The sequence below is a fragment of the Heloderma suspectum genome, chromosome 15, assembly GCF_057233095.1.
Source record: "Heloderma suspectum isolate Gila_16-S chromosome 15, 16-S_ref, whole genome shotgun sequence".
Classification (NCBI taxonomy): Eukaryota; Metazoa; Chordata; class Lepidosauria; order Squamata; family Helodermatidae; genus Heloderma; species Heloderma suspectum.
The window spans coordinates 16,376,537-16,437,484 of record NC_139472.1 but is presented as its reverse complement, the minus strand read 5'-3'; the positions used below and the strand labels follow the sequence as shown (position 1 = coordinate 16,437,484).

The following is a 60,948-nucleotide window of genomic DNA, read 5'->3' as shown; positions in this document are numbered from 1 at the left end:
CGAAAGGGTGTCTGGGTACTGGAGCTTTCATCTCAACCTATGTTCACATTGGTAAAGAGGCTCTTCTGTGTGCAGGTATGCTCCCAAAGCTGATGGGGGCAGACTAGGAAGTGTAAGAGAAGGCATCCAACTGGCTATGCTTGGAAGAAGATATTGGGATGAGGAGGGTTAAAATAACTCCCTGAGACCCATTCACCCCTAACACCGGCTCAGGGATACTACAGGCACACTTCCCATCTGCTAATGAGAATCCTGGCACACTGGCTAGTGCAAACATGCCAGCCCTGACCAAGGTATGGGTGGAGCTCAATACAATCCCTTCTAGGGGTGGACTCTAGTTTGTGATACTTGTATATTAAAAATAATTACTTTTTAAACATGCGTGCCAGTTATCAGAAGAGACCTTTTTTGCTAATCAAAAAGTGAACCAGTTAAATATTTTGTCCCTGTTGTTGGAAATATCACATTGTATATATCTCCTTGCATCAACTCATGCTTTACAAGCCTCTGATGTAGTTAACAACACTGTCTATCCCTCTTTTACAGCATGAAAAACTTAGCGGCCAATAATTAATGAAACTGAGGCACCCATGGAATCCATCTTCAAGGTGGTGCCAGGATACTGGCACATCATTGTCCTCTAATCGTTTCTTGTACAAGATTGCATCATCTCTCAGGACATCATATTGAACAGTCAAAATGAAAGTCTGTGGAAGCTGTCGAATCGTGGCATCCTCAACTAACAGTGGAGAAAGCAGTGGGCCAAGCATCTGGTCTACATCATCTAGCATATCACTGAAAGGGCGTCTGGGGATTGCAGCTTGGATCTCTCTTCTCTTGAATTCCTCGGGTATATTATCTGGGCTTAGCCATTTCCTATATTTCATTTTTATGTCATTCGGGATGTGGGATCCATCCAAAAGACTCTCTGCTATCGGTACATTTGTCTGGAAATATTGTAATGCAAGTGTCACGGCTCGCCTCCGAGTCAAGAGAGGGACAGGAGTATTTTGCATGTATGAAGGCAAACTATATTTCACACACTGAAGAAAAGGATAGATCAACATTTGAGCATGCAACTTGGGAACATCATCTCTCTGTGCAACCATCCGGCAAACGGAAGCTGTAAGTAAACCCCCAAAGCTGTCTCCACACATTATGATGCGGTCAGGTTCCACCCCATAGTCTTCTGCATGTTTCATAAAATGTATGGCGACATCCAAGCATTGCTGAAATTGCACAGGATAGGGCTGCTCAGGAGAAAGAGTATACCTGTGAAATCAAGGGCCGCTTTTTTTAGGAACCTTATACTGCCTCATTTGGTGGTAGAACACAGTAACTATATCCTGCATCAGGGTGGAAGTACAGTGAGTCTAAAACCTGAGTCTAAAATACTATTTTGTTTGGGGCTTTGTTTTGTTTTATTAAAAGCAAGGGATGTTTCTAAATTTTTCCTCATTTCGAATTCTCCCCCCCCCTTTTTTTTTCTTTTAGTTCTGGGTTAATGGGTCTGGTTTCTAAAGAGGGGGATTTTGTTTTAGGAAGGCTCCTTTACTGGGTGCTTAGATTTGTTTTGTATTCTATTTCTCAGAAGTAGGGATGGCAGAGAATTCCACCACGGATCTCAGTGAGGCCGAATGCCAGTGCATTCGGCCCCCCTAAATCTGTGGTGGAACGGCCTGCCACACCCCCCCGTGGATCCCCCAGGGACGAGACTGACCTGGGGTGGATCTTCCGGGCGGCAGCAGCTGCGGACCGGCTGCTGCCGCCGCCATTTTCAGTCTTGTCGGGGGGGGGTGTTTTTTTACAAGACGTGATAGGCTACGTAAAGACTTACGTAGCCTATCACATCTGGCTTTTTTAAAAAAAACACATACACAAATGGCGGCGCCTACGGCCACCACCATTTGCATTCCTTATTTTTGGCCATCTTAGTCTACGTAAATACTTACATAGACTAAGACGGCGAAAATAAGGGGAACACAAATAGTGTAGCAAACGCTATTTGCGTTCCCCCTTAGTTTCGCCATCTTAGTCTACGTAAATATTTACATAGACTAAGACGTCCAAAAACAAGGAACACAAATGGCGGCGGCCATAGCCACCGCCATTTGCGTACGCGCGTTTGTTTGTTTTTTAAGCCAGACGTGCCTATCATGGCTGACTACAGGGACGCAAGCAGCAGCGGCTACAGCCGCTGCCATTTGCGTCCCTGCTAGCCAGTGGCCGGATGTCCGGCTGCTGGCGGAGCTGGCTGGCGGCTCTGCGGAATCCCTGCAAAGCAGAGCCAGCCGGCCAGGATTCCGGGGGGAGGGACGGAGTGCCTCCCCCCCCTAGCGGAACCCAGCAGAACCAGGTAAGGGGAGTTTCGTACATCTCTACTCAGAAGGCATTTTTATGAGAAATGTCCAAGATTTTTCTTTTGCAAACTACCAGAGTTTTCTCCAGATATACTGTACCATTTTTTGTCTGGTCACCACCATCCTCCCCCATGCACGCATGCACGCACATCTGTGCATGCATGCACACACACACACACAGAGCTCCAAAATGACAGCTCTAAGGCATTCTGGATAGGGATGTATGGATTGTGTAAATCCCATCTCGTCTCTGTTTCATGGATTGTCAGGTGCCTTTTGTTCCATCATCCACCCACCACAGGAATCAGATTTTTTTGTTTCCAAATTTGTGCAACTTCCCACATGCAAAAATTCTCAAATCCCCCCACCCATGTGCATTGCCATGCTTTTGCCTACAGGGGAAATGCACATTTTTGGCCAGGTTTTTTTTTTTTTTAATTGCAATTGTTTCTATTTGGGAAAGTTAGAAAACTGGTCTGTAAGTCCACAGAATAGGTCCAACAGGGGAGAAGCCAGTGCACTGTGGAATCTGTGGATTGGATTCATAAAAATCTGAACTCATTTGGTTCCATTGCAGATTTCTCTGACATCCCTAATTCTGGAGAATAAGAAATAGTTTCCAGGTAGGGATGTGTGAATCAACCCTTGTCCAAGTTCTCCGGGCACCCACCCAGCCCCATCCTTTGCCCCTGCCCTTGCCCGCCGATCCCCAGACCATGCTCAAGCCCCTCCAGTGCTTGGTGAGTAGCCCACACTCACCCTGGCCGCCTCGTGGAGCTCCGCAGTCACAATTCTTTGAAAAATAAAATGCTGATCACAAAATGCACATATTCATGTATGCGTGAAAATGTGCATTTTTGTGAATGCGCATATTTGTCTATGTGTGAAAATGCAAAAAAGTGCCTTTTTTTGTACCTACACAAATATGTGCATTTTCACACATATGCAAATATGCGCATTTTTGCGTTCACCATTTTATTTCTCAAAAAATTGGGTGCCCGTGTCATCCCTATTTCAAGGCCAATATAGCTGCTGTTGCTGTAGCAGCAGCAGTGACAAGGAAGGAAGGAAGGAAGGAAGGAAGGAAGGACCTTTAGGACAAGAGAAATAAGCTAGCAATTATCGCTGCTAAATGTGGGCCCTATCCTCAAGAACATGCTTGATAATTCCAACTCCCTCTGGAGAAATTCAACAAAATGGTTCCCCAGTTTTCTCACGGATGCAGGGTAGAATTTCAAGAGGCTGTGTGTGTCCATAATACTTAGCATATTATGTAGCTGGTGCAACTTTTGGTTACTTTAGTTTATTCGTATTTTCCTCTTTCTCTCCCTCTCCCTCTCCCTCTCCCTCTCTCTCTCTGTCAGTAAAGCACATGTGGGCACTGAGAAAGCACTCCAAAAGGAAAGGAAGAAAAAAAGCAGATGCTTGATGTGATTGTAGTCTATGTACAATTGTATGAAGAGTCTTTTTGAGTGATGCTTTTTTTGTTGTGTTAAAAGCAAGGGATGCGTCTACATTTTTTTTCATTTGAATCCCCCCCCCCTATTTTTTTTTCCTTTTAGTTCTGGGTTAATGGGTATGGTTTCTAATGGGGTAGTATTATTTTAGGAAGGCTCCCTTCCTGGGTGCTTATATTTGATTTGTATCCAATTTCTCAGAAGGCATTTTTATGAAGAAATGTCCAAGATGAAAAAAAGATACCTTTTTTTCAAATGTGAAATCAAGATACATTTTTAAGGATTCTTGCTCCGCCTCATTTGGTAGTTGAACAAAATGAGTATGTCCCATTATCATAGTGCAAAGTGCAGCTAATCTGAGCCTAAAATGTATCCTCAGATTTTTTAGTTCTGGGTTAACTGGTTTAGAGTGCTATCCTATCGGTATAGTCGGCCACTTCTGAACTTGGGGATTACCCAGCACGGGATCTTTTCCTCCACGCTCCTGCCACCCTGCATTTGTGGCTAGACAGCCAATTTTGGCTGTCTAGTTGTATGGCTGTGAGAGCTGGACTATAAGGAAGGCTGAGCGCCGAAGAATTGATGCTTTCGAACTGTGGTGCTGGAGAAGACTCTTACGAGTCCCCTGGACTGCAAGGAGGTCAAATCAGTCCATCCTAAAGGAAATCAACCCTGAGTGCTCATTGGAAGGACAGATAATGAAGCTGAAGCTCCAATATTTTGGCCACCTAATGCGAAGAGAAAACTCCCTGGAAAAGACCCTGATGCTGGGAAAGACTGAAGGCAAAAGGAGAAGGGGACGGCAGAGGATGAGATGGCTAGATAGCATCACGGATGCAATGAATATGAACTTGAGCACGCTCCGGGAGAGAGCGCAGGACAGGAAGGCCTGGCGTGCTATGGTCCATGGGGTCACGAAGAGTCGGACACGACTGAACGACTGAACAACAAGTTGGGGACTTTGGAGAGGGCTGGGGAGACTGCACAGCACATAGGAAGCATCATAGAGATGGTTCAGCGGTCTCCTCCCCACCTTCCAGGAATACCCCCTTTTTGTCTGCTCTGTGCTGCATTTACAAGTGTGGAGATGGGGAAGAACCACACTACTTACGAGGTAGCTGGGGAGGGCGTGGTGAGCATGGTTTCTGGGAAACCATGTCCCAGAAACCAAACAATTCTTTTGGTCCTAGAAACCAAGGAATCCTATGGCTGTCTAGACCCTGTCAAGCAGCCATGGCATTGCTCTCCCCATTTCTAAATGGGAATTGCTGTATTAGGAACACTCATAGAATCATAGACTCATTGAACCATAGAATACTAGGGCTGGAAGGGGCCTATAAGACCATTGAGTCCAAGACCTCCAGTGGGGGAGAGCCCACCACCTCCCTAGGTAATGGGTTCCATTGTCATATTGCTCTAACAGTCAGGACGTTTTTCCTGATGTTCGGCCAGAATGTGGCTTCCTGGTAACTCCATTCCTCCATTCCTGACTTCCTGGTAACTCCATTTTTATGTTTCTTATGTTTTGAAATTTTGTATACAGAATCTACTGAACTGTTTTGTTTTTTTTTTCTGAGAAAATGTCCATGCCTTTTCTTTTCCATACCACCTCAGATAAAGAATGCTTTTGGTGGAAAAAAGATGGGCTTATGGGATTAAAATGTAATAATAAAAGAACTGGGAAGAGTTTAACATATGGACTGTTGGCATACTGATTTGTGTCCCCTGCTTATATGACTTGTCCATAATTCTTCCTTTAATTTTAGCATGTCTCATACATTTTCTCTGTATTCTTACAAAGAGGTGGGGAAAAAATCAGAACATCTGCACATAGCAAGAGAGGCAGAAAACTGGACCTGTTGACTTGCTAGCTTCCTTCTTTGATATTTCAAAGCAACCATCAGCATTGTTATACTGTAGTGGGAATTTCACGCTGTAAAACATAAGGCTTTACTGCTGAGGTCTAGGGGTAGGAGAGAGAAGACAGAGAGTGGAGAATAGTTGGGTAAGTTGAATGTTGTGAATTGCCAGTAAATGGAGTAAACTTCATTGACTGGTAGGTCCTCCTTCGAATCCTAGGCCATCTTTTACCAGGAGCTCCAATCACTGTGCTTTGGGGTGGGCAAGGATAGGATCATGAGATGGTCATTCTCAGTTCCATCCCCATGTTTCAGAGGGCCCATGGGCAAGACACCCTCAATGCCCCCCCTCTATCAATGAGTCCGCCTTGTAACTGTAGCTCAAAGTTCCCTGCACTTTTTTTTTTTTTTAATGGCAGAGGTAATGTTATCCTAAGGCTCTAGTATGCTTGTAAATATAATCCAATTTAGACAAATAATGAAAAGGTATAGCCCTTTTAAAAAATTTCCCATGATAGTCAACAGGAAGTATGAAGTGTCCGAATTCCAAACCCTGATTTGAGTTTGGTATTGAATCAAAGTGGACTGACTCCAGATTCGGCCAAGCCTAATCAGACCATTTTCTCAAGTGACAACATGTGGTCTGAGTCAAAGCTGAGGGTCGGTGCACACATCTTATATATAGGTGTCATAATTCATAGCCATTGATTGTGCTTTCCCCCATATCATCTTTTAAAGCTGTCCTCCCTGGTAGCAATCACTATATCTTGTGGTAGCAATTACCATAGTTTAATTATGAGCTGTGTGAAGCAGTCCTTCATTTTATCTGTCCTGAATCAAAAGGTAAATACTTCTTCATACAACTCCACCGCTAACTTGTGGAATTTGCTAAAACAAGATCTGGTGATAGCTAGGGATGTCAGAGAAATCCGCAAAGGAACCAAATGAATTGGTTCCTTTGGATTCTGCAGTAGACTGGCTTTTCCCTTGTTGGGTGGATTCTACAGACTTGCAGACTGGTTTTATAGCTTTCCCAAATTTTATACAAATAAAAATTTGCAAAATAAAAAATGGGCGAAAATGGGCATTTTCCCCATAGGCTAACATGTGAAAATGCGTATTTGGGAGGAATTTGCAATCTGTGCACCTTCTAATTTGCATCAATGAGCATTTGCAGATTTTTTTGCCCACCCAAATTTGCCCAAATTCGGAAACAGAAAACGATTCTGGCAGTGGGTGGACAATGGGACAAAAGGCGACTGACACTCCGCAAAACACAGATGGAATGGATTTTACCCCATCCATACATCCTAGTGATAGCCACAAACTTAGATGGATTTTAAAAGGGGGCTAGAGAAATTCATGGAGGATAAGGCTATCAATGCCAACTAGCCATGATTATGATATACTTCCAGGATGAGAGGCATGCTATGGAAGAACAGTGGGAAAGGCTATTGCCTTCATGTTCTCCTTGGACATAGGTAGGGATGGACAGATAAGTCAATCTTCATTCTCACTGAGATTGTCAAATATTCAGGCTTGAGTGTATTCTGTTCTGTTTCTGCATAGGTTTGCAAGGTGTCTTGTTTTTAAAGTCCACATGGAAATTTGCTCATTGTTGTGTGTGGATTTCCCCCCAAATATATGCATTCCTGTGCATTTCTTTCAAATATCCCGCTGCTCCTCCAAGTGCTTTCATCTGATGCAGTTTTGTGTGTGCTTTTCTCTAACATACACCTTTTTTGCATATTTTCCACTAATATACACATATTCTCCATGCATTTTCCCCTGGAAAACCGCATCACCAATCTCAAGAAGTAGGGATTTGAGTTTGGGCTCACTTCTTGGCTTGGGAGGTGCAAATGTGATAAATTTACATTAAAATCTGGAAGGAACTAAATCCTCACCTATCTCTATCCATAGCCATCCCATTTTCCATTGTGGGAAACAAGATACTGGACTAGATAAGCTTTTGGTCTAATCCTGCAGGGCTCTGCTTATTTTCTAATCTTCACTTACCCAACTGACAAAACCACAGTGTCACTCTCTTTGGAAATATAGCGGCACATTCTTTCATAGGAATCTGGAAAAGAAACAACATTCTCACAAAATAATCAGGATCCTGAATAATACTTACCATTTGTACTCTGCTTTTGAATGTTTAAAGCACTTCACACTCTGGGCCTGTTCAGTCGTCAACCTGGGTGACCCTTCTGCAAACCCCACCCCACCTCTGTCAGGTTCTCATGGACAGCTTCCAGCCTGCCTGCCTGCCTGCCTGCCAAGGCCAGACCAGCGGGCGGACAGGGACTTTGATGACGCCCCTGGCTCAGCTCTGAGAACACCGACAGAGATAAGCTCACACAGACTGTGACATTCCAGAAAGTGAATAGGCCCAAGCCCTTCCAGACTACTTCTAATCAAATCCTGGCTATAACCTACAAGGCTAACAGCAGTACTGAAGCTGGGCCCTGACACCTGGCCTCCAGAGGCAGGGAGTTCCATAGAAAGGGGGCCACCACACTGAAGGCTCTTCTCTGGGTGGACTCCAACCGGGCCATGGGTCCATGTGGAAGCATCGGGAGCATGCCTCCTGATGACATCAATGACCGGGCAGGTTGGTAAGGGAGAAGGCAGCTTACCTGAACCAGCGTCAAGCTGGTATAGGTGTCTTCTCTCCTGTTGGACCAATCGGAATAATAATAATAATAACAACAACAACAACAACAAACAATAACAATAACAACAACAACAACAGTATAAAAATACTGGTGATAATGATGGTAATAATAATAATAATATATGATAATACTATTAAAATAACAATAATAATATAAAAATACTGGTGATAAAAGCAAATACTGGTTCTAATGTACATGGGCAGCACTTGTGTGTATCAGTAATTCATCATGAGCACACACATACACACAAACAGGGTGAGGGAGAGGGAGAGAAAATTGATGCAATCCTACATAGGACCATATCAATATTGAGTTTTGTGGTATTTATCAGGGCACCGGCGAAACACCACGCATTCGTATCATGGATATGAAGAGCATGGACATGGTGTCATCACACTAGGGGTGTACGAAACCCTGCTTACCTGGCTCTGCCGGGTTCCGTTGGGGGGGGCACTCCGTCCCTCCCCCCGGAATCCTGGACGGCCGGCTCTGCTCCGCGGGGATTCCGTGGAGCCACCGGCTGGGTCCGCCAGCAGCCGGACATCCGGCCGCTGACTAGCAGGGACGCAAATGGCTGCTGCCGTAGCTGCCGCCGTTTGCATCCCTGTATTCAGCCGTGATAGGCTACGTAAAGACTTACGCAGCCTATCATGTCTGGCTTAAAAAAAACACACACACACATACGCAAATGGCGGCGGCTACAGCCACCACCATTTGCATTCCTTATTTTTGGTCATCTTAGTCTACGTAAATATTTATGTAGACTAAGATGGCCAAAATAAGGGGGAACGCAAATAGCGTAGCAGGCGTAAATATTTAGGTAGACTAAGATGGCCAAAAATAAGGAATGCAAATGGCGGCGGCCATAGTCGCCGCCATTTGCGTACACTTTTTTTTTTTTTTAACCCAGACGTGATAGCCTATCATGAATGGGGGGGGGGGAACAGACTGCAAATGGCAGCAGCCATTCAGAAGACCAGCTGCTGCTGCTGCCGCTGCTGAAGCCACCTCTGGAGCCGCCGCCGTCCGGAACATCCGCCCCAGGTAAGACTCGTCCCGGGGGGGATCCGCGGGGGGTGGCAAGCCATTCCGCCACGGATTTCAGGGGGCCGAATGCACTGGCATTCAGCCTCACCGAGATCCATGGCGGAATTCTCTGACATCCCTACATCACACTTGCTTTGGGGCAGCATTTAATATCAACAGGCACCTCTGTGATGATTACAGAGGGGAAAAGACACAAATGTGCTGAAGGAACTGAAGACTGGGGATGGCGGAGAATTCCTCCACTGGATTCTTTTGAATCCAGTGAGGGCGGATTCAAAAGAATCCAACCTCTGGAGTCTGTGGAGAAACAGATCGCTTACTTCCGCCTCCCTGAGGAATCCTCCTTGGCTGGATCCTCCCCACTGGCAGGCTCCGGAGCACCAGCGATACGGCCGCCATTGCCATAGCACTGGCTGGGCTGACTGACTCCAGTTGCAAATGGCGTAGCAGATGCCATTTGTGGCCGGAAAGCAATTAGATTAAACTTAATGCAGCTGTAAATGGCTGCATTACCTTAAATTAAGGGCTTTACGGCCACAAATGGCGTAGGGATGCCATTCGCGTCTCTGGTTTTTCACGCGATAGGCTAGCCTATCCCCGAGGAGTGGAGTAGAGGTCAGGGAGGATTCCAGGGGGTGGGACAGATCGCCTCCCCCCGCGGGCGGATTCCCAAGCGGAGGAACAGGTAGGGAATCCGCCCATCCCTACTGAAGAGTGAGTCAAATTGTACAGGGTCCCACATCTGGAACTAATTTTATGGAATTTAAGAACAGTGGAATGCAGAGTGGCAGGAACCCACAGGAAGTACATACTACAGTAGCTGCTGGAGACTGGAAACATCAATTATGCTACTTTATCACAGTCAAAGGGATGAGCACATTTAATGTTTCCAGTCCTCCAGCAGCTACTGTAGTATGGTACGTAACAACAAGAAGGAAGACATCGGATCACATTTTAGCCCCACCCTGAACTCACTGGCACTTAGTAAACTTATAGTAAATATGTGGGGGTCTGAGGGGCTTTTATCCATTTTTCCTTCTCAGTTTAAAAACTTCACTGCAGGTCAGAACAACTCCCAAGTTCTTTGGCTGCAGCAGGAAGCCCAGCTGCCACCGAACAGCTTTCGAAATGGGTCTGGAAATGCCCCTGGAACTTATGCTCCATCACAACGTAACTTTGCTTCCAGAGGCATTGTATGGAAAACAAGATGGCTGTCCAGAGAGTAAGAAAGAGAGCTTCTAATGTATGGTTGGATGCAAGAGACACCACTGCTAAGACTGTGATCCTGTTCATGCTTACCTGGGAGTAAGAACTGAATGGGGCTTACTTCTGAGGGAAAGTGGGCGGGACGGCATTATACATTTCTCTGCTTAGCTTCTATTGCTGCACAGATGCAAAGACCGTTCTTAAAAAGAGGTTGAAATATCAAGCTTTTTGGACAATTCCATCTGAATATGTCTGGCAGGGGTTTGTTTGTTTGTTTGTTTGTTTGTTTTATGACATTTGTATACCGTGCCCCATCCAAACAGCATCCAGAGTAGTGAACACAAGAAGTGCGATAGCAAAAAAAAAAAGATTAAAGATTAAAATACCATATTAAAATTATTAAAAATGAAAACCATGGCTGCTCATTTAAAGAATGTTTCCTGGAACAGGACTATATTCAGGAGGCTCTGGAAGCAACCCTGTGTCAGTGCCTGCCTGACCTCCAGAGGCAGGGAATTCCAAGGAAAGGGGGCTGCCACACTGAAGGCTCTTCTCCTGGTGGGCTCTGATCGGGCCAAAGGTCCATGTGAAACCACCAGCAGTGATCCCTCTGATGACCCTAGTGACTGGGGTAAGGGAGAAGGCGCTCTCTCAGATATCCTGGTCCCATACTTATAAAAATGTTCAGATATGAAACCAGTTTCATTTGAATCCCTACCAGACTTCAAAGAAAAGGAGGTAAAACAGGAATTATATATAGTAGAAATACATATCCCCATCTGACCAACCCACATTTAAAGTACGAGCTTCTGTGAAACCAAGGGGCACAGTTTTAGAGAATTTTACCCTTCATCGGGTCCATTTTCCTTACCCATGCTTCCCATGATGCCAGCTCCTCCATGCATGAAAAGAAAACCCCTTTTTTCCGTCTGTGATGCTTTGGGCTGATATAACCTCACTGGGATACCCTCAACGTGTAGGTTCTTGATGGAGAGTTTGGGGTCTTTGAAATGAGGGATTGAATCAATTAACATATTCACAAAGCTGTATAAATTGCAGAGACCTATTTTCCAAAAAACATAGTCCTGTTTGAGATGAGATAAAGAAGGTGTATTAATGATAAGGATGAACACAGATTTACAAATCCCTCCCCCCATCTGCATTTTCACACTTTAGCTTACAGGGGGAAATGCACATTTTTGGTTGGGAAAAATGTATTTTTTAAAAAATGCTCATTTTTCCCATTTGAAGAAAACAAAGACACTTGCATTCAGGAATGCAAATGAAGTTAAATGAGCTTCGAGGAAGCATTCAGAGAACTTCAGAGAACTTGAATTGCACGTTTGCCCAATTTAAGGATGAGTGCATACAATATCTTTTATTTTACAAATTAAAGGGGCACGGAATTGTCCCTTTAGTTAAGGTGAGTCTGAAAAAAAAAAGTTCTGGAAGTATTAGCCTCCAAATTATGCTGCTTATAAAAATGGCATGTGTTGAGTTAATAACCTGAAACAGGGCATCCCTGATCAACCTGAAGACAGCTACAGCTGTCCAAAATTTCAGAGGATTCCAAAACAAATTGCCACAGGGACAGCAAGTGAAAACGTGATGAAAATGAACACAATTGTCTGTTTTACTCCAAGCTGTAGCTTGCATATCATGTATTTCTTTCACATTTTGGTGAAAACTACTGATGTACATTAATTGGGTTCATTTGGAAGAGGGGAGGATTGTCAACACTGTAATTATAGGAGGAACCTGGGAGAACTACAGATCAGTCAGTCTGACATCAATCCCTGGGAAAATTCTGGAGCAGATGATAAAGCAATCCATCTGCAAGCACCTTGAAAACAATGCAGAGATTACTCAAAGCCAACATGGATTTGTCAAGAACAAATCCTGCCAGACGAATCTGATCTCATTTTTTGATCAAGTCACCTCGCTTGTGGACTGTGGGAATGCTGTGGACATAATATACCTCGACTTCAGCAAAGCTTTCGACAAAGTGCCCCATGATCTCCTGATGAGCAAACTAGCCCAAAGTCGGCTAGATGAAACAACGATCAGGTGGATCCACAGGTGGCTACAGAATCGGACTCAAAGAGTGCTGATCAATGGGACCTTCTCCAACTGGGGAGAGGTAACGAGTGGGGTACCGCAGGGCTCAGTCCTGGGCCCAGTGCTCTTCAACACTGTTATTAATGACTTGGATGAGGATGTGCAGGGAATGCTGATCAAATCTGCAGACGACACGAAATTGGGCAGGATAGCTAATATTTTCGAAGACAAACAAAATTCAAAGTGATCTTGACACACTGGAGCGCTGGGCAGAAAACAACAGAATGACATTTAATAGGGATAAATGCCAAGTTCTGTACCTAGGAAAAAGAAACCAAATGCACAGTTACAAGATGGGGGATACGTGGCTCAACAACACGACAAGCCAGAAGGATCTTGGAATTGTTGTCGATCACAAGCTGAATATGAGCCAACAATGTGATGTGGCTGCACTTTGGCAAGAGATAAAATGACCCTGGGTGGGTGTGGAGATGCCCACCTCTGTCATGGGCTACACCCACATGATGTCATCCAGCTCATGGAGGGCTGAATGGATTGTCATCCAGCCCCCCCAGCCCCAGTGTAGGGATGTCAGAGAAATCCGCAACAGGATCAACTGAGTTCAGATGTATGTATGTATGTATGTATGTATTTCTATCCTGCCCTTTTTCCTCCTTAAGGAACCCAAGGCAGCATACATAATCCTTCTCCTCCTCCATTTTATCCTCACAACAACAATCCTGTGAGGTAGGTTGAGCTGAGAGTCTGTGACGGGCCCGAAGTCACCTAGCAAGCTTCCATGGCCAATTAGGGACTAGAACCCGGATCTCCCAACACCCAGTCCAACACTTTCACCACTACACCACACTGGCTCTCTATGATTTCTATGAATATGACCTGCAGATTCCACAGTGGACCGCTTTTCCTAGGTCACACAGATTCCATGGACTTGCAGACCAGTGTTTTGTTTTTCTTTAAACTGTCCAGAACATTGCACAAATTTAGTTGCAAAAAAACAACAACCATACAGTGACAAAACACCGTCCAGAAATGTGCGTTTCGCAGATAGGCGTGCATGAAAACGTGCAATTTGGGGGGTCATTGTGCATTTTCGCAAGGGCAAAGTTGTGCAAATGCAAAGTTGTGCAAATTTGGGGAACTGAGAAAAATCCAGTTCTGTCAACGAGCAGACAATGAAGGGAAAATGCAGGTGGAACAGATTTTACAAAATCCTTAGAGCCCTACCCCCATGCTACATTGCTTCTTCAGCCCAATTGTACTGAGACCCTGTGCATCGGGAGTCATGCCGGGCAAGTGGTGTGTGAAATGCAACTATTATTTATAGTAGTTAAAATTAGGTTTTATTCTGGTTATGTGTGGTTTTAAACTTTCATATTTTATATTGTTTTATGCTGTGCTTTGTGGTTTTAATGTTTGTGAACCACCCAGAGAGCTTTGGCTATTGGGTGGTATAGAAATGAAATGAAATGAAATAAATCACACATGCATTTTAATGATTTGGTTCTCTGTAAGTGAGTTTGTCAATATGTGCAGATACTTTGGGTTTATACTGTATGTTCTACCACGTGATTGCAGTGGATGCCTGAGAAAAGGAATTGGTGAGCCCCACACTGTCACCAGGACAAACACATCACAGCCAGCCATCATTCAAAATTGTGAGTTTCAAATGTTTTCCCCATTGCAGCCATTTGTTCTGATATTTTAAAAGGGAGGACAGTAGCTCAGTGGTAGATCATGCAACCTGCAGGTAAAAGGCGCCAGGTTTGATCCTTGGCATCCCCAAGCCGGGCTGGGAAAGACTCCTGTCTGAAACCTTACAGAGCCACTGTAGACCGTCACTGTAGAAAAGAGAACTCCAGATGCTTTGGACTTCAACTCCCAGCTTTCCTGACCATTGGCCAAGCTGACAAGGTCTTCTGGGAGTTGAAGCCCAAAATACCTGGAGGTCTACCTTCTGCCCACTCTGCTGCAGCCAATACTGGACAAATACCCTGACTGTTGGATAATAGGAAGAACATTGCATGCATCCACATGTCATGAGGGGCTGATGGAGAAGGTCCTGTTGCATGATAAGTTCCTATTTCCTGCTCCCCCTTCCTCTTCCTCCTGCCTCTACAACAAGCAAGCTCCTTGCAGTCTCTCCAGAGAGGAAGCAAGGAACCATACTTCATGCCTTCTCTCGCTTACACTCACACCCAGCTTGAGGGGATGCTTGTATTTAAACAGACTTCTCTGATGTTGTGCAGAAAGGTGCTAAAAAGTGAGTTCATTTCAATTTCTTTTAAACTGGCTCCAGCCTGCATTTCTTGCCTCCAATACTAATTGCTGTTTTGCCACACTTCCTCTATATAAAGCATCTCTGCTGTAAGTCACACCAGACTTTTCAAAACCGGTTGGTTGTGTCCCTAGTTAAATTATGCTATTTACTAGGGATGTACGAAAGTCACTTACCTGGTCTCGCAGCTTGCTTTGCGGTGGGGGGGAGGTGCTTCGCTGCTCCCCCCGAAGTTCAGGCCGGGTGGGGGGGAGGCTTCCCGCCTCGCCCGGCCGAAATTTAGGCCGGGGAGAAGCACCCCATCTCCCTGGCCGCGAACTTCAAAAGAAAAGTAAAAAAAAAAAAAGCCCCGTGATAGGCTACGTAACGATTTACGTAGCCTATCATGGCTAGATCTGCAAAGTCACCCGTGGTAGGCTACGTTAATCATCACGTAGCCTATCACGGGTGACTTTGGGAAAAAAAAAAGCGCGTACACAAATGGCGGCCCCCATAGAGAGCCGCCATTCACGTTCCTTATTTGGTCCCTGTAGTCTACGTAAAGATTTACGTAGACTACGGCGAAAATAAGGGCAACGCTATTTGAAAGACCAGCTAGTCGAAAGACCAGCTGCCGCCCCCGCCCCTGACGAAGACCTGCCAAACCGCCGCCGGGACCCGCCGCCGGGAGGGACATTCGTGAAAGGTACGTCCCATCCCGGGGGGGGGGGCGAGAATTTCTCCCCAAACAACCTTCGGAGGACCGAATGCGTTGGCACTCGGCCCCCCGAAGTTTCGGGGAGAAATTCTCCCCCATCCCTACTATTTACTAGATGATCTAACAGCACACCCTCTCCTCTTCCAGTTTGAAAGCCAGCTCCATAATCTTGTTACCAGAGTGGGCCAAAGATGTTTTGGTGCCTGAGGTGAATGCCTCTCCTCCCTAATTCAACATACAGAAGCCAACAGAATCTTACTTCAGCACTGGCAACAGGGCAGTGTCCTCCCCTACACCTGAGAGCAGCAGGCTAGAATAGCAGAAACATAGCAGGCAGAATGGCATACATAGTGGGGTCCTCGAACTGTATCTTTCAGTTGCTCCTAGGGAATTCTCTTCTTTTTCTTCCCAGACTGAAACCCTGGGGTTTAAAACACTTCAGGAATCGGTCAAGCAATTAAGGATGCAGTCCTACCAACTATCCAATGCAGGGTGGGCAGAGCGTGGAGGGGATCTTCTCCTCCGGGCTCCAGCCACCCTGTATTTGTGGCTAGATGGCAGATTTTGGCTGTCTAGTCAGGGCACCTCAGAGTAGGGGTGGGAGAGCCAGAGGTATCAGCTCTTCCTCCATCCCCGCACCTGCCTGCCCCCAGGAGTGCCCCCCTTTTTGGCCTCTCCACACTGCTCTTACTTTGAGCATAGAAGTGGCAAGAAAATCCACACACATTTAACGCCTTTCTATCCTGGAACAGCACTCTACTCTGATTTCCTAACACAAAGCAAAGTTGAGAAGAGAAGGGAACTTACCGTTGAAAACAGGAAAATTGTTGCAAAATATAAACACTTCAGTTTGTGGGGTTCAGAAATGTCATGAGGGAATTCTGAGGTGGAAAGATAGTAATAGGTTGTCCAGGCCAGGAGGAGGAGGACAAATAAAGCCCCAAGTTCTGCTACAATTGTTAAGAGAGCCCAAAGAAAATCCATTCCATTCACAGAGTGAAAGTACAATCTGATCATGTTTCCAAGGAACACCTGGGAGTCGCGAAACACACTTTTAATGTGCCTATTCTTCCCTTTCACAACTTCATTTTTTATTTCAGCAACAGAACATTGTGAAGCATCGGAGATTTAAAGATCAATTAATCTTGTCATGTGCAAATATAAGGAAGAGCATGAGAACATAAGTTCTATGCTGATGAGAGCAAACCTCAATGTAATTCAGCATTCATACATTGGCCAACCAGATGCCTATCGGAAGCTCACAAGTAGGACATGAGTGCAATAGCAGCATCCTCCAGCTCATGTTTCCCAGAAAAATGTGCACAATGATAAAACAATCCCTCTAGTATAATCCCTCTAATATTGTGCTTATTAAGCTTTCCTGGCCCCAAACGGCACATATTTAAATATGCACATTGTTTTTAACTTCCCTTTTTACGTACAAATCAAAGGCCAGAAAATGATGGGCACTCACTTAGCTTTAGGATTGTGGTGAGTCTGGGCAACTCACTGAGCTTGTGAGTGGCCTGAGTGTGGGTCTGGGGGGAGGGTGAGTGGGGGCACTGCTTCAGTGGGGCCTGGAGAAGCCAAGCTGGGGTGAGTTCTCACATCCCTAATAGCAGCACCGTCCAGCTCATGTTTCCCAGAAACATGTGCACAATGATAAAACAATAACGAGGGAAAAAACAGTCTTAGGGTGCGATCCTATGAAGACAGGAGGGGAAGATAGTCAGTGGCCTCTGAACCTGGAGGCTGCCCAGTGCAGGGCGGCCTGGCATTTCTGCTAGATGGGCAATTTCACCCATCTAACAAAGGAGCTTCAGAAGCTGAGGAACGAGGCTGGAGGGTCCATAGGAAATGTCGTATGGCAGATGGCCCAATTTCTCCCCCTCCCCACCCTCAGGAATGCCCCCTTTTCCCCATCTTCATGCTCCATTTCCGAGCATGGAGACAGCCAGAACCGCACTGGCTCCGAGACGGAGGGGAGCACAATTTCTGGGCTCTGAAGTCAGAGCCTTGTTTCCAGCCTTGGAGCCTAGAAACCAAACAATTCTATTTCCCCCCACAACTATATATGGTAGGGGTGCAGTACCTCCAAACAACAGACTGAAATACTTAGCATTTCAACTCTTCAGTATTCCACACAAGGGTATGTCACCTCTTGGGCTGAATGAAGATGCAGATTATTTCTCTCCATGGTAAATAAGTGCCTGGTGAAGACAGACATTGTATGGAGGAAGTTCATGTAGTTTGTTCGCAATGTCCCAGGGCATAGTCTGAAGGCACAGGAGGCGGCCACCTTGCTGAAGCTAAGCAGGTCTGGGTCTGGTCAGTGGTTGGAGGGGAGACCACCTGGGGACCCCATGGAGCCACCTTGAGTTCCATGTTGGAAGAAAGGTGGGATATAAATGTAATAGGTTAAATCAATCAATCAGTCAATCAATCAAATGTGCAGAGCAGATTCAGGAAGAATGGAACACAGAGCAGAATGGGGGGCGAATGATGAAGGAACTGAATGAGAGAAACTCTCTCATTCCTAAAATAAGTGAAAGAAACCAGTTAGACAGAGGGCATGAAGGGAAGAGGCATCTGATTACTGCAACACGATGTATTTGGTCGGCCCTTGAAGATGACTTGGAAGCTTCAAGTAGTGCAGAATGTGACTGCCAGAATTTTAACTGGTACAGCCAGATGAAATTACACCAATAGTGAGAGAGTTACATTAGCTGCTTATTTGATCTAAGCCCAATTCAAAGCACTGGTACGTATCCTTAAAGCTCTAAATGGCTTGGGATCCATAAGAACATAAGAAGAGCCCTGCTGGATCAGACCAAGGGTCCATCTAGTCCAGCATTCTTTTCACACAGTGGCCAACCAGCTGTCAACTGTGAACCCACATGTAGGGCATGAGCACAATAGCACCCTCCCACCCATGTTCCCCAGCAACTGGTGTACATAGGCTCAATGCCTCTGGTTCTGGACGTAGCACATAGCCATCAGGACTCATAGCCATTGATAGCCTTTTCCTCTAGGAATTTGTCCAACCCCCTTTTAAAGCCATCCAAATTGGTGTTCATCACTACGTCCTGTGGTCACAAATTCCATAGCTGAACTATGTGCTGTGTGAAGAAGCCCTTCCTTTTATCTGTCCTGAATCTCCCACCAATCAGCTTCATAGGATGACCCTGGGTTCTAGTATTCTGAGAGAGGGAGAAAAATGTCTACATATCCACATTCTGCACACCATACATAATTTTGTAGGCCTCTATCATGTCTCCCCTTACCCTCCTTTTTTCCCCCCAAGCTAAACAATCCCAGCTTTTGTAATCTTCTCTTATGGGGGAGATGCTCCAGCCCCTTGATCATTATAGTTGCCCTCCTCTGCACTTTTTCCAGCTCTACAATATCCTTTTATTGGTGTGGTGACCAGAAAATGGACACAGTATTCTAAGTGTGGCCACACCATAAATTTGTATAGGGCCAGTAGGATATTGGCAATTTTATTCTCAATTCCTTTTCTAATTATGCCTAATATGGAGTTTGCCTTACAGCAGCCGCACACTGGGTTGACATCTTCATTGAGCTGTCCACCACAACTCCCAGATCTCTTTCTTGGTTGGTCACCGCTAGCTCAGATCCCATCAGGCTATACTTGAAGTTGGGATTTTTTGCCCCAACGTGCATCATTTTACACTTGCTTACAATGAACCGCATTTGCCATTTAGATGCCCATTCTCCCAGTTTGGAGAGATCCTTTTGGAGCTCTTCACAATCCCTTTTTGTTTTAACCACCCTGAATAATTTGGTGTCATCGGCAAACTTGGCCACTTCACTGCTCATTCCTAATTCCTGATCATTTATCAATACGTTGAAAAGCATTGGTCTGGATACAGATCCCTGTGGGACCCCACTGTTTGCTTCCCTCCATTGGGAGAACTTAGAATTTCTTCCTACTCTCTGCTTTCTGTTCTTTAACCAGTTACCAATCCATAAGAGGACCTATCCTCTTATACCATGACTGCTAAGTTTGCTCAGGAGTCTTTGGTGAGGGACTTTGTCAAAAGCCTTTTCAAAGTCCAAGTAAACAATGTCTACTGGATCAGCCCTGTCTACATGTTTATTGACAATCTCAAAGAACTCTACATGGTTAGTGAGACAGGACTTACCTTTGCGGAAGCCGTGCTGATTCTTTCTTTCATTTTATATGCTTACCAATGTTATCTTTAATAATGCCTTCAACCCATTTACTCAGAACAGACGTTAAGTTAACAGGCCTGTAATTTCCCAGATCTCCCCAGGATCCTTTTTTGAAAATTGGTGTTACATTGGCCATCTTCCAGTCCTCTGGTATAGAGGCTGATCTTAGGGACATATTTCATATTTTGGTTAGAAGTTCAGCAATTTCATATTTCAGTTCTTTGAGAACCCTAGTATGGATAGTATCTGGGCCCGGTGACTTATTTGCTTTCAATTTATCAATATAGTTGAGAATTCATCTTTTGTCACACTATTCCCCTCAGTTCCTCAGACTCCCTTCCTGAAAAAATCAGTTCAGGCACAGGTATCTGTCCTATATCTTCTGCAGTGAAGACAGATGAAAAGAATTCATTCAGCTTCTCTGCAATCTCCTTATCCTCCTGCAGTACTCCTTTAACTCCATTGTCAACCAATGGTCCAACTGCCTCCCTAGCTGGTTTTCTGCTTCTGATATATTTAAAGAATTCTTGATTTTTGGCCTTGTTGTTGTTAGCGATATGCTCTTCAAAATGCTTTTTTGCATCTCTTATTGTCTGCTTGCATCGCCTTTGTGAGTTATTGTTATTGTGAGTATGGAGTAGGGATGCAAGAGGTCCCCACCCTGGCTTCCTTGCCCTGTTAATAAACTCGCACAGTTGCTTAACTTGCTTGTTTGCTGATGCTTTGTCACCGGGGCTGAGATGCTTCCTCACTGGGGAAGCATCTCAGTTGGACAGCTCACTTGGACAGCTGGCTCCCTCACAAGCGTGCCTCCTTATTTGTATAGGCCCCACTGCTGTGACAGTGAATCTGATTGGAGGGCCTCATTTGAAAAGCAAGGGAGGCTGTGTGAAAACTCCTGATCAGCACTGGATTTCAGTGGCTGGGAATGTAGGTCAGTTGGGTCCCCAGGGAATGGTGCTTCCTATTTAGGAAGGAAGACTGTTAGCAATAGTGAATGGGAGACCTGTTGAGGGGAGATCCTCTATTCATTGGAGGGGACAGCAGACAAAGGGTAGGTGATTTGGGAAGGCTGTGGCTTACAAGGTCTGGATCCTTTTTCTGCATGCTCTTTAAAACTTAAATGATATGCCGAACCCTTTAAACTTGCCTTATTTGGTGAACTGCTTTTTAAGGTCTAAAGCCTCAGCCTAAACTGAGTCCAATCTGAATTCATTCTGAATCCAAATTGCCTAATGGCGCATCTCTCCCTTTACCAACCGCCCCTTCTCTACAGGTCTTCAGAGCGGGCTCTTCCCTGGGTTCCTTTGCTAGGAGAAGAAACATGTTATGTAAGAACAAGGCAGAGGTCCTTCTCTGGTGGTGGTGCCCCATTTCTGGTGTATCCTCCCTGCAGAAACTCGACTGGAACCAGCAAGGCTCTCCTTTTGCTACCAGGCTCTCCTGTTTGTATACTTTTTGTTTGTTTTTATTGAGATGTTGTATGGATTTATTGGATTATACTGTGGCATCTTTTGCTCCTCATGCCTGTTGTATGCTGCCATTCAAATCTATTAAATGTATGTATCTAACCCTTTTGATAGATAATAAACCATGTGGTCATAAAAATATTCTGCTTCTGTAATTTTAGATTGGTAATTGTAAAAGGCAGTGTGACAAATAAACTATTTTGGTGGTGGGACTTGAATCCAGGTCTCCTGCTCCAAAAGAACAACTCCTTAACCACACCCCCACAGTGAGTGATAGACATGTTTCCAATCCATTTATGAACAAAACACTGCACTTTCCCCAGCAAGCACACCCCTTCAGTGACTGACATAATAATTCTTTTTCTTCTTCATCCTGCACCTCCCTGTCCATCACCACCTGCGATGTCCACCACATTATGTGACAATTTTTAAAAGTATATTTTGAGTTCTTTACTGGCTTTGAGCCTGAGCATGCTCTCCCTTTTCCTTTGGCTCTTCAACTGCCAGTTGGGAGGACCCATCAAGACCTTTAAAATATATACTGGATGCCAGGAAGCCTAAATCTTGCTGCTTCATCAATACCCATTCCCCAAGGGAACAACAACAACAAAAACCCTTCTCTCTCTCTTCTATTGGCTTTTCAATTCCCCGGGGTTTGTTGTTGTTGTTTGGTTCAACTATCACGGTCATATCAACCACAGATACATACATCCACCAAAATACATAAATACTGATATACATACAAAATCTAGCATACACATTGTTGAAAATAATAAAAAGACACTAATAAAACCTTGCATTAGGAGATACTTGTAACTATATAACAAATAAAACTACTGTTGTATTAAAGCTTTCAAATTAAATTACATCTACCAGCTTGACCTCCACAAATGCATCAGCTCCTGCTCTACAAGCCTCTGATGTAGTTAACAACACTGTCTATCCCTCTTTTACAGCATGAAAAACTTAGCAGCCAATGATTAATGACACTGAGGCACCCATGGAATCCATCTTCAAGGTGGTGCCAGGATACTGGTACATCATTGTCCTCTAATCGTTTCTTGTACAAGATTGCATCATCTCTCAGGACATCATATTGAACAGTCAAAATGAAAGTCTGTGGAAGCTGTCGAATCGTGGCATCCTCAACTAACAGTGGAGAAAGCAGTGGGCCGCACAACTGGTCTACAACATCTAGCATATCACCGAAAGGGCGTCTGGGGATTGCAGCTTGGATCTCTCTTCTCTTGAATTCATCGGGTATATTATCTGGGCTTAGCCATTTCCTATATTTCATTTTCATGACATTCGAGATGTGGGATCCATCCAAAACACACTCCTCTATTGGTACATATTTCTGGAGATATTGTAATGCAAACATCACAGTGTGCTTCTGAGTCAAAGGAGGCACATGAGCATTTTGCCTATATGAAGGCAAATTACATTTCACACACTGAAGAACAGGGTAGATCAATATCTGAGCAAGCAGCTTGGGAACATCATCCCTCTCTGCAACCATCTGGCAAACGGAAGCTGTAAGTAAACCCCCAAAGCTGTCTCCACAAATTATGATGCGGTCAGGATCCACCCCATAGTCTTCTGCATGTTTCATAAAATGTATGGCGACATCCAAGCATTGCTGAAATTGCACGGGATAGGGCTGCTCAGGAGACAGAGTATACCTGTGAAATCAAGGGCCGCTTTTTTTAGGAACCTTATCCTGCTTCATTTGGTGGTAGAACACAATAACTATGCCCAGCATCAGGGTAGAAGTACAGTGAGTCTAAAACCTGCGTCTAAAATACTGTTTTGTTTGGGGCTTCATTTTGCTTTGTTAAAAGCAAGGGATGTTTCTAAATTTTTCCTCATTTGAATTTCTCCCCCTCCCCCTTTTTTTTCTTCTAGTTCTGTGTTAATGGGTCTGGTTTCTAAAGAGGGGGGTGTTGTTTTAGGAAGGCTCCCTTACTGGGTGCTTAGATTTGTTTTGTATTCTATTTCTCAGAAGGCATTTTTATGAGAAAATGTCCAAAATTTTTCTTTTTCAAACCACCGGAATTTTCTCCAGGTATACTGTAGCATTTGGTTTCCTGCATTGAGCAGGGGGATGGACTTGATGGCCTTGTAGGCCCCTTCCAACCCTACTATTCTATTCTATGATTTTTTGGTGTGGTCACCACCATCCTGTGACACCCAGCCCCCCCCCCACACACACACACACACAGAGCTTCAGAATGACCATAACTCTGGAGCATTCTGGAGAATTTTTTAAAAAATGTTCTTGCAATGGCAAGAAAGTAGGGATGTATGAAAGTCACTTACCTTTTCGAAGGGGGTGATTCGCAGTGGGGGGGAGGCACTCCGTCCTTCCCCCTGAAATTCTAGCCGGGGGGGAGGTGCTCCGTCCCCCCCCCCGAATCCTAGCCAGCCAGGTCTACAAATGGCGGCGGCCATAGCCGCCGCCATTTGCGTCCTTGCAGTCAGCCGTGATAGGCTACGTAAATGTTTACGTAGCCTATCACGGCTGATTTAAAAGAAAAAAAAACGCATGTACGCAAATGGCGGCGCCCATGGGCGCCGCCATTTGCGTTCCTTATTTTGACACGTCTTAGTCTACGTAAACATTTACATAGACTAAGACGGCGAAAATAAGGGGAACACAAATAGCGTAGCGTCTACGCTATTTGCGTTCCCCTTATTTTCGTCGTCTTCGTCTACGTAAATGTTTACATAGACTAAGACGTGTCAAAATAAGGAATGCACATGGCGGTGCCCATTGGGCATGTGTTTTTTTCTTTTAAATCAGCTGTGATAGGCTACGTAAACATTTACGTAGCCTATCACGGTATTTTTAAAAAATCTAGCCGTGATAGGCTACATAAATCTTTACGTAGCCTATCACTTTTTTTGTTTTGTTTTTTTTTTTACTGGAAATGGCGGCGGTGGCAGCCGGTCGGAAGACCAGCTGCCGCCAGGAAGATTTGCCCAAGGTAAGTCCCGCCCCAGGGGGAGGGCGGGGGGGTGGCAGACCGTTTCACCACCGATTTTGGGGGGCCGAATGCACTGGCATTCGGCCTCCCCGAGATTTGTGGAGAAATTCTCTGACATCCCTACAAGAAAGTGAGAAAAAGACAGCAAGAAAGAGAGAGAGAAAGAACAAATGAACCTTCAGGAAAAGAGAAATAAGCTGTGCAGTTTTCGCTGCTTGTTGTGGGCCCTATCCTCAAGAACATGTTTGATCATTTCAACTCCTTCTGGAGAAATTCAGCAAAATGGTTCCCCAGTTTCCTCACGGATACAGGGTAGAATTTCAAGAGGCTGTGTGTGTCCATAATACTTGGCATATTATGTAGCTGGCGCAACTTTTGGTTACTTTAGTGCATTTGTTTCTTCCTCTCTCTCTCCCTCTCCCTCCCTCCCTCTCTCCCTCCCTCTCTCTGTCAGTAATGCACCAAGAAAGCGCTGCAAAAGGAAAGGAAGAAAAAAGCAGATGCTTGATGTGATTGTAGTCTATGTACAATTGTATGAAGAGTCTTTCTGAGTGATGTTTAGCCAGTGCATAGGTGCAGATCTGAGAAAACATTGTATAAAATATTCATGGTTCAAGCATGTGTATATTCACATGAGAAACATTGGTAATCTTTTATCAAATAAGTGTGTGTGTGTGTGTGAGAGAGAGAGAGAGAGAGAGAGAGAGAAGTGGGGTATGTAGGGCAGGGAGACCCAAATCAACAGAAGAAATGGGCATTTTCCTGTTCAAACTGGAATCCAGGACAAATGGATGGTAAGGTAGAGAGGAACAGAGAAAGCATAGAGGAAGGAAATGGAGGCACGCTCAGGGCCGTCCCCACAAAATGCACATACAATGTGGGTTCATGTCACTAAGGCACCATAGTTCTTTGCAAAAGTGAGGAGACCTGCCATTACAATGTGGGGTGCAGTACAATCTTAATTATGCCTCCTGAGAAGTAAGCCTCATTTGAATTAATTAGACTTACCGCCAGGGCAGCATTCATAGGATTACAGGCTAAGTAGGTCTTTTTTTCTCGTTTTGCAGGAGGAGGAGGAGGAATAATGCCGGATTGAACCAAATCCCTATCTAGTTCAGCATCTTGTTCCCAGAGAAGCCAACCAGATCTCAGTGGGAAGCCCACATGTGGGACATGAGTGCAACAGTACCTGTTCAACTGGTATACGTATAGCCTCCAAACCATCCATTTTGACTGGTAGGAATTGGTACCATTATCCTCCATGAATTTGTCTTATCCCTTTTGAGAACCATTGATGCTGGTGGCCATCACAACATCTTGTAGAAGCGAAATCAATCTTGTTTCTGATGAGATGGCTGGATTTTCAGACCGAAGCTCATTCTGTCCCCCTTGCACATATTTGTGGGTGTTTTGTTCTTGTTGTTTAACGTTCACATGGAAATTCACACTTTTTGGTGCGCATTTCATCTTTTCTGCAAATATACACATTCCTGTGCATTTCCTTTTCAGAAATGCACATTTTCTCCAGGTACTTTCCATTGATGAAGTGAATGTTTGTGTGTGCTTTTGTCTAATCTATACACAGTTTGTGCACAGTTTTCACTCATATGCACATCATTCACCAACAAACTGTGTGTATCTTGCTTGGTAAAGTGCTGATTTCAGTAAGCAGCTCTGTCTCAGCTCTCTTATTGGCTCAGGAGGGCAAACACAGTGAATTCACATTAAAACTGGGACACAACTAATTCCTCACCCATCTCTATCCATAGGCATCTGGTTTTCCACTGTGGGAAACAGGATGCTGGACTCAATAAGCTTTTGGTCTAATTCAGCAGGGCTCTTCTTATGTTCTAATCTTCACTTACCCAACTGACAAAACCACTGAGTCACTCTCCTTGGAAATATAGCAGCACATTCTTTCATAGGAACCTAGAAAAGAAATGAAAATCTCACAAAATAATCATGTTCTTGAATATCTATCATCTATACTGTGTTTCTGAATGTTCGAAGCATTTTACACACTATTTCAAGAATTACTGCAAGAGCTCTGCATGGTGGGTCATTCTGATGATCTCCCATATTGTGGACTGTGGGGCTGGGAGAATCGTGGCTTGTCCAAGTCTTCTCATCAGGCTGGTGGTTGAGTCAACATTTACCCTGGAGATCAAACCATTCACTAGAGCCGTGCAGAGACCCCCCGATCCGACTCGGACGCTGCTTCGTGACTTCGAAGGCGGACCCGATTTGGCTTGGGCTGAATTGTGGGGTGGGGATGACCTGACTCAGCCATGAACCTGAAGTGGGATTCGGATCCCAAACCCCTCTTCAGGTCCCCCCCCGATGCCCCCGCACAGCCACCCAGCTCCTTACCTTGCCACCGCCTCTTCCTCCTCCATCCCACCTTCTCCACCGCGGCCTTCTCTGCCTTCGCTGCCACCTTCTGCATGTTCTTCACCTTTGCCACTGCCTTCTACTCGCTGCCACCTTCTCTGTCTTCGCTGCTGCCATCGTCATCGCCGCCACCAGCTCCTGAGGGCTAGACACACGCTGACTCTTACCTGGAAGTTCCTGGAAGTTACCATTTTAAAAATGGCGACTCCCTTCAAGAAGAGTTGGTGCGCGTCCAGGCCTCAGGACCTGGTGGCCTCAATGACAGTGCTGGCGGCGAAGACAGCAGTGATGATGGAGGTGGCGGATGAGGAGAAGGTGGCGGCGGTGGTGGCAGCAGAGGTGGGTGGCTCAGGTAAGGACCTGGAGGTGCCAGCGCAGCTGGGCCAGGGGTGCCACAAATCTGAAGTACACTGAGCACTTCGGAGAGCCTCCGACCTGCTCCGGGTCTCTTTGTGAATTCCAGTGAATTCGGCTCCCCAGAATCCATGGCGGAAAGGAGCAACCCGCCCCACCACCCCGCGAAAGCACCCCGGAATGGAGCCTACCTGGCGGCGGCTCCAGCTGTGGCTTTGGCTCCGGCGGTGGCTCCAGCAGTGAAGGCGGCAGCTCCAGCCGCTGCTGGGCTGCTGTGGACGCAAATGGCGTCCTGAGTAGGGGACACCATTTGCGTCCCTATGGTAGCCCATGATAGGCTACGTAAATATTTACATAGCCCATCATGGCAAAAGCGGGGATGCAAATGGCATCCCCTACGGCACTTGCGTTCCCATTTTCTCCGTGATAGGCTACATAAATATTTACGTAGCCTATCACGGCTCAGTGAAGGGACGCAAATGGCGGCTGGTGTAGCGGCCACCATTTGCGGCCGCAGCCCGACAGTGGCCGGAGCTGCCGCTGCCGCCAGAGCGGCCGCTGCTGCTGCCAAAGCCACCACCGCTACCGCTGCCGCTGCTGGAGCTGCCACCGCCACAGCTCGGTGGTGGGGCAGGGTGCTCTGTTCTGCCATGGATTCCGGGGGGCCGAATTCACTGGAATTCGGCCCCCCTGGGATCCGTGGCGGAATTCTCTGACATCCCTAGTAGCTGTGCACTGAATTATAGGTCCACAGTCCTTAAGTGTAACTATAATAAGGAACAGGAGCTTCAGTTGCATAGACCAGGCTTCAAAAGCCCTCCAGATATTTTTGACTTCAACTCCCATCAGCTCCTGCCTGTTCTTATGGCTTAAAAGTAGGGGTGTACAAAACCCCGCTTACCTGGCTCCACTGGGCTCCGCAGGTGGGGGGAGGCACTCCGTCCCTCCCCCCGGAATCCTGGCCGGCCGGCTCTGCTCTGCGGCCAAGCTGGACATCCGGCCGCTGGGCAGCCCTGCAGGGACGCAAATGGCAGCTGTTGTAGCCGCCACCATTTGTGTCCCTGCAGTGAGCCGTGATACGCTACGTAAATATTTACATAGCCTATCACACCAGGGGGAAAACCCCAGCATACGCAAATGGCGGTAGCCGCCGCCATTTGCATAGGCTGGGTTTTTTTTCCCCTTGCTGTGATAGGCTACGTAAATATTTACGTAGCCTATTGCGGCGGGGGGGGGAAACCCAGCGTACGCAAATGGCGGTAGGTGCCGCCATTTGCGTACCCTGGGGTTTTCCCCGCCCCTGCCGTGATAGGCTACGTAAATACTTATGTAGCCTATCACGGCCTCCGCAGGGACGCAAATGCATTAGCCCTGCATTAGCCGTGATAGGCTACGTAAATATTTACGTAGCCTGTCATGGCTGAAGAGGAAGACGCGAATGGCGGCCACAGGACGGCCGCCATTCACACAGCAGCGCAGATGGGAGCAGGTAAGTGCGCCATTTCGTGCGCCTTTCATGGGGTGGGGGCGGCGGGCACTTCATCCCGCACGCCTTTCGTGGGTTGCAGGGGCTACGTTCCACGACGGTTTTCAGGGGGACAAATGCACTGGCATTCGGCCTCACGGAGATCCATCGCGGAATTCTCTGACAGTAGGCGAATGGCTCTGGCTGGCAAGAAGCAGCCGAGTGCCGTTCCGCCTCCAGCCCTCCTGGAGTGGAGGTAAAGTGGTCCCGATCTGCTACGGATTCCTGAGGCCAGATTCCAAAGAACCCAGCCTCATTTACATCCACAGCAGATTTCTCTGACATCCCTAGTGTTAGGGGAAATTATTAAAAGGAGAGTGCTGCGCCTTGTTAGGGAACCTCTACATGAAGTTCCCATGTGGCTCTATATAGTACTGTGTAAATTTACAAATTTTAGCTGGAGATCCAGAATGTTAAGTTTATTCCATATGATCTGGTTTAACTTACACGTGTTATCTTTATATTGATATCCAGTATCTTATGGGAAATGTTTGTTTTGTGAAGGGATTTAGGATTTCACTGTATATTTACACGTTTAGGATTCCACTGTATATTTACACGTTTAGGATTCCACTGTATATTTACACGTTTAGGATTCCACTGTATATCTACACGTTTAGGGTTCCACTGTATATTTACACGTTTAGGATTCCACTGTATATTTCTCTACTTTTGCTACCATTGCTGCAGGCCTCCCCAACCTTTTTGTGGGCACATTCGGAATTCTGAGTGAGTGATACGAGTGCTCTCACAAAATAGCTGGCATGGGGGGTTGAACATTCATAAAATGGCTGCCATGGTGGGCGTAGCTGGTCATATAACTCTCATTTCCGAGAAGGCAAGTGGGGAGACTAAAAGAAAAGTAACATGCCCAAGAATCTAAGTATAAGGCAGAAGTGGGTCTGAACTCCAACACACAAAACCACACTTTAGGACCCAAGTACAGATGGTGCTGGAGGGCAGGACTTTGGTTTGCAGCATGTCAGCACCCCAGTTTAAAAATAATTCATAGAAGTATCTGAAGTAAGGAAATTTAAAAATCAGGAGTGGCAGGGAGCCTGGCAGGCTCCAAGAGAGTGTCCACAGAGACATGGGTGACCATGGACAAGATGTTGGAGACCCCAGTATTAATGTATAGATGCAAAGCCAATAATTCTAGAATACAGGTCCAATATCAAGCACTTCAGACAATTACATTCATTATAGTGGGGGTTATACAAGGATTCAACATGAAACCAGGTTCATTTGAACCCCTCCCAGACTTTAAATAAAAGAAGGTAGAACATAAATGGCATATCGTAGAAATATATATCCCCTTGTGCCCAACCCACATTTACAGTGTGACTTCTCGTAAAACAGAAGGGTGCAGTTTTAAAGAATCCGGCTCATTCTATTTCCTTACCAATGCTTCCCAAGGTGCCAGCTCCCCCATGTATGAAAAGAACCCCCCTCTGTGCAGGCTGCAAGGCTTTGGGCTGATATAACCTCACTGGGATACCCTCAACACGTAGATGCTTGATGGACAGTTCAGGATCACTGGAAGGGGGGAATAGATCCTCCATTAATTTCACAAAGCTGTACTCATTGCAGAGTCCTATTTTCCAAAGAACATAGTCCTGTTTGAGAGGAGAGAAAGAAGATATATTAAGGATGAGTAGATTGAATATCCCTTGTCTTTCCAAATGGACGTGCATTCAGGAGCAAGAATTCTAAAGGTAATCATCCATTTGTTAAAGAGTTAAGGTTGGCTAAATTTCAGACATCCTCCCAGGAAGAAACAATCAGCAGCAAATTTAACTCTAGAATTCTCTATGGCCATAAGATGCTTACATGAATAGAATAGAATAGAATAGAATAGAATAGAATAGAATAGAATAGAATAGAATAGAATCATAGGGTTGGAAGGGGCCTACAAGACTATCAAATCCAACCCCCTGCTCAATGCAGGAAGCCTGATTCCCAGGCGGTCTCCCATCCAAGGACTAACCAGGGCTGACCCTGCTTAGCTTCCAAGATCAGACGAGGTCGGGCACATCCAGCCCTTTGCTCAAGGTCATAGAATCATAGGGTGGAAAGGGGCCTACAAGACCATCGAGTCCAACCCCCTGCTCCATGCAGGAAGCCTGATTCCCAGGCGGTCTCCCATCCAAGGACTAACCAGGGCTGACCCCGCTTAGCTTCCAAGATCAGACAAGATCAGGTGCATCCAGCCCTTTGTTCAACATCATAGAATCATAGGGTGGGAAGGGACCCACGAGACCCTCGAGTCCAACCCCCTGCTCAGTGCAAGAAGCCTGATTCCCAGGCAGTCTCCCATCCAAGTACTAAACAGAGCTGACCCTGCTTAGCTTCCGAGATCAGACGAGATCAAATCTCACCTTTCTCCAAGGCCCCGCTCCAGTGTTTCTGCAGGGGAACCCAGTTAGGGAAGGCTTATGTTTGTGTGCGAGTTTGTGTGTGTGTGTGTGTGTGTGTGTGTGTGTGTTAAGCAATTGAGGATAACACTTCATGCATCTGATGAAGTGGAATCTAGTCTATGAAAGCATGTGTCTTAATTAAAGCTGCATTGGAGTGCCCCTTTAGTTAAGGAGAATTGCAAAAAGAAAAAAAGTTCCACCATTATAAGCTTCAATATACTATTGGTTATAAAAATTAGACCCATTAAGTTGCAACTTGGCATCCATGATCTACCCCATGATAAATGTATAAAATGTGTGCCACACCAATCCAATCCAATCACAATCTTGTGACAGGTACAGTAAGTGCTGAAAAATAGACACATTGGCCCCTTTTACTTGAAGCTGCAGGATGGTGTATCAAATATTTATTTCAAATGTTGGTGAAAACTACTGATGAACTTTATTCAGGCTTGTCAAGGAGGCATGGCTTTCATTGGCTGGATGAAGTTATGATTGGCCATTCAAAGGTTATTCAGTTTCTCTGCCCCATTCTAGCCCATGGCAGCTGCTGCTGGCAGAGTTGTATCAGGCATGCTCAGTTTCATTCTGAAGCTAGAACGCTGCCAGTACTTCAATGTTTTCAGAGGGATTCTATGTTGAAATCTACTGCATTCTATGTGTGCAATGCCTGTTCCTTCAGTTTAGGGTTCAGTTTAGGATCATTCCGATTTAGGAATGCTAGTTGATTCTAACTGGAAGGACCAGGTTTTATGACATAAAGATTCCTCTAGCAACAAAGTAATGCATAGATGCTTCATAAGGCAAGACAGGACCAGGACAACACAGGGCATGTTTGCAGGTCCCAGGACAACCCATTGTCCTCATCTGCATTTGGGGCTGAAAGACCAAGGAAAGGTGTGGGTGCATGGAGGGTAAATTGTAAGCAAAGACAGTTTGTGACATGCACAACACCATTACTGATCACAGCACACATTTATTAAGGTATCAGCCTTAACTTCCAAGTTCCTGGCTTTCTTTTGCTCGAGCAAATATTAGACAGTTTTAACTCTGGTCTTAAACCAGCAGGTTTTTGGACTTTACATAAAACTGTTAGTCCTTAAGGTGACACTGGGCTCTTTTTCATTGGTTGCTATCAGCTTCACTGCTTCAGCTGAGAAGGCAATTAAAGAAACTGCAGCAGGATCAAACAAGACAGAAGTTGTCTGACTGGAATAGTGAGTCTGAGAGAAACAAGGAAGGGCAGACAAGAAAGCAGTGAGCGCTGCCATTTGATGGAGTAGAGGCCACAAAAAGAGTTTGGGGACTGCTAGCCAAAGTAGAGGTATGATGGTTTTCCTAAGTGAGCTAAGGCAACCACCAGCCTGATAGAGCCAGGTAGGTGGTTCCTTGTTCCATCATCTCTCTGCCACACCAGAGTAATGGTTGCTAGGAGGATCACAAGTCATGTACATAGCTAAACCTTGAGCAGTACAGGAGTCATACTGCAGTGATGTGACTCCCTGGGCTTTAGGGTACAGAAGTGGCAAGAAAATCAACTCACATTTATCTTTCTGTCCTGGTGGAACAGCCTTCTACACTGATTTCCTAACACAAACCAAAGTTGAGAAAAGAAGGGAACTTACCATTGAAAACAGGAAAATCACTGCAAAATAGAAACACTTCAGCTTGTGAGGTTCACAAATGGCATGAGGGAATTCTGAGGTGGAAAGGCAGTAATGGGTTGTCCAGGCCAGGAGGAGGAGGACAAATAAAGCCCCAAGTTCTGCTACAATGGTTAAGAGAGCCCAAAGAAGATCCATTCCGTTCACAGAGTGGAAGCACAATGCGATCATGTCTCCAAAAAAAAAAAAAACGTGGGAGTGGCAGCAGACTCATTTAATGTCATTAACCTATCAGGAAGTTGCTTCCCTTTCACAACTTTTTTTAAAAAAAATTCAGCAATAGAAAACTATGAAAGTTCAGTGATGTGAGAACCAATTCTTCCTCTCACATCCAAGTTTAAAGTAGGAGCATGAGAACATGAAGTGCTATGCTCATCAAGAGCAAAGGCCAATGTCATTCAGCATTCTTATCACACAGTGGCCAACCAGATGCCTATGGAAAGCTCACAAGTAGGACATGAATGTAATATTTATTATTTATTTATTTGATTTATTAGCCACACATCTGGCCAGCTACCCGGCCACTCTAGGCAACGTACAATACTAATAACAAATTGACATAGCAACATCCTCCAGCTCGTGTTTCCCAGCAGCATGTGCACGGTGATGAAACACTCCGGGGGGGGGCGGGGGGAGAAGTATTTGGGCGCAATCCTATGAAGATAGTCAGCAGTTTCCAAACTCAGAGGCCGCTGAATATGAAATGCAGGGTGGCAGGAGCATAGAGGCAATCTTTGCCTCTGTTCCCCAGCCACTCTGCAATTCTTCTAGATGGGCAATTTTTGCCAGGAGCACTTCCAAGGGGGAGGGGGAAGGGCTGGGGTAGCCATAGGAAACATCGTATGGCCGATGATCCCTGCCCCTGGGAACACCCCTTTTCACATCTCCATGCTCCGTTTCCAAGCACAGAGACATAGCAAGAACTGTGCCGGCTATGAGGGGGATGGGGCGGGGAGTGCAGTTTCTGGGCTCTGAGGTCAGAGCCCTGTTCCCACCCTCAGAGCCCAGAAACCGATCCGCCCTATGTGCCTCCCCTCCCGACTCTCTCTAGGGGTCATAGGATTGCTTTCATAATGTGATTGTTGTTATGTGATGTGACTTGTGTGGTGTATAACTTCCTCCTACAGAAGGTAGAGGAAGGAACTAGAGGATTGGCTATCCTTGACTTGATCCTAACCAGCAGAGATGACTTAGTGGATAAAGTAGCAGGTACAGGAACTCTGGGGGAAAGCGACCATGTTATACTTGAGTTCTTGGTTCTAAAGGAAGCAAAAGTGTACAAAATTCAAAGTGATCTTGATAGACTGGAGTGCTGGGCAGAAAACAACAGAATGACATTTAATAGGGATCAATGCCAAGTTCTGCACCTAGGAAAAAGAAACCAAATGCACAGTTACAAGATGGGGCATACGTGGCTCAACAACACTACAAGCGAGGAGGATCTTGGAATTGTTGTAGATCACAAGCTGAATATGAGCCAACCATGTGATGTGGCTGCAAAAAAGGCAAATGCATTTTGGGGCTGCATTCATAGAAGCATAGCTTCCAAATCCCGGGAAGTACTAGTTCCCCTCTACTCAGTACTGGTTAGGCATCAGCTGGAGTACTGTGTCCAGTTCTGGGCACGACACTTTAAGAAGGATGCAGACAAGCTGGAGAGGGTTCAGAGGAGGGCAACGAGGATGATCAGGGGACTGGAAACAAAGCGCTGTGAGAAGAGACTGAAAGAGCTGGGCATGTTTAGCCTTGAGAAGAGAAGACTGAGGGGAGATATGATAGCGCTCTTCAAGTACTTGAAAGGTTGTCCCAGAGAGGAAGGCCAGGATCTCTTCTCGATCATCCCAGAGTGCAGGACCCAGAATCATGGGCTCAAGTTACAGGAAGCCAGAGTCCGGCTGAACATCAGGAAAAACGTCCTGACTGTTAGAGCAATATGACAATGGAACCCATGACCTAGGGAGGTGGTGGGCTCTCCCACACGGCAGGCATTCAAGAGGAGGCTGGACCGCCATCTGTCAGGGATGCTCTGAATTGGAGTCCTGCACTGAGCAGGGGTTGGACTCGATGGTCTTGTAGGCCTCTTCCAACCCTGCTATTCTATGATTCTGTGATTCTATGTATTTATTTATTTGTTTGTTTGTTTGTTTATTTCATTTCTATACCGCCCAATAGCCGAAGCTGTCTGGGCGGTCGCAAAAATTAAAACCAAACAACACACAATAAAACAATTTAAAATATATAGAACATTAAAACCACAATATAACAATACAACCACAATAAAACCTAGCAGCAGTACAGGAGTTTAAAATACAGATTTAAAACAGCAAAGATAAAAATTTAGAAAGCTAAAATGCTAAAATGCCTGGGAAAATAAAAAGGTCTTCACCTGGCGCCGAAAGGAGTACAATGTAGGCGCCAGGCGAACCTCACTAGGGAGCTCATTCCAGAGCCGGGGTGCCACAACAGAAAAAGCCCTCCTCCTAGTAGCCACCCGCCTCACTTCCTTTGGCAGGGGCTCACGGAGAAGGGCCGCTGATGATGATCTTAAGGTCCGGGCAGGCACATATGGGAGGAGGCGATCCTTCAGGTAACCTGGCCCCAGGTTATTACATTACATGTAATATTTATTACATTTATATCCCACCTTTCTTCCACTGTGGAACTCAAGGTGGCTACATGTGGTTCTCAGGTGGTCTCCCTTCCCAGCACTGACCAGACCCAGACCTGCTTAGCTTCAGCAAGGTGGCTGCCTCATGTGCCTTCAGGCTATGCCCTGGAACTATACAAGCTTACGCACATCCTAACAAGACCTATGCACCTGCTTATATGAAATCTTCAGACATTGGCAAATACAGTGTCTGAGGCTACAAAGGTGTTTCCTGCACAAAGAGATCCACACTCAGACACCACTGAAGAGGAGAACACCACAATGGCACATTTATTGTGGCTTACAGAGATGCACACCTCAATAAATGCACAAGCTCATTTGGGGAAAATTAGCTGAGCAAATGGATTTGGTAACACTTAGCCCAACTGGGGATGCTCTAGCCTTCACCAAGTTATGCTTTGATGGGGAAAGTAGCTACATTCTTGTTGAAGCTGAGCTCCAGCCCTAAAAGTCGTTTTCAAGACTGTGAGATGGAGTCTTCCAGAGGCTTGAGGCACACCCATACATACACAGAGTTGAAAGAGGGAGTGGAGGCTCCAATTTGTACTAAGAACTTGCAAAAGCAATATACCTTTCCTTGGGCTGAAGCCCCTTCTTGCAGACAAGAACTTGTCTTGCAGACAACAACATAACATAAGAACATAAGAAGAGCCATGCTGCATCAGACTAAGGGTCCATCTAGTCCAGCATTCTCATAGAATCAAGGAATAGTAGGGTTGGAAGGGGCCTACAAGACCATCGAGTCCAACCCCCTGTTCCATTCACACAGTGGCCAACCATCTGTCAGGCAGGACACAAGTGTAACAGCACCCATCTGCCCATGTTCCCCAGCAACTGGTATACATACGCATATTGCCTCTGATTACTGGTGGTAGCATAGACCCATCAGGGCTAGTAGCCATTGATAGCCTTCTCCTCCAGGAATTTATCTAACCCCCTTTTAAAGCCATCCAAATTGGTGGCCGTCTACATCCTGTGGTAGCGAATTCTATCGTTTAACTATGCACTGTGTGAAGAAGTCCTTCCTTTATTTGTCCTGGATCTCCCACCAATTCATAGGATGACCCTGAGTCATAGTATTATGAGAGAGGAGAACAATGTCTCCCTATCCACATTCTCCACACCCTGCATACACTTCTGTCATGGCTCCCCTTACTCTCCTCTTCTCCAAGCTAAACAATCTCAACTGTTGCAACCTTCCCTCATAGGGGAGATGTTCCAGCCCCTTGATCATTTTAGTTGCCCTTCTCTGCACTTTGTACAACTCTACAATATCCTTTTTCAGGTGTGATGACCAGAACTGTACCACAGTGCTCTTAGCTGTGGTTGCACCATAGATTTGTATAAGGGCAGGATGATACGGGCAGTTTTATTTGTAATTCCTTTCCTAATTATGCCTAACATGGAGCTCACTTTTTCACAGCATCTGGACCCTGGCTCAACATTTTCATTGAGCTGTCCACCACGACAGGATCTCTTTCTTGGTCAGTCACTGCTAGATCAGATCTCATCAGGTTATACTTCAAGTTGGGATGTTTTGCCCCAATGTGCATTACTTTACAGTTGCTTACACTGAACTACATTTGCCATTTGGATGTCCATTCTCCCATTGTGGGCAGATCCTTTTGGAGCTCCTCACAACCTCTTTTTGTTTTAAGCACCCCATGTAATTTTGGTGTCATCAGTAGTGTCAATCCTACATCTTCATCTTTTGTTGCCACTATTTGCATCAGTTCCTCAGACTCCCTTCCTGAAAACATCAGTTCAGGCACAAGTATCTATCCCATATCTTCTGCAGTGAAGACAGATGAAAAGAATTCATTCAGCTTCTCTGCAATCTTCTTATCCTCCTGCAGTACTCCTTTAACTCCATTGTCATCCAATGGTCCAACTGCCTCCCTAGCTGGTTTTCTGCTTCTGATATATTTAAGGAATTCTTGATTGTTGGCCTTGATGTTGTTAGCGATATGCTCCTCAAAATGCTTTTTCGCATCTCTTATTTCCTGCTTGCAACGCCTTTGTGCAAGCTTGTGCTCCCTTTTGTTTTCCTCACTTGGGCAAGACTTCCATTTTCTGAAGGAAGCCCTCTTTTCTCTAATAGCTCCCTTAACACTGCTCATTAACCATACCGACGACCTCTTGGACTTGGTGCTACCTTTCCTGACCTGTGGTATACATTTTAGCTGGTCCTCTATTGTGGTTTTGAGTAATCTCCAAGCATTTTGAAGGGGTTTAATCCTCTTGACTCCCCCTTTTAACTTCCTTTTCACCAATTCCCTCATTTTAGAGAAGTTTCCTCTTTTGAAGTCAAATGTGACTGTGTTGGACTTCCTGGGCAATTTTCCACTTAAATATATATTAAATCTGATAGCCCTGTGATCCCTGTTTCCAAGACTTTCATTTTCTGAAGGAAGCTTTATTTTTTCTAATAGCTTCTATGAGCCCGGTCATTACCCATGGTGGTGACATCTTGGATTTGGTGCTTTCCTCCCTGTTCTATTGAGCTTCTATTACTGTGGTTTTGTGTGAACCCCAAGCATTTTGTTGGGATGTAATTCTCTCAACTCCCCCTTTCAACTTCCTTTTTATCATTTCCCTCATTTGAGAGAAGTTTCTTCTTCTGAAGTCAAAAATAGCCTTTTGCGGTGTTGACTGCACTTTCTGCTTCTGAGGTTTGGGCATGCTGGTCTCTGGATTTCTGTAGGAATATACTTAAACTGTCCCTCCACTAACGCCTCAACCTCTGTACTTGTAAATGAACACAAATACTACACAACACAATAAACCATGAGTGACCTCTTCCCAAGGGAAACTCACATAAGCACTGAGCCCTCATCTCACTTCTGAGAGCATAACACAGCTAAAGAAAGTTCTCCCACTGACTTAAGAAACAATACTATTATTATTCTCACAGTATATAACATTAAGGACTGGCATGGTCATTTTAGAAGGTTTTTTCTTTCTTTAAAACAGCATTGCTTTAAACAAATAGTTTATCGCTCAGGCACACCTAAGACAGCCTTCTTTTTGGAAGCCCCTAGGACGTGTTTTGGCTGAAAGTAAACGACGATGGAGGATTTCAATTTTTTTTTAAAATGTAAATATTTACAAAAATAGCAATTCTTATGGAAGTTACGCAGACTCATGGAGATGGCTGGGCACCGGAATTACAGTTGTCGGTACAGATGTATTTTTGTAATTTTCAGAGTGGGAAAAAAAGATGAGAATTCCAGGGGCTTGTGAACGGTGGAACGGAGCACTGGCCGCAAACTGCGGAAGTCAAGCGGCACAGAAGGTACACAATTCATACATCCCTACTGCAGCCTAGCCTTCATTGGTACTGCACCACAAGGTTGGATTTTCAACAGCCTCACCATGCATTGTAGGGGTTTTTAGCCCTCACTCAGGGGATGGCTGTTGAATTCAAATGCAGCCTGCTCTAGAACTCTCCCCCAGCTTTTCAGAATATGATCTGGGTTGAATGTTTTTGCTTTTGCAGCTCATTTATCTTTTCAGTCAATCCCACTGCTTGGGAATGATAGGGAATATGCAGTACCCATTGACTTTTCCATTAATTGGCCCATTCTTGCACTTCTGTGCCTGTAAAGTGACTTCCACTCTCAGGCTGGATTTTCATGGGAACACTTGTACCTCCTAATCAGAAGATCTAACCCCTTGATGGTGCTTTATTAGCACACGGGCACAGCAACCAATAACCAAAAGATGTACCTACCACTGTCAATCAGGTACTGCCCCATTCCTGGTTGGGGAAGAGTCCCACATAATCCACCTGCTGTATCTGTCCAGGACTCTGAACCTGGACTCATATTTCCCAGTGGGGTCTTGGAGAGGGGCATTTGTTTCACCTTTTGGCACAGTTCACATGCTGCAGCAACTCTTGCCACCTTGTCCACATGACAAGAGGTGCCTCTCTGTAAAGCCCATTCCCTGGTAGCCTTTGCTCCTAAGTGGCTTGATTTTTCAAGATTTTTCATGCGTCCAGGGAGCCAAAGTTTGCACCGATCTTGTGTGGGCAGTGCTGCTGAAACCTTAGCCAAGTGGTGGGCAGCTTGATTGTGCAAGGCTCCGGCATTCCTGAGACATGCCCATTTTCATGCCCAACATACACATCTCTTTGCTGGATCAATTCATCAGCCCTGTTTCCACAATTCTTGCCCCATGGGGAGGGGCAGTTATGTACACAGAACCCATCCTGTTTCCATCTTGAGAACCATGTTGTCAACCCTTTGTATACTGTATATATGTACATTGTCTGTATATATGTACATTGTCTGTATATATGTACATTGCATGAGATTGCTATACACTAGCATATTTAATGAACTTCAGCTCAGTATCTTGACTGGATGTTCTGGGGTCAATAGCAGCCACTCTTTCACTTCCATCAGTGAACCAGGTTTTCAGCATGAGCTACCTGGTCATAGGGCAGAGTCTCCCATGCTGGCAATTTTCTTAGTTCTACTATAGGACATTCTTGTCCAATTGGCAGCAGGGGCTGGGGGGGCATTAAACACCTGGTCCTGAAGTGCATTCTCCCCCTTGAGGTCCTGCTTTTGCCCTTTCTGAAATATACCATTTCCATTTTACTATGGACAACTGTTAAGCTCTACCAGTGCAAGGGCTGCCTGATCCATCTTTCATCCAAGTCATTATGGGCGCTGGGTCTCATCACTACAAGCTCTTCAACAAGAGCCCAGTAACATACAAGTAGGGATGTCAGAGGAATCAATCCGGGGGTGGGGGGGAAGGGGAGCTCATCAAGCTTTCAATAGCTCGCCCCCACGGACTTCAGATGGTTTCCTCACGAGCTCACCTGACTCGATCTGCATCGAGTTGGGTCTGTTCGTGGATTTTCCATGGGATAGTTATTGGCATAAAGAGAAATGTGTGTGGTTCGCACAAATGTTGGCCATATTTGCGCAATTTGCAGAAATCACACAAATTGCAGCAGGAATTTGCACAAATGACACACAGTGTGGCTGCGATTTGTGCAAATTCCCATTTATACAATTTTTAAAAAACAGAAACAGAAACAGTGCCTGGATTTGGTGGGGGGGATCTGCATCGGCTCACTGATGCAGGCCAAATTGAGGGCACCACAGAAATCCAGCAAGCCCAAAAAGGGCCGGATCTCCCAGGAATGGATATCCATACATACAAGCAGCTGTTGCTCAAAGGGGGGAGGCAGGGTAGCTTCAGCATCTGGCTGCCTTTGCACCAAAAAGCTAATTTCGGCCACTTCCACACCCCTTCCTGCCACAGACTTCTCACAGGCACCCCTGCATTGTCAGACACTGGCAATTTGAAGGGAAGATCATTCACAAAGAGGTCTTCCCCCCATTCAAACTGCGTGAGAAAGGCTAAAATTACTCTTTTCTTACTATTCCCTGCTTGAGTAAGCTGTCATATACAGGTAATTATCTAATTCTGTTATCCCGTAAGCCTTTTCTGATCATACTTGTGAAGGTAGGCCTGACTAGGCCTTGTAAGTAGTTTGGTTCAAGCAACCACCCAAGGTCCCTGATGGGATTAAGAGAGAGAGAGGGTGTGTATGTGTCTGACCTTGAGAAGGTAATTGTAACTTGCGCATTATAAGCAGGAATGTCCTACCCACCAAAGTAGCTCATCCCTGAAGATAAGAAGGCAGCTGTGCTGATAAGACTGATGCTGAGTTAAATTAGCTCTTGAGCATGCATAGTATATTTTCTTTGTTCTTGAACGTTCAATCTGTCTAAAAGCATCCTGTTTCTTTTTATTTGGTGAGACACGGGGTCGACCATCTCTCCCTGAGCTGTGATGTGCTTTAATAAATTTCTGACTGTTCAACCTAACCTGCCTTGGATATTTCCTTAACAATTTGATGCCGTGACTTGGATCCCAAACACTGAGGAGAACTGACTCATGTTGGACCGCCACTCACTGAACATCCCAGAAGTGTGCACCAAAGTAAGAGAACTTCTGAAATCTCTAAGTCTGGGACTCAGTGTGGGGCTGCCCGTGGCATGATTGTGCCTTGGCTGATGGGATACTGCCTTTAAAGAGACAGTCAGTAATTTAAGCACATGGTAAATTTTTGTTTTGTTTTTGTTTTGTTGTTGTTGGGTTACAGAGGTGCATGGGATACGGTGTCAAGTGAATGAGAGTCGCTTTGTGTGAATTGAGGAAAAGAATTGAATGAGAGTTGCCTGGTATGAATTGAAGTAAAAGGGACCAGGGCAAATTATAGCCACTGGAACCTTGTGTGAGTGAGGTTTTTTCCTTCCCTTTATGGTATGAGCTGGCCGGCAAGGCATGGACCTCCTGAATAAATCATCCCTGAATGAATGGAGATTGCAGTGAGTGACCCGACCTTTTCTTCACTCCCTGCCATGGCATGAGCTCCTTTAACCGCAACTGACTGATTGTGCCTCCAATTCAGTGACAGTCAGTCTCTGACTGTACCTTGGAATTTGGCAGTGCCTTTCATTTCTCTCAACCTATGGAGACCTCCTGATTGTTTTCCTATGTGCTCCTGTGTGAATTGAGGATGGGGTCAGAGTCTTCCAAAGAAATTCCACAGCCCCAAAAGGGACACCTTCAATGTACATGAATTATGGACCTAAGACTTGCAAGTTTTGGACAAATGGGACTTGACCCATCCAGACAATTTCCCTTGGTTGGGGCCTTTGATTTGGACAGAACTGCGCATTTAAAGGGAGCCTTGGAATCTCAGGGTCCACGGTGGCACAGGGTCAATGAAAATGCATTCTTTGATTGGTATGTTGAGATGTCAAAAAGGTCACCTAAGTCCCAGGGAGTGGCATCTTAAGGACTCCCAAGAAAGACTGAAAGACCACATCAAATTTTGAAACTTCAGAGAAAAGCCACAGGAATTTAGAGAAGAATTGCTAACAGTGATTACTTGTTAAAATCCTAACTGGGCTAGCATGAACCAACTCATTCGAGTTATTTTGCCCCAAGAAATGTGCACTAGATTAAAGGAAGAAGCAAATTGGCCAAATTAAGAACCACCTGATCTTAATACTTTAGACCAAGCGTGTATCATACTCCAAGGAACAATTCCTGAAATGTGTCTGCAGAAAACTGATTAGGCTAAAAAAAAAATCAGTTGTAAACAAAACAAAAGTGAGACTACAGCAGACTATATGGATCATCTAAAGACATTTTTGAAACCTTCTAGCATTGCTGCCATTTTTTTGTGGCCAAGTTGAGCATTAGAAAAATAAGTGTCCCCACCAGCCTGGCTAGCCGATGGAAACACTTCACATATCCCCCTCCTCCCCCTCCTCCTCAGAACTTCTAAGACAGCTGAGAGGTCTGTAGCTTCAGCAATACTGATTTCTTTCTAATGACCAGAGACCTTTTGTGTAAACTTGATTGCACTCTTTTTGTTCCCTGACAGAGTGCATTTAGATATTCCTGAGCCACTTCCCTGGTCTTCCGAAGCTGAATCTGCTTCCACTGCTCCAAAACAAGCACTGACTGTTCTAAAACAACATGGGCTTCCTGATAATTCTGTTCACTTTCTTCTGTTATGAACATAAACCATTTCTTGTGGTCTTAGTGCGCTTACCTAAAAGCGTGGAAATAAGAACTGAATAGTAACATATTACAGTACTTCCCTTGATTCTGCAGCTGGTGCCCTCCTTGTTCAAGCCTCTGAAAATATGTTGTCAAGTTCTCCTTTAACTGTTTGTGTACCTCGCTCAGTGGCAGCTCTTCTACTTAAAACAAAGACTCAGCACCTATCTCAATCACAACCCTCCAGGTATGAAATTTTGCTTCTCTCTAACCGCAATATTACAGTGCAACATTGTTCCACTCTAAATCCTGCTTCTTTGCTACCTGATCCTTCTAAAAGTATTCCTTATGATGCTTCAGAAGTGGTTGAGCACCTAGCAAAGCCACGTCCAGACTTGTCAGATGAGCCATTGACTAATGTAGATTGTGTGTATTTTGTAGATGAGTCTTGTCAAAGAAAAGCTGAAGAGATATGCTGTCTGTACTTCCCAGACTGTAATAGAATAAAGTTGTTTGCCTAACTGTACTTCTGCTCAAGTGGCAGAACTTTTTGCCCTCTCTAGGCCTACTGCCTTATCGCTTTCAGAGATAAACCAGTCTCCCATGGTAACTTCTGAAGATGTTGCACAACTCCAAAATCAGGCCCAAATGTTGAAAAAGAAAAGTGGAGACTGACTCAGTACACTGACCATTTGTGGTGCTCCCTGGACCCAGTACTGCTCATGGTCCTTCTTCCCCACTTTATAGTAGCAGATAAGAAGGGTAGAATCAACCGTGTCAATCCCCTAAGGGGTGAAGGTACCACAATGATTTAGGTCAAGCAAGTTGCATAAACGTGAATAATGTGTTTAATGTACTCAGTGACTCTGTTTCTGCTTTTAGAGAAAATGTCTTTATATCTGTATTTCTGCCTATTGGTCCTGCCATGTGGGAGTGTGAGCTTTTTACTCCTCTTAGTTAGTCATCAAATGCCTGTCCTTTGAGCCTGCTGGAGAGATTGTCCTATATGCCACCTGAAAGCGACAATAACAGGAGCTTCTCCTGTGTCAAAATCAAGATGCAATGACTGTGTGTGACTGGCAATAGAGAGTGAGTGCTGGCTGAGCACCATCTGTATGGTCATGTATTAGCTAATGTGTTCAAACATGCAGTGTAGCTTTGGCTCAAGCTTCTGTGTGTACCAGTAAGCATTACTTCACAAAGAAGAAACTGCAAGCTAAACTGAATGTTTGTTGAGAGATGCTGCATGGGCTAGAATGATGCTGAAGAATTGATGCTTTCGAACTGTGGTGCTGGAGAAGACTCTTACGAGTCCCCTGGACTGCAAGGTCAAATCAGTCAATCCTAAAGGAAATCAAGCCTGACTGCTCAATGGAAGGACAGAGACTGAAGCTGAAGCTCAAATATTTTGGCCACCTAATGTGAAGAGAAAACTCTCTGGAAAAGACCCTGATGCTGGGAAAGACTGAAGGCAAAAGGAGAAGGGGACAGCAGAGGATGAGATGGCTAGATAGCATCACTGATGCAATGAATATGGACTTGAGCATGCTCCGGGAGAGAGCGGAGGACAGGAAGGCCTGGCGTGCTATGGTCCATGGGGTCACGAAGAGTCGGACATGACTGAATGACTGAACAACAACAACAAAGCACGTGTAAACTTTTATTGAAAGTCACTGGTGTACACTGACATAACAGTGGATTTGAAATCCTGTGTGTTGTGCATTGTCCCATCATTGTGTTAACTGTTATTATTATTACCTTCTTTTTTTGCTTTGTATTTAGCCTAGCAAGCTTAATGATATATGATTAGTTTTAATTGTTTAATAAACAACTGCATATAGACTCTGTGAGAATTCAAGGGGGCGGGATTATTAGATTTGGTTTCAGAAGAATGGCAAGCAGTCAGGTGTGAATTTGCCTAGAATCATACGCAGTAATAATGCAGTCACCAATAGCACAAGGACGCTGATTTGCTAGAAAGCTGGCAATTTTCATGATTTTAGATTTTGTTCTCATAGCTGTATATTCACATACATTGAAACCCATGTTTTTTGCTAACGGAAGCTAAAACAATGTGCAGGCATCATTCTGTGTACCTTCTAACTGATAAGAGATGCTACTTTCTGTACTGTGATAAAACTTATTTTGCTGCCAAAAGAGAAAGATGGTTTTCTAACTTAGTGAGACTTGCTCTATAAAATCCTGAGTGAATTGGCTTGTTATCTGTTCCCATCTAAGGGGGGGGGGGACGTACACCACCTGCTCAGATAACCAGCCCTGAAGTACAGCACCCTGTCACTCCCCTGAAAACCAGAGCGACGGAACCAAGAGTTAAGGGATGTGTAAGCTTTCTTTTAACATACCAATAGATTTCATTCAAATGAAGAAATGTTGTTCTTTCAAATACGTATTAGTAGTTGTGTGTACAAAGCTCTACAAATTCAACAGCATTTCCAGTGCCCCTATCATCCCCAGCCAGCAGGGCTGGTAGAAAAAAAGAATGGAGTCTTAAAGAACAAATTAGCCAAAATCTGTGCTGAGCCTAGAATTAAATGGCCTGATAATGCTCTAACTTTGGCTTTGCTGAGCACACGTGCCACTTCACCCTGACAGACTGGACTCAGTTCCCATGAGATCCACATGGAAAGACTCGTGAGACTCCCGTCTTCAGCATCTATTAAAGAACATCCCACTAACTTGCATTTAAGTAATAAGACTGTGTTGAACTATTGCCCAGCATTAATGAAGTGTGTGAAGGCTTTCCATTTACAGGTTAAAAAGCACTTCCAGACATTCCTATGATGCAGTGTTACAACCTGTAGACCAGAGATCGAGTCTACATCAAAGTCCATCTGAAGAAGTCTTCCCTTGAGTCTCACTGGAAAAGACCCCATCAGGTGCTGTTGACCACCCACACCGCTGCAAAGCTGCAAAGACAGCCGACCTGGATCCCCACATCCCACTGCAAGAAAATGTTGCCCCCTGGGGATGAACCAGATAATGCTGGATGAGACCTAGCACAGAGTTCATCAGCCCTTTGGGTCATTTTGGACCCAATGGAGAAGAACGTCTCTGGTTGCCATCATGGTACTGGCTGGTTGCCCTTTTTCCTGCTATTATGTGAAATCTTCTTAGACATTTGGCACTATGGCCTCCTCTGGATAACAAAATAGCCCCCTCTAAGAAATCAATAGTGAGCCAAGCACTTGCTGGTGAGGTGAGCATAAGCTTAGCACCTGCTAGTGAAGGAAGTGTTGTCTCAGCATCCACCAGAGGCACGTTCTCATGATGCAGCCCACCTGCTTCCTGTAGCTGCTTGGCATGTTTTCTTGCATGAAAGCCAAGAACACTTTTCTGAAAGTACTGGACCAAATTCAAGTGGACTTAAATGTATCCAACTGCTAGATCTGCAGCCAGGTGCCAGTCCACACCCGTAGAAGCACACCAGTGACCCAAATTCCACTGAATCAGGCTAAAATGATTAAACCCTATTACTTAGATCTACCAGAAACAGCCACCTAGCAAGATGTGCAATGTAATAAGCATAATTGTTTCTATTGTTTTGTTTCGTGTGACCATTGCTTTGATTGAATGTTGTATCAAGTTCTTTACTAAAACTATACATAAAGCTGAACTCCGCTGGATGGGGAGCAGAATGCAAAGAGAAGCATGAAAAGAAGAAAAAGAGAGAGAAAAAGAGATTGAACAACTGATAACAATACTAGTATAGATGGTAAGTCTGATAGGCTCAAATGGGGGATTGTGAAAGTAGGCCTGTTGACTAGGCCTTGTAAGTAGTTTGGTTGAAGCAAGGTACCTGATGGTACTGAGAGAATGTGTATGTGTCTGACCATGAGAAGGTAATTGTAACTTGCTCATTGTAAGCAGGAAATTTCTATCCACCAAAGTAGCTCATCCCTGAAGATAAGCAGGCAGGTGTGCTGATAAGACTGTTGCTTTGATAAATTAGCTCTTGAGCGTGAGTAGTGTATTCTCTTTGTTCTCCAACTTTCTTTCTGTATAAATGCATCCTGTTTATTTCTTCTTTTGGTGAGACACAGTTTCATCTGCCTCTCCCACGGCTGTGATGCGCTTTAATAAATGTCTGGCTACTCAACCTAACCTGCCTTGGATATCTCCTTAACATAATTTTAGACCAGATGCAGAACCCACAGCACCAAATAAAATGAATGGGTTGGAACCAGATGTATTCAAACTTTGAGTAGACCCATGCAAATAGATGGCATTTAAGTTAGTCATGACCAACTTTAGTGCCAGTGATTTCAGTGGGTCTATTCTAGGTATGATTAATGCTGGATCCCACACAACCTATGTTCACATTGGTAAGGAGGCTCTCCTGTGTGTGGGTATGATCCCAAAGCTGATGGGGGCAGACTAGGAAGTGTAAGAGAAGGCATCCAACTGGCTATGCTTGGAAGAAAATATTGGGATGGGGAGGGTCAAAATAACTCCCTGAGGCCCATTCACCCCTAACACTGGCTCAGGGATACTACATTAGCCATTGGCTAATGAGAGTCCTGGCACACTGGCTAGTGCAATCATGCCAGCCCTGACCAAGGTATGGATGGAGCTCAATACAATCCCTTCTAGGGGTGGACTCTAGTTTGTGATACTTGTATATTAAAAATAATAATTTTTTAAACATGTGTGCCAGTTATCAGAAGAGACCATTTTTGCTAATCAAAAAGTGAACCAGTTAAATATTTCGTCCCTGTTGTTGGAAATATTACAGTGTATACATCTCCTTGCATCAACTCAGGATTTATAAGCCTCTGATATAGTTAAAAAAACTGTCTATCCCTCTTTTACAGCATGAAAAACTTAGCGGCCAATGATTAATGACACTGAGGCACCCATGGAATCCATCTTCAAGGTGGTGCCAGGATACTGGCACATCATTGTCCTCTAATCGTTTCTTGTACAAGATTGCATCATCTCTCAGGACATCATATTGAACAGTCAAAATGAAAGTCTGTGGAAGCTGTCGAATCGTGGCATCCTCAACTAACAGTGGAGAAAGCAGTGGGCCGCACAACTGGTCTACAACATCTAGCATATCACCGAAAGGGCGTCTGGGGATTGCAGCTTGGATCTCTCTTCTCTTGAATTCCTCGGGTATATTATCTGGGCTTAGCCATTTCCTATATTTCATTTTCATGTCATTTGGGATGTGGGATCCATCCAAAACACCCTCCTCTATTGGTACATATTTCTGGAGATATTGTAATGCAAGTGTCACGGCTCGCCTCCGAGTCAAGAGAGGGACAGGAGTATTTTGCATGTATGAAGGCAAACTATATTTCACACACTGAAGAAAAGGATAGAACAACATTTGAGCACGCAACTTGGGAACATCATCTCTCTGTGCAACCATCTGGCTAACGGAAGCTGTAAGTAAACCCCCAAAGCTGTCTCCACAAATTATAATGCGGTCAGGATCCACCCCATAGTCTTCTGCATGTTTCATAAAATGTATGGCGACATCCAAGCATTGTTGAAATTGCACGGGATAGGGCTGCTCAGGAGATAGAGTATACCTGTGAAATCAAGGAACACTTTTTTTAGGAACCTTATCCTGCCTCATTTGGTGGTAGAACACACAGTAATTATGTCCAGCATCATGGTGGAAGTACAGTGAGTCTAAAACCTGAGTCTAAAATTCTGTTTTGTTTGGGGCTTCATTTTGTTTTATTAAAAACGAGGGATGCTTCTGTTTTTTTCCTCATTTGAATTTCTCCCCCTATTTGTTAGTTCTGGATTAATAGATCTGGTTTCTAAAGGGAGAGTGCTGTATTAGGAATCCTCCCTTACTGGGTGCTTAGATTTGTTTTGTATTCTATTTCTCAGAAGGCATTTTTATGAGAAATGTCCAAGATTTTTCTTTTTCAAACTACCAGAATTTTCTCCACATATACTGTACCATTTTTTGTCTGGTCACCACCATCCTCCCCCCATGCACGCACGCACGCACGCGCGCGCGCGCGCACATACACACAGAGCTCCAGAATGAGAGTAGCTCTAGGGCATTCTGGATAGGGATGTGTGGATTGTGTAAATTCCATTCCGTCTCTGTTTCATGGATTGTCAGGTGCCTTCTGTTCCATCATCCACCCACCACAGGAATCAGATTTTTTTGTTTCCAAGTTTGTGCAACTTTCCACATGCAAAAATGTTCAATCGCCCCCCCCCCATGTGCATTGCCATGCTTTTGCCTACAGGGGAAATGCACATTTTTGGCCAGGTTTATATATATATATATATATAAATGCATATTTTTCTATTTGAGAAAGTTAGAAAAGTGGTCTGTAAGTACATAGAATAGCTCTGTGGAATCTGTGGTTTGGATTCTTCTGAGCTCATTTGGTTCCATTGCAGATTTCTCTGACATCCCTAATTCTGGAGAATAAAATAGTCTCCAGGTAGGGATGTGCGAACCAACCCGTGCCCAAGTTCTCCGGGCACCTACCCAGCCCCAGCCCCTGCTCGCTGTTCCCTAGACCATGCTCAAGCCCACACTCACCCTGGCAGCCTCATGGAGCTCCGTGGTCTCCATTTTTTGAAAAATAAAATGCTGATCACAAAATGCACATACTCGCATATGCGTGAAAATGTGCATTTTTGTGAATGTGCATATTTGTTTATGTATGAAAATGCACATTTCTGCAAAAAATGTGCATTTTGCACATATGCAAATATGTGCATTCACAAAAGGGTGCCTTTTCGCATGCACAAATATGCACACTTGCAAAAATGTGCATTTCTGTACCTACACAAAAATGTGCATTTTCACGCATATGCAAAATGTGCATTTTTGCATTCACCGTTTTATTTCTCAAAAAATTGAGTGCCCGTGTCATCTCTATTTCCAGGCCAATATAACTGCTGTTGCTGTAGCAGCAGCAGTGACAAGGGAGGAAGGAAGGAAGGAAGGAAGGAAGGAAGGACCTTTAGGACAAAAGAAATAAGCTGTGCAGACTGCAGTTATTGCTGCTAACTGTGGGCCTTATCCTCAAGAACATGTTTGATCATTTCAACTCCTTTGGAGAAATTCAGCAGTTTCCTCATGGATACAGGGTAGAATTTCAAGAGGCTGTGTGTGTCCATAATACTTAGCATATTATGTAGTTGGTGCAACTTCGGTTACTTTAGTTCATTAGTATCTTCCTCTCTCTCTCCCTCTCCCTCCCTCTCTCCCTCTCTCTCTCTCTCTCTCTGTCAGTAATGCACCAAGAAAGCGCTGCAAAAGGAAAGGAAGAAAAAAGCAGATGCTTGATGTGATTGTAGTCTATGTACAATTGTATGAAGAGTCTTTCTGAGTGATGTTTAGCCAGTGCATAGGTGCAGATCTGATAAAATATTGTATAAAATATTCATGGAACATTGGTAATCTTTTATCAAATACTTGTGTGTGTGTGTGAGAGAGAGAGAGAGAGAGAGAGAGAGAGAGAGAGAGAGAGAGAGAAACAAGTGGGGTAAGTACGGCAGGGAGACTAAAATCAACTGAAGAAACGGGCATTTTCCTGTCCAAACAGGAATCCAGGAGGAATGGATGGTAAGGTAGAGAGGAACAGAGAAAGCATAGAGGAAGGAAATGGAGGCACACTCAGGGCCGTCCCCACAAAATGCACATACAATGCAGTTTCATGTCACTAAGGCACCATAGTTCTTTGCAAAAGTGAGAAGACCTGTGTCATTATGTGACAATTTTTAAAAGTATATTTTGAGTTCTTTTCCTTTGGCTCTTCAGCTGCCAGTTGGGAGGACCCATCAAGACCTTTAAAATATATACTGGATGCCAGGAAGCCTAAATCTTGCTGCTTCATCAATACCCATTCCCCAAGGGAACAACAACAACAAAAACCCTTCTCTCTCTCTTCTATTGGCTTTTCAATTCCCTGGGGTTTGTTGTTGTTGTTTGGTTCAACTGTCACGGTCGTATCAACCACAGATACATACATCCACCAAAATACATAAATACTGATATACATACAAAATCTAGCATACACATTGTTGAAAATAATAAAAAGACACTAATAAAACCTTGCATTAGGAGATACTTGTAACTATATAACAATTAAAACTACTGTTGTATTAAAGCTTTCAAATTAAATTACATCTACCAGCTTGACCTCCACAAATGCATCAGCTCATGCTCTACAAGCCTCTGATGTAGTTAACAACACTGTCTATCCCTCTTTTACAGCATGAAAAACTTAGCAGCCAATGATTAATGACACTGAGGCACCCATGGAATCCATCTTCAAGGTGGTGCCAGGATACTGGCACATCATTGTCCTCTAATCGTTTCTTGTACAAGATTGCATCATCTCTCAGGACATCATATTGAACAGTCAAAATGAAAGTCTGTGGAAGCTGTCGAATCATGGCATCCTCAACTAACAGTGGAGAAAGCAGTGGGCCGCACAACTGGTCTACAACATCTAGCATATCACCGAAAGGGCGTCTGGGGATTGCAGCTTGGATCTCTCTTCTCTTGAATTCCTCGGGTATATTATCTGGGCTTAGCCATTTCCTATATTTCATTTTCATGTCATTCGGGATGTGGGATCCATCCAAAACACACTCCTCTATTGGTACATATTTCTGGAGATATTGTAATGCAAACATCACAGTGTGCTTCTGAGTCAAAGGAGGCATATGAGCATTTTGCCTATATGAAGGCAAATTACATTTCACACACTGAAGAACAGGGTAGATCAATATCTGAGCAAGCAGCTTGGGAACATCATCCCTCTCTGCAACCATCTGGCAAACGGAAGCTGTAAGTAAACCTCCAAAGCTGTCTCCACAAATTATGATGCGGTCAGGATCCACCCCATAGTCTTCTGCATGTTTCATAAAATGTATGGCGACATCCAAGCATTGCTGAAATTGCACGGGATAGGGCTGCTCAGGAGACAGAGTATACCTGTGAAATCAAGGGCCGCTTTTTTTAGGAACCTTATCCTGCTTCATTTGGTGGTAGAACACAATAACTATGTCCAACATCAGGGTAGAAGTACAGTGAGTCTAAAACCTGCGTCTAAAATACTGTTTTGTTTGGGGCTTCATTTTGCTTTGTTAAAAGCAAGGGATGTTTCTAAATTTTTCCTCATTTGAATTTCTCCCCCTTTTTTTTCTTCTAGTTCTGTGTTAATGGGTCTGGTTTCTAAAGAGGGGGGTGTTGTTTTAGGAAGGCTCCCTTACTGGGTGCTTAGATTTGTTTTGTATTCTATTTCTCAGAAGGCATTTTTATGAGAAAATGTCCAAAATTTTTCTTTTTCAAACCACCGGAATTTTCTCCAGGTATACTCTAGCATTTGGTTTCCTGCATTGAGCAGGGGGTTGGACTCGATGGCCTTGTAGGCCCCTTCCAACCCTACTATTCTATTCTATGATTTTTTGGTGTGGTCACCACCATCCTGTGACACCCAGCCCCACACACACACACACACACACACACACACACACACAGAGCTTCAGAATGACCATAACTCTGGAGCATTCTGGAGAATTTTTTAAAAAATGTTCTTGCAATGGCAAGAAAGTAGGGATGTATGAAAGTCACTTACCTTTTCGAAGGGGGTGATTCGCAGTGGGGGGGAGGCACTCCGTCCTTCCCCCTGAAATTCTGGCCGGGGGGGGAGGTGCTCCGTCCCCCCCCCGAATCCTAGCCAGCCAGGTCTACAAATGGCGGCGGCCATAGCCGCCGCCATTTGCGTCCCTGCAGTCAGCCGTGATAGGCTACGTAAATGTTTACGTAGCCTATCACGGCTGATTTAAAAGAAAAAAAAACGCATGTATGCAAATGGCGGCGCCCATGGGCGCCGCCATTTGCGTTCCTTATTTTGACACGTCTTAGTCTACGTAAACATTTACATAGACTAAGACGGCGAAAATAAGGGGAACACAAATAGCGTAGCGTCTACGCTATTTGCGTTCCCCTTATTTTCGCCGTCTTCGTCTACGTAAATGTTTACATAGACTAAGACGTGTCAAAATAAGGAATGCAAATGGCGGTGCCCATTGGGCATGTGTTTTTTTCTTTTAAATCAGCTGTGATAGGCTACGTAAACATTTACGTAGCCTATCACGGTATTTTTTAAAAATCTAGCCGTGATAGGCTACATAAATCTTTACGTAGCCTATCACTTTTTTTGTTTTGTTTTGTTTTTACTGGAAATGGCGGCGGTGGCAGCCGGTCGGAAGACCAGCCGCCGCCAGGAAGATTTGCCCAAGGTAAGTCCTGCCCCAGGGGGAGGGCGGGGGGGTGGCAGACCGTTTCACCACCGATTTCGGGGGGCCGAATGCGCTGGCATTCGGCCTCCCCGAGATTTGTGGAGAAATTCTCTGACATCCCTACAAGAAAGTGAGAAAAAGACAGCAAGAAAGAGAGAGAGAAAGAACAAATGAACCTTCAGGAAAAGAGAAATAAGCTGTGCAGTTTTCGCTGCTTGTTGTGGGCCCTATCCTCAAGAACATGTTTGATCATTTCAACTCCTTCTGGGGGAATTCAGCAAAATGGTTCCCCAGTTTCCTCACGGATACAGGGTAGAATTTCAAGAGGCTGTGTGTGTCCATAATACTTGGCATATTATGTAGCTGGCACAACTTTTGGTTACTTTAGTGCATTTGTATCTTCCTCTCTCTCTCCCTCTCCCTCCCTCTCTCTCTCTCTCTCTCTCTCTCTGTCAGTAATGCACCAAGAAAGCGCTGCAAAAGGAAAGGAAGAAAAAAGCAGATGCTTGATGTGATTGTAGTCTATGTACAATTGTATGAAGAGTCTTTCTGAGTGATGTTTAGCCAGTGCATAGGTGCAGATCTGATAAAATATTGTATAAAATATTCATGGTTCAAGCATGTGTATATTCACATGAGAAACATTGGTAATCTTTTATCGAATGAGTGTGTGTGTGTGTGTGTGTGTGTGTGTGAGAGAGAGAGAGAGAGAGACAGAGACAGAGACAGAGAGAAAGAGAGAGAGAGTAACAAGTGGGGTATGTAGGGCAAGGAGACCCAAATCCAAAATTTTTCTTTTTCAAACCACTGGAATTTTCTCCAGGTATACTCAAGCATTTGGATTCTTGCATTGAGCAAGGGGTTGGACTCGATGGCCTTGTAGGCCCCCTCCAACCCTACTATTCTATTCTATGATTTTTTGGTGTGGTCATCAAACTGGAATCCAGAACAAATGGATGGTAAGGTAGAGAGGAACAGAGAAAGCATAGAGGAAGGAAATGGAGGCACGCCCAGGGCCGTCCCCACAAAATGCACATTTTGTGGGTTCATGTCACTAAGGCACCATTGTTGTTCAGTCGTTCAGTCATGTCCGACTCTTTGTGACCCCATGGACCATAGCACGCCAGGTCTTCCTGTCCTGCACTCTCTCCCGGAGCGTGCTCAAGTTCATATTCGTTGCATCGGTGATGCTATCTAGCCATCTCATCCTCTGCCGTCCCCTTCTCCTTTTGCCTTCAGTCTTTCCCAGCATCAGGGTCTTTTCCAGAGAGTTTTCTCTTCGCATTAGGTGGCCAAAATATTTGAGCTTCACCTTCAGTATCTGTCCTTCCAATGAGCACTCAGGGTTGATTTCCTTTAGGATTGACTGATTTGACCTCCTTGCAATCCAGGGGACTTGTAAGAGTCTTCTCCAGCATCACAGTTCGAAAGCATCAATTCTTCGGCGCTCAGCCTTCCTTATAGTCCAGCTCTCACAGCCATACATTACTACTGGGAAAACCATAGCTTTGATTAGACGGACCTTTGTCGGCAAGGTGATGTCTCTGCTTCTTACTATGCTGTCTAGGTGTGCCATAGCTTTCCTTCCAAGGAGCAAGCGTCTTTTAATTTCATGGCTACAGTCACCGTCTGCGGTGATCTTGGAGCCCAAGAAAGTAAAATCTGTCACTGCTTCCATTTCTTCCCCTTCTATATGCCAGGAAGTGATCGGGCCAGATGCCATGATCTTCGTTTTTTTAATGTTGAGTTTCAAACCAGCTTTTGCACTCTCCTCTTTCACCCTCAACAAGAGGCTCTTGAGATCCTCTTCGCTTTCTGCCATTAGGTTGGTGTCGTCTGCATATCGGAGGTTGTTGATAATTCTCCCAGCAATCTTAATTCCGACCTCTGATTCATCCAACCCGGCATTTCTCATGATGTACTCTGCATATAAGTTAAATAAGCAGGGTGACAATATGCAGCCTTGTCATACTCCTTTCCCAATTTTGAACCACTCGGTTGTTCCATGTCTGGTTCTTACTGTTGCTTCTTGACCCTCGTACAGGTTTCTCAGGAGACAGGTAAGGTGGTCTGGTACTCCCATCACTTTAAGAATTTGCCACAGTTTGTTGTGATCCACACAATCAAAGGCTTTAGCGTAGTCAATGAAGCAGAAATAGACGTTTTTCTGGAATTTGCTTGCTTTCTCCATGATGCAGCGAATATTAGCGATTTGATCTCTAGTTCCTCTGCCTCTTCGAAACCCAGCTTGTACTTCCGGTAGTTCTCGGTTCGCATACTGCTGAAGCCTAGCTTGTAGGATTTTGAGCATCACCTTGCTGGCATGTGAAATGAGCGCAATTGTGCAGTAGTTTGAACACTCTTTGGCGTTGCCCTTCTTTGGAATTGGAATGTAAACTGACCTTTTCCAGTCTTGCGGCCATTGTTGAGTGTTCCAAATTTGTTGGCATATTGAATGCAGCACTTTAACAGCATCATCTTTTAGGATTTTAAATAGCTTAGCTGGAAGACTGCCATCTCCGCTAGCTTTGTTGTTAGTAATGCTTCCTAAGGCCCACTTGACTTCACTCTCGAGGATGTCCAGCTCAAGCTCAGTGACTGCACTATCATGGCTATCAGGGACATTCAGATCTTTCCTGTATAGTTCTCCTGTGTATTCTTTCCACCTCTTCTTAATCTCATCTGCATCTGTTAGGTCCCTGCCTTCTTTGTCCTTTATCATGCCCATCTTTGCACAAAACGTTCCCTTGAGATCTCCGATTTTCTTGAAGAGATCTCTAGTCTTTCCCATTCTGTTGTTTTCCTCGATTTCTTTGCATTGTTCATTTAAGAAGGCCTTCTTGTCTCTCCTTGCTATTCTCTGGAACTGTGCATTCAGTTGGATATATCTTCCCCTTTCTCCCTTGCTTTTCGCTTCCCTTCTTTCCTCAGCTACTTGTAAAGCCTCATCAGACAGCCACTTGGGTTTCTTGCATTTCTTTTTCTTTTGAAGGGGCTAAGGCACCATAGTTCTTTGCAAAAGTGAGGAGACCTGCCATTACGATGTGGGGTGCAGTACAATCATAATTATGCCCCCTGAGAAGTAAGCCTCATTTTAATTAATTAGACTTACCGCCTGGGCAGCATTCAAAGGATTACAAGCTAAGTAGGTCTTTTTTCTTGTTTTGCAGGAGGAGGAGGAGGAATAATGCCGGATTGAACCAAATCCCTATCTAGTTCAGCATCTTGTTCCCAGAGAGGCCAACCAGATATCAATGGGAAGCCCACATGCAGGACATGGGTGCAACAGTACCTGTGCAACTGGTACATAGCCTCCAAACCTGGAGGTCATAGATGGCCATCGTGACTGGTAGGAACTGGTACCGTTATCCTGCATGAATTTGTCTTATCCCCTTTGAGAACCATTGATGCTGGTGGCCATCACAACATCTTGTAGAAGCGAAATCAATCTTGTTTCTGCTGAGATGGCTGGATTTTCAGACCGAAGCTCATTATGTTCCCCTTGCACATATTTGTGGGTGTTTTGTTCTTGTTGTTGTTTAAAGTTCACATGGAAATTCACACTTTCTGGTGCGCATTTCACCTTTTCTGCAAATATACACATTCCTGTGCATTTCCTTTTCAGAAATGCACATTTTCTCCAGGTACTTTCCATTGATGCAATGAATTTTTCTGTGTGGTTTTCTCTAATCTATACTCATTTTGTGCACAGTTTTCACTCATATGTACATTTGTCACAGACAGACTGCACTACCTATATTGGTAAAGTACTGATTTTGGTAAGTAGCTTTGCCTTAGCTCTCTTATTGGCTCAGGAGGGCAAACACAGTGAATTCACATTAAAATTGGGACACAACTAATTCCTCACCCATCTCTATCCATAGGCATCTGGTTTTCCACTGTGGGAAACAGGATGCTGGACTAAATAAGTCTTTGGTCTAATCCTGTATGGCTCTTCTTAAGTTCTAAGCTTCACTTACCCAACTGACATAACCACTGAGTCACTCTCTTTGGAAATATAGCGGCATATTCTTTCATAGTAAGCTAGAAAATAAAAGAAAATCTCATGAGCTAATCATGTTACTAAATAATACTTATCATTTGTGCTGTCCTTTTGAATGTTCTTAGAGCATTTCTACACCAGTCTAAAATCCCACCTCTTTACCAGCGCTTTCAGCTTCCGTATTAAATGCAAAATCATGATGGGCTACATTTACACATGCTCCCCACCCCCTTTCCACCTTATCTGTGTGTTCTATACATTTCATTATATAGCCACTAGATGGTGTTGTGGTCTAGCTCCTCTTCTTGTGGAATTTCTTCTTTTCATGAGGGAACTCAACACGCTGTAGTTTGATAGCTCGTTATCTCTGATCTTTTAAAAAATGGGATGAAGGTCATTTAGCCCAGGAGATGTCCTGGAGGTTGACAACATCATATAAAGGACCCACAAATTTCCATGAGTAACCAATCTCAATAGCAGGATAAAAGCCCTGTTTGGAGAAGCCCTGAGAGAATAATGGCTTGTCTGAGTCTTCTCATCAGGCTGGTGGTTGTTTCAACATTTATCCTGGAGATCAAACAATTCACACTCCTAGCTGATAGTTCATAGCATCTCTCACTGCTTTTCCAATGTCTGCATGTTGTGTGTTCTGTAGCTGTTCAGGGAGTCATTGGGCCACAGTTGTTAAGGGTAACTGTAATATGGAATGGTAGCTTCAGTTGCATGGTAGCTTCAGTTGTATAGTTGTATGTGTCTATTCCAGCAAACAGACAAATCTGGGACTTCAGTCCATGACTCTGCCACTGACAGCCATCCAACTCCAAGGGAGTGGTGAAGGTGGAACTAACCACAGCACAGGACAGCAAATCATGTGCATATTGACTATTTAATGTGTCCTTAACAGCCATAACTTCCTGGCATTTGGGAATTTGATTGATCATGGGAAGCTTTTTAATGCAACAAGTAAAACCACAAGGTTTTTCTGTTTATTCAAGATAAGTAAACGGTAATATTCAGGTATTGATGGAGGCTATTTTACTGGAATTAGGGCTGAGATAAAAATTACCAGTGTGTGAGCTGGATGATACCCTGTTTAAGGCATTGCATCCAAGGCATTGTGACGTAACAAAACTTAAGGCTATGATACTGAGATGAGAGTTCTGCAGTTTCCACAACCTGAGGGTATGTGGCAAAATAAACATTTATGAAAATGTTCATAAATAACACACCTGTGCTGCCATACCCACTGGAAAGGTAACACTCCCCCCTCCCATTATGAACCAGATTGAAAATTTCATCCCCCAGACTTAAAAAAAAAAAACACCTCACAACTATGCCTTCCTTTTGCCACCTGAATGGATTCATGGAAAAGGAAAACCATTTGGACCCAGCCCAAATAGAACTGCTTCCAAAATTCTTTTCTTAAAAAAAGATTCCACTGATTTTCCAAAATAAATTCAACAAAACAACAGAAATGAAAGAAGGAAAGAAGGAAGGAAGGAAGGAAGGAAGGAAGGAAGGAAGGAGCGCATTGGACCTAATCTAATTATTGACAAAGTTAAGTACATTTAACATTTACGTGTACCCCCCACCCTTTACCTTACAAATCAAGATATAGGTGGAACCTTTAGGCTGCTTGGAGGTTTTCTTTATAATTCTTCTCCTTAACAGTTTATATTAGAGCAGTGCGCAAATGGCCTCTTGAAATTCTCCACCTTACTTGTGGGCAGATAAATTAGGAAGATAATTTCAACAAATTCCTCCGGAGGAAGGAGAAATTCTCCACAGTTTCTCCCAGGGAGGGCTCCCCATTGGCAGGGAGTGTAGCACAGCTTCTTTTTTCTTAAGTGCTTTGGGGGGTTTCATGCTGCAACAGCATCAACTGTCTTGGCAGGCCGGCCCCCAGTTTGCACCCACCACAATGCAAGTGGGGGCAGTGTTGTGTCCAGCTCCAAGGATGAGGTGAAGTTAGTGCACTGCCAAAATCTGTCCTCCAATTTCCTGAAAGTTTTCTCCCCCATGAAAGAGGGAGTTCTGCCTTCTTCTGCCTCATTCAGGATATTTTATTATTTATTTTGTGGTGTTCTTGAGCTTACCTAATCCCAGTGAGCCTTCCAGGCTGCCTGCATGTCCTGATGTGAAAAAACCCTATGGGAGGGATTACCTCATGGTGCCTTTAACTGAAGTGTAGGAAGCTGAGGAGGCTACAGGCTGCCAGTGAGATGATTGTACAATGACAGACAAGACACTCATGCGCACTCTTCAGCCACCTCATAAGTAAAGTAAGCACAAGATCTCCAAACCCAACTCATAGGAGTTTCTCCGAAATTTCTTCACCATTGAATTTCTTTTTGAAAGCAATTTATCTTCTATCAAATTGAATGGGAATGGTCAGAAAACATGTGGGAGAAATCTGCGGCACACCACTAGATTATACAGTCATCTGAGGAAAGGGTTTGACAAATACCGCTGGGTATGTCCCGGATTAGTATCTAAAATATAATCCTGCTCTATTTTATAAAAGTCAGATGTTTTGACTTTGCCTTTGTCTTGTTTCAGTAGGTACGCCACTTTTCTGCCATGGCTATTTGCCACGTTCCATATATGAAGATTTCAGCATTAGAAGTTCTGTAGTTTTTCAGCTTCCAACAATGATACTTCGGACTGGCATCAGCATGAACACAATTAAGTCTTTAGATGTACTTTTGCCATTTGTCCCTCCCATATTGTCAATAGGGCCAATAAGTAAGGAATAACATTTAAAAATCAGGAGGAGTGGAGAGCCTGGCAGGCAATAAGAGAGGTATCCACAGAGACATGGGTGACCATGGACATGATGTTGGAGACCCCAGTATTAATGTATAGATGCAAAGCCAATAATTCTAGAATACAGGTCCAATATCAAGCATTTCAGACAATTACATTCATTATAGTGGGGGTTATACAAGGATTCAACATGAAACCAGGTTCATTTGAACCCCTCCCAGACTTTAAATAAAAGAAGGTAGAACATAAATGGCATATCGTAGAAATATATATCCCCTTGTGCCCAACCCACATTTACAGTGTGACTTCTCGTAAAACAGAAGGGTGCAGTTTTAAAGAATCCGGCTCATTCTATTTCCTTACCAATGCTTCCCAAGGTGCCAGCTCCCCCATGTATGAAAAGAACCCCCCTCTGTGCAGGCCGCAAGGCTTTGGGCTGATATAACCTCACTGGGATACCCTCAACACGTAGATGCTTGATAGACAGTTCAGGATCACTGGAAGGGGGGAATAGATCCTCCATTAATTTCACAAAGCTGTACTCATTGCAGAGTCCTATTTTCCAAAGAACATAGTCCTGTTTGAGAGGAGAGAAAGAAGATATATTAAGGATGAGTAGATTGAATATCCCTTGTCTTTCCAAATGGACGTGCAATCAGGAGCAAGAATTCTAAAGGTAATCATCCATTTGTTAAAGAGTTAAGGTTGGCTAAATTTCAGACATCTTCCCAGGAAGAAACAATCAGCAGCGAATTCAACTCTAGAATTCTGTGTTGCCATAAGATGCTTACATTTATATCTCACCTTACTCCAGGGCACCCCTCCAGTGTTTTTGCCAGGGAACCCAGTTATAGAATCATAGTATCAAGGAATAGTAGGGTTGGAAGGGGCCTACCATCAAGTCCAAACCCCTGCTCAACGCAGGAATCCAAGTCAAAGCATCCTTGACAGGTGGCTGTCCAGCCTCAGCTTGGATGCCTCCAGTGTGGGAGAGCCCACCACCTCCCTAGGGAATTGGTTCTATTGTCTTATTGCTCTAATACA

General features: G+C 44.6%; 3 protein-coding genes and 1 pseudogene across 3 annotated transcripts in view; all 4 read right to left on the bottom strand.

The window, feature by feature from the left end:
- Positions 1-411: 411 nt before the first annotated feature.
- Positions 412-16,648, bottom strand: LOC146335406 (arylacetamide deacetylase-like 4). Its single transcript, XM_084821524.1, has 4 exons — positions 16,469-16,648; positions 11,482-11,695; positions 7,696-7,759; positions 412-1,272 (listed from the first exon to the last, which is right to left on the bottom strand). The coding sequence occupies exons 1-4, from the start codon at positions 16,643-16,645 to the stop codon at positions 498-500; spliced, it is 1,230 nt and encodes a 409-aa protein (XP_084677650.1). The 5' UTR covers positions 16,646-16,648; the 3' UTR covers positions 412-497.
- A 4,689-nt stretch (positions 16,649-21,337) lies between these two features.
- LOC146335405 (arylacetamide deacetylase-like 4) lies at positions 21,338-32,822 on the bottom strand. The gene is made up of 4 exons (XM_084822249.1): positions 32,627-32,822; positions 29,987-30,200; positions 26,180-26,243; positions 21,338-23,009 (listed from the first exon to the last, which is right to left on the bottom strand). The coding sequence occupies exons 1-4, from the start codon at positions 32,801-32,803 to the stop codon at positions 22,235-22,237; spliced, it is 1,230 nt and encodes a 409-aa protein (XP_084678375.1). The 5' UTR covers positions 32,804-32,822; the 3' UTR covers positions 21,338-22,234.
- A 14,836-nt stretch (positions 32,823-47,658) lies between these two features.
- On the bottom strand, positions 47,659-48,426 carry LOC146335404 (arylacetamide deacetylase-like 4 pseudogene; annotated as a pseudogene).
- A 2,624-nt stretch (positions 48,427-51,050) lies between these two features.
- The window catches only part of LOC146335403 (arylacetamide deacetylase-like 4), a 12,621-nt gene continuing 2,723 nt past the window's right edge, over positions 51,051-60,948 (bottom strand). The window contains exons 2-4 of the mRNA XM_084822334.1: positions 60,268-60,481; positions 57,116-57,179; positions 51,051-51,825 (exon numbers count right to left, since the gene is read on the bottom strand). Of these exons, the coding sequence (XP_084678460.1) occupies positions 51,051-51,825; positions 57,116-57,179; positions 60,268-60,481 (1,053 nt within the window). The remainder of the gene's footprint in view (positions 51,826-57,115; positions 57,180-60,267; positions 60,482-60,948) is intronic.

Coding starts and splice junctions, on each gene's coding strand:
- LOC146335405 (XM_084822249.1), bottom strand. CDS start 32,803: ATGGATCTTCTTTGGGCTCTCTTAACCATTGTAGCAGAACTTGGGGCT. Junction 30,201..32,626: donor TGATTTTCCTGTTTTCAATG/GTAAGTTCCCTT, acceptor CCTCTCAAACAG/GACTATGTTCTTTGGAAAAT. Junction 23,010..26,179: donor TCAGTGGTTTTGTCAGTTGG/GTAAGTGAAGAT, acceptor TTGATTTCACAG/GTATACTCTGTCTCCTGAGC.
- LOC146335406 (XM_084821524.1), bottom strand. CDS start 16,645: ATGGATTTTCTTTGGGCTCTCTTAACAATTGTAGCAGAACTTGGGGCT. Junction 11,696..16,468: donor CAATTTTCCTGTTTTCAACG/GTAAGTTCCCTT, acceptor CATCTCAAACAG/GACTATGTTTTTTGGAAAAT. Junction 7,760..11,481: donor TGGCATCATGGGAAGCATGG/GTAAGGAAAATG, acceptor TTTCTTTTCCAG/ATTCCTATGAAAGAATGTGC.